Source organism: Carassius auratus, unplaced genomic scaffold, assembly GCF_003368295.1.
Source record: "Carassius auratus strain Wakin unplaced genomic scaffold, ASM336829v1 scaf_tig00023824, whole genome shotgun sequence".
NCBI classification, from domain to species: Eukaryota; Metazoa; Chordata; class Actinopteri; order Cypriniformes; family Cyprinidae; genus Carassius; species Carassius auratus.
Window position 1 is genome coordinate 1 of NW_020525297.1, and position 64,035 is coordinate 64,035.

The 64,035-nt window shown below is 37.9% G+C and overlaps 1 protein-coding gene across 2 annotated transcripts; it reads left to right on the forward strand.

The window, feature by feature from the left end:
- Window positions 1-35,900: 35,900 nt before the first annotated feature.
- LOC113078009 (multivesicular body subunit 12B-like) lies at window positions 35,901-57,237 on the forward strand. Of its 2 annotated transcripts, XM_026250285.1 has the most exons (6): window positions 35,901-35,984; window positions 39,172-39,287; window positions 44,566-44,673; window positions 52,859-52,955; window positions 54,068-54,197; window positions 57,064-57,237. In XM_026250285.1, exons 2-6 carry the CDS (start codon window positions 39,177-39,179, stop codon window positions 57,161-57,163), a joined length of 546 nt encoding a protein of 181 aa, XP_026106070.1. In that variant the 5' UTR covers window positions 35,901-35,984; window positions 39,172-39,176; the 3' UTR covers window positions 57,164-57,237. The 2 variants fall into 2 exon arrangements, with proteins under 2 accessions (XP_026106070.1, XP_026106069.1); XM_026250284.1 differs by lacking the exon at window positions 35,901-35,984 and having other exon boundaries at window positions 38,832-39,287; window positions 57,064-57,235.
- The last annotated feature ends 6,798 nt before the right edge of the window (window positions 57,238-64,035 follow it).

The following is a 64,035-nucleotide window of genomic DNA, read 5'->3' on the forward strand; positions in this document are numbered from 1 at the left end:
ATATATTCGACCCGTGCTGGCAAAATTGATAATCAAGCAATTAAATAAAAGATTGAATCACTCTTGGCTCTTGATTTAACTGCTTTTGTAGATTTAATTCTCTGTTTATTTGAAATTAACAAAGGTTTTTTTTATTTATTTTTTTACATTTTAATATTTGTTTTTCTTGAATACTTTTGTTTAGATGTAAAATGGAAAAAAGGTAATATAAAATACAATTGTCTTTCTTATATTTGTCTTTTTTATTGTTTCTTTGTTATAGCAATAAAGAGAAAATAAAGAATAGCTACACTGTGATAATTAATCAAATAATAATTATTAAGAAAATAAGTTGAGGAAAAGATGCAATGTTATAGGGCGTTTGGCTTTGGAACCTTAAGAAAACTTTAATGCAGTTTTTCCTCAAAATGTACTTTGCGGAACACATTAACTTCAAACATGTGTTGCTCAGTCATATTTGTGGGGTTGTGCTTTTAAGGGTTGTGCTTTTAAGTTGGAATGTAAAACAACGTGATGGTGATGATGTTTTCTTAAACATCAGTTTCGCAGAACTTGGTGGACACATAGTTTCGGCTCAGGCATTTTAAGTGGTCCCGAAATGAGGCACAGAAATCTTGCGTTCTGATTTGTTTTACCAGTGATAATTATTTAATAAACTGGTTAATTTAGACAATTTAGAATTCCCGGGAAGAACGTGTCCTCGGAAAGTGGTGCATCTCATCACAGTATGTATGTACAGTATGTCATTTTTCACCACTAGAGGGGTGCGTATTCAAACAAACAAAAGAACAGGTGTGTCTGATGAAAGGAGTTCTCATCTCCTTCCCCGAAGCTGATGCAATCCGATGGGACTCAGGCAGAAATCATGTTCATGGATGAGCTAATGATTTATTAACATAGTAGAATGAAGCAGGGTTAGGCTGAAAGCCATCGAAGTGAAACGAGGCCACGGAACGAGCATGACACATGACTCGAAAGCAGCAGAGCTTTTATTATACCACAGTCGACTGCTTCCACTCGTTCCAGTCGTGCATACAGGTATGGGGGGATTTCTAGATACATCATACTAGATACAGTTGGAAGTTCTGTTATAATGCTACTCTGTGCATTCATCACCAGTCTATTAAAATGCACAACATATTAAAGTGTCTTTTGTGTTTCCATATTTTCTACAAAATAAAACCATAAATCGAGGGGTTATGACGTCATTGGCAGGCGACACAATGACACTGGACACGGTGTCACTAGTTAAAATTGCTTATTTCTCTGGATTTAAACATTCTTAGAAACATCTGTGAAGTCAGCAAATTATATAACACTAGTGGGTTTTTGGATATTTTAATAAAAAATCTTACATATTGTGCCTTTAAGTCACAGTTATCATGACATCGTTTTCCTGTGACTCTATAGTAATTATATATAAATATATAAGTCCTCCTATGTAGTTTAAAAATTGTAACATCGTACGTTCAAATGATTGTGGTCGGAATAAAATGTTCTTAGCAAATTAAATTTTTTCTCTCTTTTTTTTTTTTCAAATTTCTGAACAAGGTCAGGAAGATTTCCCGCAATAATAGAACTGTTGACTGTGTAGAAAAAAATTATATAAATATAATTGTGCTTTACATTTATGATTATATTTTTTATGATGTTATGACAATTTACTTTCATGACAATCTTTTAACTGACATACCAAAATTTGTCATAAATTTGTCAATATAATTTTGTACCATTTAAAAAGCTTGGGGTCAGTCCAGTTTTTTTTTTTCTTCCTTTAAATAAATGTATACTTTTATTCAGGATGCATTAAATTAATACTTATGAGTTCAAATAATGCTGTTCTTTATGGCTTGAATGTAAAAAAAAAAAACAACAACAAAAAAAACATGTAGGCCTATCATGGTTTCCGCAAAAATACGTTTTCAAATATGAAAACTGTTTTCAGTATTTAACATATTAAAATATATAATATATTTGACGTATTTTAGTATGCTTTTTATATGCTTAAGATGCTTAACAACCATAGGATAAAGACTTCTTTCAAAGGCAAACTTTGAATAATATATTTTCAGCTCTTCTGCAGGAAGGAGGTCCAATCTTGTTTTCAAAGGAATGTTTCATTTGCAACAGCAGAGACGTTCAGGCTAATTGTCCATGTGTCTTGGTGAGACAGGCTCCCCAGGAGTGACAAACACACCTCTCCTGCTTTCCCTTAATTGCCATCATAGATATGAGACATGAAGGAAGAAAAATGGCTGAAAACACTGAGGAGATCAATAGGACACGATGCACCATGCTTCCATATGTTTGTTTAGGAAACATACGAATCCTATCATGCACAATTCAAAATGAAATGAACCAGCCCCCATCCCACCACCATCACCAAAAAAAAAAAAAAAAAAATGAAAGCCACAAGAAAGCTCAAGAAAAACGAGCATTCGTAGGTCGTTAAACACCTCACACCCCCACTCTCACACCCTCTGTGTAACCAAAAAGCTATTGATAGCAATGGAACAAACGCTTTTCAATGTGACAATTGATCGCTTTTTGAGGCAGCTGCTGGTTGATTTCATAATTGGTATAATTTTTCACAAGTAGATGAATGTCATGCGGCAGAAAGCCTCAGAATCGTGGTCCTAATGCAATGCCCTTTAGTTCAACCTAAAGATCAATAATGTATTAAAACCAAGTGCGTATTAAAATAATAGAGGACTATTGCCAGGCTTCAGACAAGAAAAATATGGAAGAGAAACGAGTTAACAAAAAACCTGAGATGCAAGTCAAGCTCTGCACGCTGAGGAAAATAAATAAATAGTGAACTTTTTGTGTAAAATCGAAAAAACAGTGAAAGTACAGAAATTACTGGTACAGCAAACCAGATAATGAAACAGGGTAAAGTGATTTTTGGAAGTAAATACATTTTTTATTCAGAGTAATGAAAGCTAAGTGTTAGCAATTTCTTGCTAGCACTTTGCATGCCTGTTAGCATTGCTTGAGAGGAATTATGATGAGGCAGCTTTATTGTATTTCACAATATTATATTGTAATAGCCCTGATAAGCGGTAACTAGAGAATAAAACCCAAGAATCACAAAGAAAATAGTCTTTAGCTAAGCGTTTTGATGACAGTGTTGTGATGGTTTTGTTGCGAGGCTACTTGCTGCCTACCTTTGACAGGCAACTGCATGTGACAGAGAATCTGAGGCAGCGAAAAGCAAACCTGTGACTAAGTATCAGAGCGACATCCTGTTGTTTCAACTCAAGGCAATAAGCGCACTTGACGCAGACATGACAAGCTAACATCAGCCAACTTCAGGACCAATCATCACACCGGACTCTTGGGAAGTGGACTGGATTTGATGCCGCTGCAGCTGTTTGTGTGTATCCTGGAAAACAATGTGAATGACGCTGGAAACTAAAAGAACCCCCCCCCACTCGAACCTCATAACCGACACTTTTCAATATCCCCTATCTCTTCCTCTCCTGGTTTTTCGGTATCCCAACGCTTTGATGTGCTCCTGTGTCTTTTCAAGAGTCAGCTCTGCATTTTGATCATGGTTTGATAACCTGACACATCTGATTCATTTTATTAAAGCGAAACAATTCTTTGAAAGGTCTTCAAAATCTCTTGACATCCAGCCGTCGGCGAGGGAGAATGATACGTACAATGCTACGTTCTAAGTTAAGCACATAAAAAAAGAAAAGAAACATCCTGCCAAGTGCCTCACAAGTGAAATTAATTTGTAAAGTTTCTTCACAGAGCCCCAAGACAGATGATTCCTTTTGAAAGTCATTATATTCCTGTGCTGTCTGGAGATTTTGTCAAAGAGAAGAGAAAATGGCATGATTTTCAAGCTTTTTTTATCTTTTCCTTTTCTTTCGTCTTTCTTGTAGACATGTGCCTTTTTTGTGTGTGTTTCACATGAAACGTAGCAAAAGTAAACAAATGATATTGTTTTAGCTAACAGCAAAGGCAAAATTCGTTAAATTTGATTATGAATAATGGGAGTTCATTTAAACTGCCGTTTATTATTTTTAAGTCATGCTGTGATATTTCCTCGTGTTCTGTAAATACATTAACTAAAAAGGCACTCGAGTGCTTTAAAGCAGCATTTAGCAAATCATGCTGCATAATATGATAGACTTCTTTCTATTTTTGCACACAGACACAATAAAAATTATGAGAAAAAATTATTTACGATTATAATTCATTAACGATTACATCATACTGCATAATATGACGGACAACTTTCTATTTTTGCTTGTGGTGCTTTATATTTTATTTACTAAATTTAATTTACAAAAATATTTATTTTACCATTACCTCTGTATTTCACACACACACACACACACACACAGTTCTCATTATAATAACATATTTTTATAATTTAAAACAGTATAATGTTTTAATTATTTTATGTGCATAAGGATAAAATGTACTATAGTATTAAAATGTACTATAAATAAATTCAAATTTGCATTATAATGTCATATCTTTAATACCTGTAAACGTTAGCCCATGTTTTTTACCATTATGTGGTGGTATTTTTACATTCTTTTTCTGTAAAAAATAAAATAAAATCATTGCTGATCGTCAGAGATTTGGATATATATTGCATTCAGCCTTTGTTCTGAAGCAGCATTTCCATTGTTCACTATTTTAAATGTAATTCCCAAATTGCACATGATATCATACATATTTGATCACGTTCATAACAACCAACGTTAATGCCAGACTGTTTCAGTCATGACCTCAGATGCTCCTCCACATAACTGCTAATATATGAAATTTTATCTTGCAGATTGATAGCCCCAGAACTGATGCAAACACGAGGAATTACTAAGTGTATTTTGGCTTCTGCACTTTCATGGCTGCCAGATCATGAATATATATAGCATTATCAAGATCGGCTGGCATTTGAAGCAAATGCGTTTAACTCTACCTCTCCTGGCATAGGTACTGCTGTTCCAAAACACCAGAGAAAGGGGTTTTGGACACAGAGCGGTGTGTATCTTTAGGGGAGACGTGTGCAAAAAAAACAGGGAAATGTCAACCCAGAGGTCATGGAGAAAAATCTCTGTATCTCTCTTTCTCTCTCTCTCTCGCTTTCCCTCTATCTCTGTGGCACGTGACTTGATGGGAGCCAGTGTGATAGCATAGGCTTGACCAGTTGGGCGCTGTCTTCATACTCATTACCGAATGCAAATGAAAGGGGTATACATGTTTAATATTTAGTGGCAGCAGAAATGTCAGGGCCGGCATGAGATGGAATTAAACAGCACTGTCAGCGCAAGTGAACTCGGGGCTTTCTCAGCTATTTCACTTCATATTGAGTTACTGTCACAATTTATTTCACAGGCAAAGCTCATGTGCGTGCAAAAAATGCCCTGTGATGCCTTAAGGAAGCGAGGAAATGTGGTATGTAAAGTGTGTGTGTGTGTGTGTGTGTTGGAATCTCCTTTTCAAAGAAAGCTTCAATATAAGTAATCCCTCTGCTCAATGAAGCTTAACAAATGTGTCATCTTTTTCACACCAACAAAAGCCGGGCAATTGCACAAACACAAGTGTTGTAATATAAGTCCAGTGGGTTTTCGCACAGCGACCAATCCCACCACACTGGTAAGCGGTAATTTCCCAGGGTGTCCAATAAGAAGCAGGCTATCCAAAGTACCTTTAAATGTGATTATATTCAAAGAAACAGCACCATCTCGCCCCTCCATGAAAATCTCGGCGTGATTTTTCAATGTCTACCCAACAGCAGTACTTCTTAACCCTTGGTCCTGAGAAAAGGGGGGAAACAGTTTTGTAGAAGAAGGCTTTGTGTGCGGAGAGCCTCCACAAGTGCTTATTTTAATCAGCTAGACTGGAACCTATAGGGACTTAATTAAAGCACTGCTCTGGAGAGCATTAGTTAGGCAGGCAGTATCTTCACACCAGAACACAGCTTTCCCTGATGTTTTTATCTGTGCCAGTAGGGTCGCTGAGATTATAATATTATAACATTATCTATTCAAATTGTGTGCCTGCTTTTTTGACACCTCAGCCCTGTTATTTACACACAAGGTCTTTGCTGTATAAATATTCAGCCGGGTTTATTCACTGAATTGTGGACTTTTTCAGACAAATTTATTCAGTGCTTCAGCTGTGACGAGTGCTTGGACTGGCATTATATGTTTTGGTTGAAAATACAATGTTTGTTGGATTTGTCTATGCAGGATTAATGAGCAACAGGGATTCTGTCCAAAACTAAACTGAGAATGTTTTTTTTATTTTTTTTTTAGGAAATACGTTTGAATGACGTGAGGACGTAGAATTAGCAGTTCAAATTTTAATGTAAGAAAGTTACATGAAAGCCAATGAAGTGCATTCTTTAACTATTGCAATGACCTTTGACCTGTATGTTCTTTTACCTAAGTCCTAAAAAAAATGAATTTTACCAATTAGAATTTGTATCAACTTGTATGTATCTATTAATACTGCATTTTTTGAAATTCCCATTTGTTTGCCTTTTGCATACCACTGTATACATTCAAACGCAGGGCTGGATCCTTTTGAACAATCCCTTTACAAATAAACTATAATGGCCAATGTGGGTCTGTGAATTGATATTCACTACTAATACTAACACACAATATTGATGATGACACAAGATAAAGACTATTTCACATTGGGTCTTGCGTATGTAAATGAAAGTTTTCTCACTCCTAATTCAAAGTGCAATATTGCAAATGACTATTGAGGAGTGTGAAAGGTTACCGCGTGGAGGAAACAAGCAGCTCCCTTCAGCCCGAGACGAAGAGGGAGGGAGAGTGGAGAAAGAGAGAGGCATTTTATTATTCCAAGGTGAAAGCTTTAAAACAGCATTCTAAATGTTACCCTGCTGTTCAAGATCATGAAAACCTTTAATTTCATGCAAATGAACAGCACGAAGCATGGAGCTTAATGTAAACGAATGCTCCTTTTGTACTAGTGTAGGTGCTGGGGGACGGGAGATCAGAGAGCAAGAAACTGAGAGAGAGAGAGAGAGAGAGAGGAATAGAGAGACACGGAGAGAGTGAGATGCAGGCCAGGAATAAAATTCCCAAGGATTCTTTAATTGCTGTCTGAAATTATGTAAATCCCCGCAGAAGGCTGTGTGCAATTATCCTGCTCCTGTGGCTGCCAGCTTCACTAATGTCTAACAAAATATCTGAGCTTGACATTTAGACGCGCTAATGCAAATGAGAATTCATTTTTCCTCCAAGACAAAGGGCAATCCAAAGATCACATCATTTTGATAAAATAAAGGTCCAAAACTGGGTTTTCTATCACAGACCTTGTACAGAAGGTGAAGCGAAGCAGACTTTTCTAGATAGATTATACATTTGGAACTACTGTAAAGCGTTATTCAGGTATTATATCAAACATTAAAGGTTAATGAGATTAAAATCAAAAACAGGTAGGGTTATGTCCCTTTTAAACTGCCGGTGAAGGTTGTGCATCTTGCCAACAGAAGACACCTGAGAGAGTTTGTCTTTAAAAAGTGATTCACACTGTAAAGCACCTTTTGCTCGTGCCCTGTGAATTCTGGTTGCTATGTGTTTTCGGAGGGCTTCCTCACCATTAATCTCTTTGGGTTACAGAGATGGATGCTCCTGTAGGTGTAGGGGCCCGGCTGTGCTCCCTAGTGAGCAGCTCAGTGCATGTGTCCCCACTGTGGGGGCCACACCTCCCATCTTTACCAGGCCAAGCAGGAGCACCATCCGTCTCTATCTGCACTTTCCCGCCGGGCCCTGGGGACCTGCACGCAGACTAGGGAGGGAAACAGAAGGAATCAGCACCCTCTAAGAAAGAGCTTAGGTCTCGGTATGCCAAGTATGTTAAACAGTATGCATAACGGAAGAGATGGGAATTCCTAGCCCATTTTCTTTTGTTTTACATTATGAAACAGGGTCGCATATAGAAAACCAAACATTTAGGGAAGACTGAAATATGTCTAGACACTAAATGTGATCCTTTGGACATTCAACTGTGTAAGGACACTAACTAGACTATAGCCATGAGCGAATATGAATATCTGAAGGCAAAGGTACTGTATGGCTGGCTATTTAGACTTATGCAGACATATCATTTTATAAAATAATAATAATAATAATAATAATAATAATAATAATAAAAGACAAAAAATAAGTTAAAATTAAAATGTTAAAATAAAAATCAAAATTATGTCAAAATATTCTACCGGTATAGGGTCTATTTAATATATATATATATATATATATATATATGTCTGGACACTAACTGTGATCCTTTGGACATAAAAAAAAAAAAAAAAAAAAAAACATATATATATGTTTTTGTTTTTTTTTTTACAGCAAAATGTTAAAATATTTTTACATTTATGGATTTTATTTATTTAGGATACCACACATAGTCCGGTGAAAAACAGCCCTCTGGACCTTACAGTTCCTCACTGAGCTGTAGTGCAGCACAGAACATGAACGAAAAGAGAGTTTAGTTGTAGGGGTAATGCAGGGCCGTAATGGTGTAATCAATCATCATTTTTAGGAGGAGGTAGAGGCAGGGTTATACTCAATAATGTCAGAGCACCTTTCCTCTCCTCTCTCTCTGTGTTCAGCGGGAGAGTAAGCAGCAAATAGGCCACACTGTCCCACTCTCTGACTGCTTAAGTACTCACACCTTGACACTCACAGAACTGAGGGTATCCCATGAGACACCTGTGTGAGGATGACTTCTGTGCACACAACCGCTGAATGGATTTGACACAGTTTAAGAGAATGGTGATCACACTGGAATATTAATACAGTGTATTTATTCAAGTTGGCGTGAAATAAAAATTCAGCCAGTATATTTTTCTAAATGCATGTTATAGATATTATCAATAGATCATATTGTGGACATTTCATCCATGCATTTTTTGTTGATGTTTTGACAAGCGTTTTTTTTTATGTATTTTTGGATGTAAAATGTTGTGACATCATAATCTTGAAAATATAACTGAAACCTCTGGTAAGATTACAGACTTCTCACAGGTATCCACTTCTTGGATATGTATATCATGCTTATTTTCCGTTGTGACTTTAGGTTTTAATAAAACATTATATATATATATATATATATATATATATATATATATATATATATATATATATATATATATATATATATATATATATATATTAAATAATCCTATAATTAAATAAATTAGCAACAATATAAATAGATAGACAAACAAACATACACTATTAGACCTATTATAAAATGCATAACACATCACGGAGACTTATTCATTTCACCTGTTAAGGGTTATATAAAGTTTTATTTTTTGCCAACAATTTGGCTAAATATTTCCATTGCTGTAATAAATCATAGCATAACAAATACAAACCCCCATAAAGCATCAAATATCATGACTTCTAAAAGCTCAATTCATTGTGGTAGTGTTTACAGCAGAGTACCACCCACTCACAAGAGTCTCCACTCATCCTGTCATTTAGCCTCCTCTGAGCACCATTCACTCAAAGGTCAACAAACGCCCCGTGACAGCACGCAGGCCCGTCCCTTCGTCCCCCAGCAGCTCTGCCATTGGTCCTGCTCTCTGTTAGATCACACACCCGTGTGTCATCTGCCCTGCCTCTAGAGAGACTTCACTTAACAAGGCCGTAAAAGCGCGGCTCACAGCATTAGATGATTGTGCTTGCGCAGGGTATTGTGTCCGGGCTAGTTTCTGTCAAAGCGTGACGTCCTCGCTTTTGACGTTTTGGCTCCGTATGCCAAAATGTGCGTAGCAGAATGATATGGATGGGTGTCACAGGAAGTGAGGGACAGCGAGAGAGAGAGCGCATGAGCGAGACTGTGTTTATGTTTAGCTGAGTTTCTCAAATCAAGTGTCTTAAATCAAGTGTCTGAAGAATGGATTGCGGGTGTTGACCGTGAGAGCTTATCTGAGTTGTCTGTTAGACAGAGCAACTGTAACGCTGTTTGACAAAGCCAACAGACAGTTGAGAGACAGTGATGGAAGTGCCATGTAAGCGTACAGTAAAAAATAAAATAAATAAAAACACACACACAGCAGGGACTTCTTCTGTACTTATTGTTTCATGTTTGTTTGCTTGCTTGCTTTCTTGTTGTTGTGATTACACTGTATGATGTGCGCAATACCTGTATTGCAAATGAAACTGCAGCGATTAATAAAGCAAAAAATAACTAGCATGTAAACATTTTAACTGTAATAATTTTTATGTAGGTCTCTATTGTGATTATCTATTATGTATGATCTATTATGTTTATTTAGTTAATAGTGTGTGTGTGTGTGTGTGTGTTATTCATTAGTTTATGTTAAAACACTTGAAAATTGTGGAAACACTGCAAGTTTATATGCAATTAAAATTGATAACTCTTAAAATTAGGCCTATAACTATCCATCCATCTATCTATCTATCTATCTATCTATCTATCTATCTATCTATCTATCTGTCTGTCTGTCTGTCTGTCTGTCTGTCTGTCTGTCTTTCTATACATAATATTTGGGATTTTTTTTATTTTTTTTATTTTTTTGCTGCTGCTGGTGTTGTTGTTGTTTTTAATTTTGCCTTTGTTGTTTCGCTTTCACTGTTGTATTAAATAATATGTTGTAGTTGCTAGCTCTGGTTGTAAAAAGGTCTGGTCTTGATATAAAAAGCCCAGTCCCAGGATTACACTTCCTCTCCAGCTCCCCTTGGTTAGAAATCAGCCAGACTGCAGCTGCCTGTGGCGTCGTTCCCTCATTCCCTGCGCTGACCTCCAGTATTTCCCCACACACACGGCTTCCTCTCCGGCCATCATGCCCTGTTCTCTTCTAACTTGAGGCGACACATCATAATAACTGTAAGAGGCCTCTCCTGTCCTGTGTCAGGCCTGCACAGATTAGTTCCTCTCCACCAAACCCAGGTCATTTTCCCTGCCCCTGCTGAATACATTTGGAGATCACACACTCTTTCTTGGCTTAAGCTGTGGAGATTATCTAAGCAGAGGTTTTTCCCATTTCACTCAGGAACAGATATGTTGTGGAACAGTGATATTGTGGTTTTGGCACTAAAAATGTGAAAATAATTCACAAATTAGTAATTTCGAAATTAAATTAAATTTGTAACTAAGTTAAGTTGATAAATTGTAAATATGTTATATTTAAATAAATGTTTTATTCATTATATTTTTACATGTATTTTTTTATAGGCCTATATTGTTTTATCATTGTATAGGGCTAAACATAAACACACAGTTAAAATAGCATTCTTAAAAATATAATAATAATAATAATAATAATAGTAATAATAATAATAATAATAATAATAATAATAATAATAATAATAATAATAATAATAATATAATTCAGAAAAAAATGCTATTTAAAATAGAAGCTTTTTCCATTTCACTCTAAGGGTTTGGCACTAGAAGTTTTCTAATTAAAAATTTGGAATCTAATAAAAAAATAAAAATAAAATAAAAATAATAATAGTAATAATAATAATAATATATATATATATATATATATATATATATATATATATATATATATATATGTGTGTGTGTGTGTGTGTGTGTGTGTGTGTGTGCATGCGTGCGTGTGCGTGTGTGCATGTTTACAAATATTTTAACAATGTTTTTTTATTATTATTATTATTATTATTGCTGTTAAATGAAATTTTTATACTGTATATATCAAATTTATAGATTGAAAAATAATTTAAATTTTAAAATAAAAAAAAATATATATTAATTTGTATTTCTTAATTTATATTACATTATTTAAATAAAGCTAAATGTAAACACATGACTAAAATATATTACAAAAGAAGCTTTGAGAATAACTCACTTTTCCTGGAAAAAAACGACAACACAAATGTGCAAAGATATGTTATCTGTTGTACATGACATACTATATCTGTTCATGTTACATTACACTGAGTGTCAGTCAACTTACCTCTGGGGAGAAACGCACCATCTCTCAAGTCTGTGTCATCTTCCCCCTCCGTGCCTCTGCTATAGTTACCCCTCAGATTAATAATGAATATAGTTAATCAGCACAGAGAGAGACAGTATAATTAAGTCACAGCTGGCAGAAGTAAGGTGAGGTGGCATTCCATTGGGTCACCACTGTTGTACCATGTGACCGGCCCCACTTCCTCCACGAAACCAATTTTTCAGTTTCCGATTAGCCAGGCATTTGCCAAGTGATAACATATAAACAATTTCTTAAATATTTATTTCAACGCTACGCGTGTCACACAATAACACTAGAAATATGGATGGCTTCGGAGGCTGTATTAATAAACCAAGTCAAAAATCTTTCATTCTTTATTCATCAACAAAGGGAGTTAATAAGGAACATTGAGTAATGTGAACGGACAGCGTGTATCATTTCTCGCTGGCTGCTAGATCATATTTCATAAAGAGTGTGTTTGAATTTTTATGTACAGTGTATGCAATATTCATGATAAACTGAATATGTAAATGTGTAACCTTTATTTATGAGCCTGCGGTGTTACTCTGCTTTAAAGTATCGCTTTGGATGATAAGATAAATCGACACAAATGCTTACTAGGTGACTTCTAATATTATTAACGATTAGCAAAGCTTAATTAGTACATTAATGAAGTAATAATTGTACCATGTGTTTGCAGTGCTTTAAACAGATCTGTGGAGGTTAACATATGCCCATCCAAAAACATGTTTACCTCTTTTGACTGATTTTGCTCATCCCATGCGGTCAAAATAAAATCTATGTTCATGTTCCACCATAGAGTGAAGGAATTTCTGCATTAAAATAATTGATATTTTCTGGCAAACGCTGACAGATTTCTTTGCTCCTACACTCGTTTTTTCCCCCTTCTCCTTCAAACAGTTTGACTTCATGAAAATCTGCATGTTTATTTTGATGACTCGACGGGGATGCAGCACACATAAGCGAGTGTGTCTGAATCTTTTAGTCACCTATTTAATCCTAATGCTTGAGTCTCTTTCATTTCCTCAGCACGGCCCCGGAGAAATTACGAGACCCGGTGCCCGTGCAGCCATTTTTTGTTATTGTTTAGAGAAGCGGTTAGCATGCAGAGGTGAGTTCCAAACACAATTTTACATCCACTTATGGAAATCCATTGTTCCTTGAACATTTTCACGTACAAACCAATATATGCTCTCGTAAAAGGTCTGAGACCTCAATTACATCAAAGGCAGTTTGTCCCACAGCATGTCTTCAGCCGGAGAGCCTCGCAGAGCTGTGTCAATGCTACCCCCTTGTGACCGCTTTAGTGCAGGAGCGATGTACCAGCCTCCGTCAGAAGGAAAAGGAGATGGAAAAAGATGAGAATAAGTCCTTTTTTTCTCCATTTTCTATTCTGTTAAATAGGAGGTTTAAAACTGTGCTAAATTCTTATACGTCTCAACAAATGTTGCCCCTTAAAAATAACTTTGTCTAAAAAAAAAAGATCTTATCAAAGACACACTTAATAAGAGGTAATTGTGTTTAAATTGTGAATAAAAAAAAAAAAAAACCTGTTCGCTGCTCTTGTAAAACACACACACACACAAAAACATATATATATATATATATATATATATATATATATATATATATATATATATATATATATATATATATATATATATATATATATATATATATAAACAAGTACAGAATGGCAGCTTCTCGCACAGATCTCTTTCATTAGGGTGCCGGGACGTCATGCAATGTGCTATGTTGACACACAGACAGGTATCTATGTCAGAAGCACGGGAGTGTGTTCTTTTCGGGCGGCACTTCCACCCGCTGTCCTACTCCACGCGTGTGGAAGGCACACAGTCTTTCATTGTGAGCAGTTGAAAAGACATAATTAGACACACAGATATAATTCAGCGCCGCCGTGGAAGAGCTCGCTTGTCAAGCCAGGCAGCTGGAGAAGCGCGCCAGCCTTCAGAAGTGCAGCTTGCCGAAGGCCCCCGCTTTTATTCCCTGCAGTTTTGTCTACCTTCAAAGCGCCCATCTCAGACTGAAAACTTAGCAGACTTTTCCCGTCTTGTGCCAATTGCGTTGCAGCACTGGTGAATGCGTGACGCGTGAGAGACAACAGTAATTGTGGCGCATGAAAAGCGCAATTGATATCGTGTGTATGAAATGACATATAGCGTATATTAATACATTTAACTACATAGGAAGCAAGCCGGAGATCTTCATTTGTTATCCCCATCCTCATATATCAGGCCAAACTTAACATTTAGAGCTCACGAACAAAGCGGCCATAATTTACAGTCCCATCCCCGCCCTGTGACATGCTGATAGGGGACGTCCAGTCAAGGCCAAGCCGCCGTTCCTCTCTGACACGCCGGATGGGCCGGTGGCTCAGGATGTGTCAATCACAAAGGCGGGCCACTGCCCAGCGTCTCCCATTGACTTTCTTTCAGCCCCGTCAGCAGGCTCAGACCATTTCATTAAGAGCGTGACCTGCAAGGGCCTCCTGTAATGGACAGCTTGATTTGTGTCGGGCTGGCAGGTCTCAATACGCTGCTGACTTTTATCTACTCAAGTATGTATATTATATGTGCCTGTCACTCCTATGACCTGCCCTAGTTTCCTGTTCTCTCCCTCAGATGCATTTGTTCTGTGGTCATCGGTTGAACTTTATTTTACAGAACATACTGTAATATAAGGTAACTACATGGGGTAGGGTTAGGTTTAGGGGTAGGTTCAGGGTAAGTACCTAGTTATAGTAATTACTTCAATAAGTACATAGTATGTACATAAGGAACAGCACTGTAAAATAAAGTGCTGGTCATCTCTTCCTCTGTGATTCCATGGCACTGAATTGACACATTTAAGATTTGAGTTTGAGAAAGATGCGGGTAAAAATAAGCATGATATGTTGAAATAGTTGAAAAGGGAGTATTTGACCCTTTTAAACTCTCCTGTTACTGTTTAGGGGTATCATTTATGCAATGCTTCTAATTAAAATTACGATTACAGCTAATTAAAGTGTTTGAGTAATTATGAAAGTTATGCCATTTATTCAGCTTTGTGATTGCAAACCTGATTCATTTTCTGTCTCCTGTGAAACACAAAAGATGTTTAGCAGAATGACCAGGCTGCTCTGCCATTTGTTGAAAATAAAATGAATAAAATAAATGTTTGCATATGCTCAACCATGGTGCTGTCTAGCAATGTGATTTCAATTGACACGACATGTCTTAATATTTGACAAATGCAACATTCTTTTCAATAATCGTGACTTTATATGACTTAATATCTTTCACTTGCAACAGTATTTCTTATTCTTATTTTCTTATTTCTAATTTCTTATTTTAAAGTACTCTATGTCTCATAATTATGATACAACTGCAAGAATCGTTTATATTTGATGTCACTGACGAATTTTTGAATGTACACAAACAGAAATTTGATTCTATCACATGAATGGTAATCTATGGCATTAGATGGTTTGAAGTATAAAACACCTGAGTGATCCGGACTAATTTTATGGATGCTTTTAGCTTGACAACCCCAGTCTCCATTCACTTTCATTGTATAAAAAAATACATAAATAAATTAATAGAAACCTTCTGTTAAATATCTTTTTCGTGTTCTGTGTGACTTTGAAACATCATAAGGGTAAGTAAATGATGACCGAATTTTTACTTTTAGAAAAACTGTTGCTTTAAATTGATTACTTACTGCAACTTGCAGTATACTGAGTTCAAAGTATGCATTTTTAGATTTTGAATACACAAATGGAATATTCTCTCTTTAAATCCCTCCCACTCTCCAGGTCTTACTCTCTGCTTTTAAGAGTATGCACATGTGAATGACCTGCTACTTTTATTTATGGCTGATAATCACCCACCTCTACCCCCTAAGGACACCGCCTGCCTGCAAACATGACCAAAATACATATTTAGATTTATTTGTCAGCAACAGTCCAATAAAACATATCCTCTGCATGCTGCTCTCTGGGCTGGGGTCCACGAGGAAGTGGTCGAGTGAAAAATGGGGTGCTTTCAAGCGTTAGGCAGAAAGAACGTGAACAATGCTCAAAGCCTGGAGACGAATAGTGTGCTGCCTAAGTGTTTCTAAGGAAGAGAGGAGAGAAGAAGGAAAGAGAAATGGAGAGATGTGGATTTTCACAATCCAAAAGCCTCAGAGGGCTTCTCTCTGAAGTCCCAGACATGGCGTGACCATTGTTTCCTATTTCACACCGTTCCTACATTACTCTTTTTCCTCACTCTGAGTCTCTCGTTCCTCTACGACTTGACCTATGTGAGCTAAATGAAATCCATCTGACATCTGTTTGAGTTGAGTAAATGAGGTTAAGAGATTTACATTCTGGTGATCAATAAAAATAAAGTTGGGTAATGAAACAAGTTTTGCCTGTGTATGATCTCAGCTTTTATTATGTGATAATGAAGGAAAAGAGGCTGAGACGAACAGAGATTTGTGCCCTCGCGTGAAATGAAAGCCGGATTGTGTGCGGAATCCCATCGTGCGCCACCCATGCATTCCTCTGGGTGTTTGCGGCAGAACGGTGGTGTATCTAATATGACCGCAAACCCAATGGAGAGCCAATAAACCAAGGTCGGACAGCCTGTGCTGGCAGGGGAACTCGCAGTATGACTGCAGCCAGTTTGGTGGCCCTACTCATCCTCCACACTAATCTCGTCCCTTTTGTTCTCTGTTCTTTTGCTCTCTGGCTAACGAGAGCCAGCACAGTGTGGAATATTGTCACCCACAAATGTAAAAAAGAATGGCTTGGATCTGATGCTAATGGTGCTGAAGCAGCAAGCTCGCAAATCCAGCTGAAGGGTAAATGGGGACACGTCTTTGTTGTTGTTGTTCTTGCAGCTGTTCATGTTGTTTTCTGTTGTTGTTTGCATTGCGAGGCCTGGGGGTGCCAGCCAGCGAGGCAAAAGCCAGACCCGCAGGATTGTTAACACAGAATGTCAGCCTCCATCTCTGAAGGAATCATTATGGAAACCACAGTTTGTTTGTATGTTCAGCCTTCCAGCGTTCAGAATTCCTATTGTTGGAGTTAATTAGGTGGTCTATCGAGCTCTATGGGTCGCATGTGGTCCTGAAAACCTCCATATTCAGGGTTCATTCAAGTGTTAGCTACTTTTAGATCAACAGGTTAGTTGTTAGTCTTTGACCTGACATTTGTGTTCTTTGAGTTATGATTTCCTATTAAGTTTGACTTCAAAATCTGGAAAGTGTTAGATCATACAATCAGAAAAGATGCAATTCTGAATTGTATTTTACTTTTTACTCATTCTTTTTGTATAGCTATCAATTTTAAGTATATTATATAGAGAAAGTTAGTATTTAGCGTGTCTTGTGATTTCAGTTCACTTCCTCCTCTTTGAGGTAACCCTCTCCTTATAAAATAATAGCAACATGATTGTGTTTTACAGTACATAAAAGTATGTATTTATAATTTATAATTAAATAATAAAAATAATATAATAATAATAATAATAATAATAATAATAATAATAATATATAGTAATATAGTGTGTGTTTTTGTGTGTGTGTCTGTGTGTGTGTGTATTTATATAATGTTATAATTAATATATAATATATAATATAATATAAATTTCGAAATTAAAAATATATAATTAATAATAATTCTAAAACTTATAATAAAATGATTTTTAATAATAAAAAAGTTGTTAATAATAATAAGAATTTGCAATTAATAATATATATTATAAATTAATAAATCAAATTAAAAAGAATTGCTGAAGTTGTGTTAGGTCACATACTCTATCGCATACCTTGTCAGTGCCGTGTGCTTACTTAGCCCTAGTAAAGTGTGTTCAGCTGAATTAAACTTCTGTTTTGTCAAACAGGTATAAAAAAGTTTAGTATACCACGGCAACCGTTTTGTGAAGCCCGAAGATTTTAAAGATCATGGACTAAACTGTGTGGGGCCATGGCAAGGGACATAAGTATCGATTTTAAATTATCCTCTTTTCTACACCTTGCTTCAACTCCAACTCATGTCGACCAACTCTTACTATGTGTTTCCATATCCCTACTACTATTCCCAGTCACAAACAACACATCACACACTATAGGTAGTGCAATCCTAACAACCTGCACACTTTGCCTATGTCTGCTTATGCACTATTTTATTTTTCTATTGGTCTCTGGGATCATCAGTCTACAGTAAACAAAGGAGATTTTATTACATCTATTGCTAGTCATTCAAGACTAAATGATTGATGTACTGGTCTGTTTATCTCTAATGAATGAACATTTATTCCTTTACCTTTTCTGGGTATTAATAGCTCCTTTGAATCACATTCAGTCCCTATTACCCACCCTTTTAAAATCCATTTTGTACAAACCCGATTCCAAAAAAGTAAAAAAAAAAGGAATGGAATAATTTAGAAATCTCATAGACTTATATTTTATTCACAATAGAATATAGATAACATGTCAAATATCATAATTCAGATATGAAATCGAATAAGAAGCCGGAAAAGTTAAATGTACATATAAGGAACAGCTGGAGGACCAATTTGCAACTTATTAGGTCAATTGGTAACATGGTTGGGTATAAAAAGAGCCTCTCAGAGTGGCAGTATCTCTCAGAAGTCAAGATGGGCAGAGGATAACCAATTCCCCTAATGCTGCGGTGAAAAATAGTGGAGCAATATCAGAAAGGAGTTTCTCAGAGAAAAATTGCAAAGAGTTTGAAGTTATCATCATCTACAGTGCATAATATCATCCAAAGATTTAGAGAATCTGGAACAATCTCTGTGCATAAGGGTCAAGGCCAGAAAACCATATTGGATGCCCTTGTTCTTCGGGCCCTTAGACAGCACCGCATCACATACAGGAATGCTATTATAATGGAAATCACAACATTGGCTCAGGAATACTTCCAGAAAACATCGTAATTGAGCACAATCCACCGTGCCATTCGCTGTTGCCAGCTAAATCTCTATAGGTCAAAAAAGAACCCATATCTAAACATTATCCAGAAGCGCAGGTGTTTTTCTCTGGGTCAAGGATCATTTAAAATGGACTATGGCAAAGTGGAAAACTGTTCTGTGGTCAGACGAATTAAAATTTGAAGTTCTTTTTGGAAAACTGGGACGCCATGTCATCCAGACTAAAGAGGACAAGGACAACCCAAGTAGTTATCAGTGCTCAGTTCATAAGCCTGCATGTCTGATGGTATGGGGTTGCATGAATGTGTGTAGCATGGGTAGCTATCACATCTGGAAAGGCACCATCAATGCTGAAAGGTATATTTACAAGTTCTAGAACAACATGTGCTCCCATCCAGATGTTGTCTCTTTCAGTGAAGACCTTGCATTTTCCAACATGATAATGCCAGACCACATACTCGAACAATTACAACATCATGGCTGTGTAGAAGAAGGAAATGGCCAGCCTGCAGTCCAGATCTTTCACCCATAGAAAACATTTGGCGCATCATAAAGAGGAAGATGTGACAAAGAAGACCTAAGACAGTTGAGCAACTAGAAGCCTGTATTAGACAAGAATGGGACAACATTCCTATTCCTAAAATTGAGCAACTTGAGTCTCCTCAGTCCCAGACGTTTGCAGACTGTTATAAAAAGAAGAGGGGATGCCACACGGTGGTAAACATGGCCTTGTCCCAACTATTTTGAGATGTGTTAATGCCATGAAATTTTAAATCAACTTATTTTTACCTTAAAATTATAAATTTTCTCATTTTAAACTTTTGATATGTCATCTATGTTGTACTCTGAATAAAATATTTACATTTTAAACTTCCACATCATTGCATTGTTTTTATTCACAATTTGTACAGTGTCCCAACTTTTTTGGAATCAGGTTTGTATTTATCAACCCCCAGGACCACAAGGTAACCTCTTGGATTAATTAGATGTGCTGCTCTCAACCTTTCCTGAGGATGGTACTCCCTTAAGCTTGAAGACTTCAACAGCTACATAGATAAACCCCAGGCTGCAGACATCCACACTCTGCTTGCTTATTTTGATCTCAAGAGAGTGTTAACTACAGCTTCTCACAAAAGAGGCAACCAAGTGTACCTTATTTACACATGACACTGCTCCACTGATCATATGCTGGTTACTCCACTGAACACCTTGGATCACTTCCTTCTCACTCTTAACCTCAACATGGTTCCTGACACAACACATACCCCTCCACATGTCATCTTTCAACGTAACCTACGCTCACTCTCACACTCCCAGCTATCTGCTATAGTTTCATCTTCACTCCCTCCTCCTGATTTGTTAGCATCTCTTAATGCTAACAATGCTACTGATAATCTGCTCCACTGTTACATCCTGTTTAGACACTTTCTGTCCCTTGTCTTCCAGGCCAGCCCGAATCACCCCTTCTGCCCCTTGACTATCTGATTAAAACAATCAGTACATAATATGTCAAGCACATCGTACCAGAAAACATACACTCGTTCACATCTTTCTCTTCATTCTCTGAGAAAGACGCCTCCAAACGCATCCTTTTTAATCATCCTACTACTTGTCCGCTTGATCCTATTCCATCTCATCTCCTTCAAGCCTTTTCTCCTGCAGTTGTACCTGCATTCACTCACATCATTAACACATCCCTTCACACTGGTGTTTTTCCCTCAGCATTTAGACAGGCTTGTATAACCCCACTACTTAAGAAACCCAGCCTTAACCAATCTCTTTTACAGAACTACAGACCAGTTTCCCTTCTTCCTTTCATTGCAAAAACACTTGAATGAGTTGTGTTTAACCAAAACAACTCTGCCTTTCTCACATAGAACAACCTCCTCCACAGCAACCAGTCTGGTTCCAAAAGCGCACATTCAACTGAGACTGCCTTGCTCTCAGTTGTTGAAGCCCTAAGACTGAAAAGAGCTTATTTCAAATCTTCAATACTTTTCTTGCTGGATCTGTCAGCTGCTTTTGATATGGTTAATCACCAGATCCTCCTATCAACCCTATTGGCAAAGGACATCTCAGGAAAAGCACTCCAGTGGTTTGAGTCTTACCTTTCAGATAGGTCCTTTAAGGTATCTTGGAGAGGTGAGGTGTCCAAGTCGCAACATCTAACTACTAGGGTGCCTCAGGGCTCAGTTCTTGGACCACTTCTTTTCTCTGTCTACATGGCTTCACTAGGTTCTGTCATTCAGAAACATGGATTTTCATATCACTGCTATGCTTATGACACTCAGCTCTACCGCTCAATCCATCCTGATAATCCAATGATAGTGGTTTGGATCTCAGCTTGTCTAACAGACATTTCTTGCTGGACGAAGGATCATAACCTTCACACTTTTCTAAAACTGCCCGGTCCTGCACATTTGCTTTAGTTAACATTTAACATCAGACCATTTATTTTGAAACATGCTTCACAATTCAATGTTCAAGCTTTTATTCTGTCCAGGCTGGACTATTGCAATGCTCTCTTGCCAGGTCTTCCAGTCAGTTCTATCAAACCTTTACAATTAATTTAGAACGTGGCCGCAAGATACTTTTTTTTAATGAGCTGAAAAGAATGCACGTCACACCTCTGTTTATCAGTTTGCACTAGCTACCATTAGCTGCTCGCATTAAATTCAAGGCATTAATGTTTGCCTATAAAACCACCACTGGCTCTGCACACCTTTACCTAAATTCAATACTTCAGACTTATGTGCCCTCTAGAAGCTTGTGTTCTGCAAGTGAACATGGCTTTATTGTGTCATCCCAAAGAGGCCCAAATCACTTTCACGGACGTTTACATTAATTTTTCCCTCCTGGTGGAATGACCTGCCCAACCCAATCCTGCAAAAACACATCTCTTCCATCTCTGTTTGACCCTCTAACTCTAGCACTCTCTATTCTAATTCTATTCTTCAAAAAAATTCCCTTCCATCTCTGTTTGACCCTCTAACTTTAGCACTCTCTATTCTAATTATATTCTTTAAAAAAAAATCCCTTTTAGACTTGCACTGTATTATTTTGTTTACTTTAAAAAAATAGCTTTTCAATTTTTTTTGTATTCTATCTATTTTCCTTTTTATTTATTATACAATTAACAGAAGCAAAAATGCCTCTAACACTAGCTTGCTATATTCTTTTTCTATTCCTTTATTTTTCTTTTTTTTATAGAATAAAAAAAAAAACTTGCTACGTGTACTGCAATAAGCTAACTGAGACTTGTAATTGTACTTGCATATCATTGCATATTTTATTTTAATTCCATTGTCCTCATTTTGTAAGTCACTTTGGATAAAAGCATTTGCTAAATGGCTAGATGTAAATGTAAATGTAATAATAACAATGAATACTTCTATCCATTACTGGCTGGAGTTTAGTTCAAAATTTCAGTAGGCTTTCAAAAATATGAAAAAAAATAATAATAATTTCTCTTTTTCATACCCAAAATGATCACGACTTACTTCACATTGAGAGAGAACTAAAAACTGCCTGTAGTCAAGCCATCTTCCCTGTGAACAAAGACATTCTGCCAAGCTGCTGTCACCTGAAACCATATAAGCACCACCGAGTTCTTTTTTTATTTCAAGCTGAAGACTTTTAAAATGTGTTCAGCATCATTATCTCCAACCTGAAGAATCTTGTGTAGCTAAAGCTAAACCCACATATGCCTCCTGTGGCTCGTCGACTGAAAATATTGGTCACTCCCTCCCGCTATGTGTAATTAGTGCTGATCAAGAGGGATTATAAGTGACGTCTAACGACAATGTTCAACTCGATGGTCCTGATAGATGGTCAATTCTAATGATCGGGTCAGGACGTTTATTGGATTTAAAGCAGTCGTGATGGGCCCTTCTTAGCCTTGCCTGGATAATTATCACGTTCATGCATGATTTAAGGCGACAGTGAGCAACGTCAAGGGCCTTCCCTTTAATTTAATAATTTTGTTATCCATGCATTTATGCAAGACTTAACAAAGGGATGTCGAGGAGAGAATCAAATCAAGCAGATGAAGATTAGTGTAATGGTGTGACAGAGCTAGCCAATACACAGGGAAAGTGTTTAGTGATGTCACATGATCGTAGCAGATACCACCCACCATGATATTAAATACGATTAGGGCATGTTTACCCAAAATATTCAAGCTAAAGTAATTTTTCCGTTATCAGATATTTGAAATCATAATAGTACTACATTCATTCATTCATTCAAAAAATATTTATTTATTGTGTTGTAAAAAATTATAGATTGCTTGATTCATTCATTTATTACATGAAGAAAACAAGTCTAGATATACATATTAAGTTTACAATATAGAAAATACATAAAATATTTTATAAGATTATGAACTCATCAGTTGAACTAAAATGTGTGTGTGTGTAAAACCAAACTGAATTAGATGAAATTGAATGAAAAAAAAAATCATAATTCAAGTAAAAATGCATCATCTGAAGTAAAAAAAAAAAAAAAAAAAACGTATGAAGAAAAAAAGTACTATTAACTTCTAATTTCTTTGTTGTCTAATATATATATATATATATATATATATATATATATATATATATATATATACGTGTGTGTGTGTGTGTGTGTGTGTGTTTATACAATTTAAACATTAAAGCTGTAGTAGGTAACTTTTGTAAAAATATATTTTTTACATATTTGTTAAACCTGTCATTATGTCCTGACAGTAGAATATGAGATAATCTGTGAAAAAAATCAAGCTCCTCTGGCTCCTCCCAGTGGTCCTGTTGCCATTTGCAGAAAGTTGTCCGCTCCCGGTAAGAAACAACCAATCAGAGCTGCGGTCCATAACTTTGTTTGTGTTCAAAATGTAGAAAAATGTATATAATAAGCGAGTACACCATGAATCCATTTTCCAAACCGTGTTTTTGGCTTGTCCTGAATCACTAGGGTGCACCTATAAGTATTTATATTCAGACTATTTTAGATTGTTTCGGGGATACCGCGGCGGAGTAACTCAGTACCTTTGTGATTCTTCATAGACATAAACAGAGAGAAGTAGTTCCCGGCTACGATGTTCTTCCGCAAGACGCAAGCAGTTCTGTTTATTAACCGCTAGAGCGTCAAAAGTTACCTACCGTAACTTTAAGTTTAAAAACAGATTTGATATTTGTCTGAATAAAAATATGAAATCATAATTCAGGTATGAAATCATCAATTGAACTTAATCAAATGAAAGTGGCTATAAAAAAAAAAAATTATGATAATTGACCGTGCTATATCTAATATGGATTTAATTATTTCATGTCATCTTTCAGTTTTCTAAAAGCAGCTCATCATTTGTGAAATATGTTCTCAAAAGTAGTGTAGATCTCTTATTAGAACCCTGGAGCATCACTGAGCAGCTACCAAAAGTCAGATCTCACAAAACCTCAAAAAAAAAGAAAAGAAAAGAAAATTCTCAAAAACTTCAGGCCACAAGAGAAACCATCATTGTATAGTTTTGTTTACTTCTCTAGTTTTTCGAAAAAAGGTCAGAGTAATATGGCTCACAACCCTGCAGAATCCAGCAGAAACCAAAAAAAAAAAAATCAAACAACACCATCCATATTTTAAACAGCTGGCACTGAAGAGGGTGAATTTTACACCTCCGTGCCAATTACTTTCCTCTCTTAGCTCCTCTCGACCCTCTAAAACAAATAAAAACTCCCTCTTTCATAACAAAGAGGCTGACAGGGAGTAAAGTGCAGTTGTTTTCCTGCAAACGTCCAGCTTCTGTATACAGTATATATACACATATTATATAGCCTACATAAATTTATATAAATACAAAGTATTCTTTTGTTGTATTTGTGTCCCATATTTCTCCTATATCTCACATCCAGTCTGGTTCTCTAATCCTAATGTATTATTAATCACCTTTCACTATAGTGTGGTAAAACTTTCAAAAACTTCCCCCTGGATTTCAGCGGAGACAGAGTCTAACGGTCTGTTTGTTTATCAGTTTATTCATCTTTCATAAAGTCAGCACTTTTTTCTCTCAGTGAAAGTTGTCAGGGCAGAAGGTACATCACCGGAGTCCTGACACTAGCGGAAAACTGGTCCATTACTGGTCTAGTCCAGCCTACTGCTACTGAGACATTTTTGGACCTGTGTATCTGTAGAAATATCTGTCTATGTGTCATACAGGCTCTCAGGTTTGACAATGAGTGAGCGAGCGGATGCATGGTGTCCTATTGACACCCGATCTGTTAACTTTGATTTTGACAGAGTAGTGCAGCAACGTCGGCTATCATAATAGAGATTTCTCCACCGATGTGAGTGACGGGGCACTTGACAGAGGAAGACATTCATCACGAATCAGGAATTCGGAGGCGGAATTGAATATCGAATATCGGAATCTCGCTTAACATGTTCAGTCTGATGTCTCGGGCTTAAATGTGAAACCAGGATGAACACAAAATTGAATGACATAATGCACGGTATCTTTGTCTCTCTCCCGCTCCCTCGCTCTCTTTCTGCCCCCACCTCAGTAAAATGATAATCTGAGTCTGTCTGTCTGATAGACTGGAGTATGATTCAGTAAGACAGTGACTGACTGCACATTCAATCTGTTTCAGCATGGGAGCAGTGGCCCATTATCTCAACCATGTGAGACGCCCGCAGCGTGAGAGAGCAGCCCGATCAGCTGGCTCCAGTGGCAGGTTTGCTGGGAAAGTTATCAATAAGCGATTGTCTCTAGTCATTTAGGCTGTCACGTTATGACAGGGCTGAAAATTAAGCTGGCAGATATTAATAATAATGGAAATAACACAATGCCGAGGGGAAGATGTTGGGCGAGTTTGGGAAGGGGGTTACGGAGAGTCTGGCTGAATTCGTGCGGATGTGCATGAATGTTTGTGTGTGAGGTTATATGGCATTGTTAGTGTTAAATGCAATGGTAATTGACAGACTATTTGTGATCATTGCTGTTGTGTGTGATAGAGATTATGTGCTATGTGAGGTCAAACTCACTTTGGATTTTATAATACCATAACTTATGATTTAAAAAATTATTGATTTAAAACTGGTTTTAAAATCTTTGTTGTTTTTCATGTCCGTGGGTCCAAGCGACCCCAATAACGGGATATTTAGCCCTAAAAATGTTACATTTTTGCTCATTTAATTTGGGGAACATAAAAAAAAAAGAAAAAAAAAAAGAAAACATGTATTTTACCCCGGAATGTAATTTTTACTGGAGGACTCCCAACAATTTCTTTTAAGTTTATTGGTGAACAGTCACTTTGGCATTTCTTTTGCAGTCTTGTTTTTATTCAGCTTTTGTTTGTCTCTGTTTTGTTGATAGATTTATGGCTACCAAATGTTACTGCTTTTTAATTGGGTAATAGATTGCAATTCGGGCAAAGCTATGAAATACAATGATGTAAAGTTTTCAGTGACAAAATATCCTGGACTAGTTGCCATTTTGAGTTAATAGGGTTGTTTTCAACCAAGACTTCTGAGGTGGAAATTCTAAACATATGGTAATTAAGCACAGCACAAACACATTTTTCTGGTTTCCTCCATCTATCCATGTATTGTGTATTATATATCATGTTATATATTGGAAGACTGCTTGCACATGCTTTGTAATACTGGATTGAAGAAAGGAATTTTTGTGTATATATTTCTATTTGTACTGTACTTTTTATCACATGAATTCAGCCTTGGTGAGCAACAGACACTTTCAAAACCATAAAAAAATCTTGCCAGCCACAAACTTATGAACAGTAGTGTACTGACTGGGGGAAGAAAAAAAGAATCAGCAAGTAACACTTTTTGAAATAGAAAGACTGAAATAGTATTTTCTTGTCAAACATAAAACAACAATCTCTGTGTGTGCTGAAATACCAAGTTCTATATGCTAAACACTGCTTAACTTTATAATCCACGTGCGAACCACATTAGTTACTGACCTTCTGAGAGAAACAGGTGCACTCTAGAAAATGCTAGGAGTTGAAATAAAAGTTGGGTGCTGTGAACTGCTGACTGTAGAGCTGCTCTGTGATGAAGTATTACAGGTGATAGCAGTAAGACCAGTAGTTGAAGGTAACTAGGGTTGGAGCAGATGGTTGGGGTTCATGTCTGGTTTATGAGGAAGTCAGCGTTTTCCACGACTCTCCACTCCAGCAGGGTCTGTGTCACAGTAGCGAGCGAGACCCCCTCTCATAAGTCACAGTACCAGGGGAATCGTCCCCCTGTGATATTAATGGCTGCCCTTGTGGCACAGGGAGAAAGAGTACGGGAGACACTGGAGGGATTTAAGGGCAGCACTGCAGTTTTCAAACTCTATGTTATACATAATTTAAGAGTATAAATAAAGATGTGTAGAGTTTTTCTTGGCTGATTTACACTTCCAGCATCTTGATTGGATATCTATCCGATTGGATATAAAGAGTGGGAGAGTGGGCCATTGTTTACTTCTGTGACTATGCTAAAGCAGATGCTAATGCTAATGTAAGAAGTACACTTATTAGTGTGTGTTAACTAAAACTAAAAAAAAAAAAAATAGAATTAACTCTGAAATAACATAAAGATATCAGTCCTACTTAAGTGGGTCAAAAAAGCATTATGAAGTTCATCTATTTACATATAATATAAATTCAAACCATAATATAACCTATAATAACATTTTCCTTAAATTTAAAGCATTATAACTCTGCAATTAATAATATTTTTAAATGTACGGTATGCTAAAGTGTACTTCTTTTTCACAAGGGTTGCTATCCAACTCCAACAACTAAAGTTTATTTTGGTATCTTGCCGTCTGGATGATTGGCATCTGAACATGCCACATTTCCGAATCAGTAATATTAGTTTACAATACACCAGCCACATAAAGTTAATAAACATCCACTTTTACATGCTCCGGTGTCTTGATAGATGAGAATTATTGATTTCAATGTTTGCTAAAAATAACTGTCTATTTTAATAAGTGCAGGCCCTAAATGTATGAGGCTCATGAGAGCAGAAAAACACAAATATTTAAAAGTACGCTCCATTTAAATGCTGATTTACAATTGGGATCCATTGCAGCTATGTTTCTATAGACTCACAATGGTTGACAAGCCATCTGACAGCTGATGCCACTCAGATAAGCCCTTACACAGGCTTGAACAGGAAGTGACACGAGTGGGAACACAGTGACAGCCGCTTACTGGAGAGTAATAAACTGGCAAAATAATTCCGCATTGGACACACTTACCCAAGCAGAAAGAGTCTGAAAGGCAAGACAACATCTTGTGTCATCCATCTTCCTTAAACAGTGAAGCTGCGACAAAGTGGGAAGGAGAAATTATGATAAATGAAAAGATATATTTAGTCAATACCTGGAATTCTCCTTCGTCAACCCCTCTGGTTTTTGTTCTAACAAGGGTCTGTCTGGAATGAAAGCAAATGAGAGGAGGTAAAGTGCCTCTGGTCACGCACACACGCACACACACACAGTACATATACAAGGCTAGATGTATAGAATTAGTTTCTGAATCATCATGGCTGAAAAAAAGAGCTGAATCAAATTAATAGTGAATTATAATATGTTTCATAATTACGAGCCATACTGCTTTAATGATGAAAATTAACTTAAGGTCAACATCACTTTCTCTAACACATAGACTTTCTTTCTTTCTTTCTTTCTTTCTTTCTTTCTTTCTTTCTTTCTTTCTTTCACAAATGCCAAAGGCAGTCTGCTCCTCAAGCATCATTTATTTTACTGCCTCATCTGAATATGATGAATGCTACAGTCGTTTGTGTTTTCACAATAAGCGAATAATTGTGAATCAGTCGATTCAGGTCCAATGAATCATTCTCCGTGCTGCATCCTCTTGCCAGACATTATAGTTCATGAGGACTTTTAAAAATGACGAGTGTCGAATTTGGATATTTGTCATTATTTTCAACAATTAGCAAACTGTGAGATAAGAAAGCAATTAGAAAAGACAATTGTTTACTGTATAATTGACCATTTGTCACTGTAGCACCTCTTTTTGTGCTACAGCTCTAAATTAAGTTTGCATTTTATTTGTATTTATGGAACTGTGGACATGCAACACTAACACAGATACAATAATACATATGTGACTGTAACAATTATTTAATATCATATTATACTTCTATAATAATTATTTATTGGTGCATTACGTGCAAATTGCTTGCTGCTGCCACATGCTCTTCGTATGCCCCAAACCGTGCTGACATTAGGGAAGAAAAATCCCTAGTTGTTTTTGAATCCAATAAATAAATAAATAATAGAATGAATTTTGTTTTGCTTTTTGTGTGTTTTATTGATGCGTTCATCCTTTTATTTTCATCAATGTCATTTGATTTTGATATTGTGCCATGTGTTTTTTTGTTTGTTTTGTTTTGTTTTGTTTTTTACAATAGTACAATAGCGAATGTGTGCACTTTTTGTGAATCCATCTGAAATCTTGTGAGAACTTTTGCTGCATAAGTAAAAATATGCAAATTATATGAATGATTAGTATACGAGGCCTAGTATTGATTAAAGGAATGAAAATTCACCCTATCTACAGTAGTTTCTAAATGCATATTATATATTTTACATTACAGATATTCACATTAGATCTTTGATTTTATGTTTTGTTAAATTTTTTCACACTTCTTAAGGTCCAATTCTCGTGATTGAAAAAAAAGCAAACATTAACTATGACTTTTGCCTCATTAAACTACTAATTTGCTGATTATTAATAGCAGGTCAGGTAGTTGTTGAAATAGGTTTTTGGTAGGATTAGGGATATAGAATATGGTCTTGCAGAATATGTGTTTTATAAGTACTAATAAACAGCCATTGTGTTATTAACAGGCATGATAATAAACAACTATTTGATAGTGACAATTGGTTCCTATACTAAAGGTTTTTTTTTTTTTTTGGTTTTTTTTTCAAAATGTCATAACTAGACTTTCCTGTCAAAACAACAGACTTCTCTCTGGTGACATATGCAGTGCTTCTTCAGTTTGCTTGAACCCCTGTAAACTCATGTTCATCTGCCTTCACTGGTGCAGTAATATACATCTCAAAATGCAATTAACAAATGATGCATAGAACAAAGTCCTCACTGTACATTATTTTCTTTTTCACGTTTCACCATTGGAATGACAGAGATGCATTGGTTTTGAGGGCGATGGCATTTATGCGGCATAGTGGTTGGAGGCGTTGCATGACCATTGCCGCATTTCCAATACAGTAGACAACGTCGTGGTCCGTGTAGCCATCCGTCGAGATGACGCTGCCCAGGTAGGTAAATCAATCGACCTCTTCGATACGCTGTTGCCGATAGTTACGGGTACTCGTCCGTGGGTCTATCTGATGTGCATGATTTTGGTTTTTGAGCTGCTGAGTCAGAGCACAATCTTTGCTGACTCCTGCTCCAAGGCCGTCATCATGTTCGCCAAGCCGGGTTGGATGGGAGCCAGCAGCGTGATGTCGTCGGAAATACGACAGCTACTCCATTTGTCCCCATCGGAGACCTTTCTCTGTTGGTAGACAGAGTCTAGTCCAGTGCCAATAAGAACAAGAATGGGGACAGGATGCAGCCTATCCTGACCCTGGTCTCCATAGGGTTGTAGTAGGTACTGCTGTTTTTGGTCCAGGTCACGGAAAAGGTCAGTGAACTGGCGCAGGATGCTATGAACAATGTCCAAAGCCCTGGTAAAGTCGATTAAGTTTATCGACTACCACTGTTGATACTCCAGGCTCTGCTCAATAATTGTTTCATATGATGAATACTTGTGTGCCGCAGGATTGTCCTGGTGCATATGTCGTACGAGGTACCGGACAGAGCACTTTTCCAGGCATGGAAAGCAGAGTGGTTCCTTGCCAGTTGTTGCAATCTGAGAGGTTGCCCTTCTTTGGGAGGCGGACGACAACTCCTCTTCACCTTGTGCTGGGGACTGTGGGTCACACCCACAGGCGTTCAGTAAGCACGTTAGTTCCCTGGCCATGTCATGGCCTTCATACTTGACCATCTCGGTGGTGATTTCGTCCAACCCCGTGACTTTGCTGATTTGAGCGCCTGTTTCGGCAACGTCATCTCTGCCATGGTTATCGGCCCTACCTGTAAGTCATCTGCTGGTGTCAGCAAGTCGTCTGGGAAGGTGGTCGGCAGAAGTGGATGGTTCCTTGAAATGTGCGACCCATTGCCTCTGTTGTTCATCCCTCGTTAGTAGGGGTTGGCCAATCTAGTCTTTGATGGGGGCTCCCTGGCCCATCTTGGATCCTGTCAGCTAACACACGATTCTGCACAATGTCTTTTTATCATGGCGGCTTGCGCTTCATTGCCTTACTTTTCGATCCACTCGCTCTTTGGCAGCTTCTGGTAGCTTCTCCTGACTCGGCGATCAAGGTCGTGATATGCCGCTTCAGTCGTGACTCTGACGTCTTCGAAGGACCCACTTGCCGTCGCGCTGCTCGTCGATGAGCGTCCATGTTCGTCATTGGATCCATCGCTCCCTGTACTTCATCACTGGTTTAACAATGACATTCACCCTCCTTCAGAGCATTTAGATATGAACTATCTATTTGTGATCATGACATAAACCAACACAGATGAGGTGCAAGACAAGGCAGCAATGCATGATGTAATAATTAAAATTAATGACGTATGATAACTCCAAAAATTTTTCAAAACAAATAAATACAATCTTTTCCCAAACAAGTGCTACAACCAAAGAAGTAACATGATACTTGATCATATCCGGATGACCACTCTCCACTGCTCTGCAAAACTGCAGCAACAGGTCCAGCAGCGTAATCTTAATGGACGATAAGCACTTGCTATTCCTTATGCCAGCGGCAGAAAGGAGAGCCAAGAGGACTATGGGATGATGGAGGGAGAGAGAGAGCAAAGAGAGCAAAGGCTAAAAAAGGATGACATCGTCCAAAAAAAACCACCAATATTGAACAGCGTCATCGGCAGGGGCGACTATTTATCTCATGCCCGCCAAGTTGGCACGCACATCTGGCGCCGGGTACTTAGTGCAATTATTTATGATTTCCTCCAAGATTTAAAAGCTCTTTGCCGGGCCTTGTAATGCAGTAACTGATTGCGGCGCTAATGTAATTAAGGGGAGATTATGATGTCCACGTGGCTCACCAGATGGTGGCATTCGCAGCGATGGGGGGGAGGCACAACTGGCACACCGCTGCACAAGGGCAGCGAGGCGCAGCCAGTCGAAGCGAGCCAGACCTCCTGCCAGACGCTGGAGCACAAGCTTGCGTATGTGTGTGCGAATATGTGAGTTCTGCATGTGCGATGTCAGTGTGCGTGTGACCGAGACAAGGTTGGCAGCTGAATCTATCAGCAAAAGAGTATCATTGGCCTCCGCTGGAGTCAGGGTCACAAATCTGACCTTGTTAACTCGGGTTAAGATCAAACAATGAGGATGTCGGGAAATATTATGCCAGGTTGAGTCCACATTAATTTTGATTCGAGTGGAGTCCTGATAAATGTAATTGAATCATTTCGCAACAGCATTCAAACCGTTTAGTCTCCTTAAGCATTATTACATTAGTGTAAAAATGAACACCATAGCTTGCTTGATTAAAGGCAACAGAGTTGCGATGGTGTATTCGATAATAGTGATGAGGGTACATTTTTAACTTATGCATTGGTAGTGCCAAGAAAACAGATGGCTTAAAAAAGATGTAATCACATTTGGCAAAGCATCACAGCTGATGAGAGGAAAAGAGAGCAGGAGTGCTTCTCTCCAGCCAGGCAACTGTAGCCTAACCCAAACTGACCTTTAATTACTTGCAGAAAATACATGGATATTACATCCAGGCACTCGGCTGTGTCCTCTGGGTGCAGTAAGGCTGCGCTTCTTAAAACACATTATTATAAGCTATTCAAGAGACACGGGGCCTTTTCATATGCTTGCTAGTAAAAGGGGGGACAGGGGAGCGAGGGGGGATCATATTTGAAGCGAGCGTGGCGGATTTTTCACTCTTCCGCAAGTAATGGCTTGAGCATGGAGACGGAGGTCACCAGGGCTTCTGTAGATTTCCCAGGTCGAGATAAGGATATTATTACACTGCCTGGTAACAAAGAAATCTCCATCTCTGTAGGTCCCCAGACAAGTGTTGGTAAATTAGAAAACACAGGCAATGACCTTTCTTACACACATGTATGGAAGAGAGGCATTTGCAGCCTTTTTCCAAATGCTTTTCCTAAGGCTTGACAGCATCAAACATTCCCTGAACATCTAAGAAAACAGCTGCTGGAAAACATGCAGTAATGTAGACAATATAAGATTAAGATAGATTAAGATAACAAAAGTATGTCTGCTCTCTCTATTTCTATATATATATATATATATACAAAAGGTGACCCAACAACATACCAAAATTGTTCTTCATACAAACATGAACAAAAATGTCTTTAAAATACAGGAATTTAATAATACTATCATAAATGCTATAAACATGGCATGGGCTGAATAATAATACATACTCTTGTGCTAAAAAGATCTGACAGTTTCATACTCCTGTTAGTAGCTAGACACATTATGCCAAAATATTTTTTAAAAGAACATTAGTTTTCCACATGGCATACATAGAAATGTGCATGATGGGCATTCCCATTTTGCGGACATTTGAGAACTTACTAAAGCCACAGCACATGCTCTATAGATGTAAACATGACATTGTTTGCTTGAACCCCATGACATATAAACAGTATTATGTGAATTTTGCAACTCCTTATTATGCAGTAACTTTCACAAGGTCTTTTGTAGGAAGTTTAGGGCCATGAAAGTGAACTGTATGGGTGGCATTTACTGGACCTGAAGAGGCGGTTTATTGGAATGTAAGAATTGCAGCTCTGCAAACAAAGCACCCTCATATCTAATGATCCCCCCTCCCATGTACCATCTGCATCGCTCAGCGGACCATCTCCACCCCCAACTCACACACACACACACACACACACGCATTCACACATGCGAGCATCATTCATCTTACCCACAAATCTGCAGTATGCGTCGGGGCGCACATTAAAACCAGCCCATAATGGCTGACGGCTTTCACAGTTAGTGTGAGAATGCTGATCGCTGACTGTTTCGCGCTGAGTGCTTCACCACCTTTTCCATAATTAGACCATTACTTTAACAGGTGTGCCACGTCCCCGCTTTCCTCCTTCCTTCTGAAAACATCTCTCCACACTCCACTTTTTATTTCATCAACTTCAGCCTGTCTGTGAAATCTAGCTGAGGTGTTAGAGGAAAGCTTGTAGTCTTTTTTTTTTCCACCTTGTCAGGAGAGTCAGGTGTGACATTGAGAAGTTCAGCTGACACTATAACACAGCAGGATGAAGGAGAACAGCTCGGGGAGTTAGTGGAGATGTTTGTACTGCAGAAAGTGCGTGAGATATCGCTTGACAGCCTGTGTTAGCTGCTGTACAGTTACCTAAGAAATAGCTTTTGCTATGTACACTGCCATACTGTTTCAGGATGACTTACATGCTTCTTTAGCATCTCAACGGGCTTGGAAATATTGGCAGAGGCTCATTATATCACACTACGCATAGCGAAACTTAGCAGGTGGCACTGCTGCAGCGTGACCTGACGTGCCTCAGCGCTGTATACACGCTCTGATATGAAACACATGTAGAGCTATCGCTATCTGCCATGCGTCTTTCTCCAGCTTTTGGGCGGTTTGGTTGTGAGCCCAACTGACACAGCAAGTCTCAGTTGAGATGGCATCCATTAGTCTCTCATTGACACGTCTGTAGTGTACACAAGTGGCGGGCGCCTGCTCTGGGCCACGGGCATTGATTCATTGTCAGTTTTCCATGAATGATGATGAGCATAAGAGGTCTCATTACCTTATTATGTTCATTAAATCTTCTTTAGTTCCTGTGTGTTTGATCTCATTGTGCATTATTAGCTCCAGCAGAACACTGGGTTGATAACAGATGCTTTTTGCTGTTGTTTCTGTGTTCTTTCACTTCTCTGAAACTTATTTCAAGGCAATGACAGAGTCAAATCCATCAGGATTATGCCACTGTGCGGCTGCTATTAGACGATGCAGACTGATGTATTCTTATGCCACGCAATTGGCTGTGGCGTAATCTGTTCCACCTCACTGTGCTTCACGAGGGTATACGAGCCTCCCTACTCATGTACACAGATTATTCATCTTCTACTGTGCACGGATGGTATTGTGGAATATTTATTTTTCTGGAATTTCAGTGTTTCTTGTCTAAATTTAAGGAATGAAAACAGAGAAAAATGATTTGTATGTCTAAATGGAACAGGGTTTTCTGAGGAACAATGTTATTTTAATGATTTGTGTTTAAATATTTATTTGTATGTGTGTGTTTGTGTGTACACTGAGGCCATATTGCATCATAATATATGAGAATGATGCTCCAAATTGATGACAGAGCTATTAAAGTGGCAGAAAACACGTGAAGTATACTGGACATACTGTATAGAGAAGTATACTATACTATTATGCATTGCATGTTCATAATTGCAACAGGACTAAACATTATAATATGTCAATTGCTCAAGGAAAATAATTTGATACTAAATGCATTTTGTTTAGAGGGCTACTTGTGTATTCACAATGCCCAAAACGGTATTATTGTATTATTATTTTAACAATATTATATTTGATAAACTTTATTCAATATTTTGCGTGCAAGTAGGAAATGTACTGTGCTTGCTTTTATCTCGTAATACTGGGTACAATAAAAATATTCACATCGCATCAAAACAACATCAGATAGCATCTGCACAAATACTGGACAAATAATATGCAGCAATTAGCCTGTAAGAATTATTATTATTTATTTATTTATTGACGTTTCAGGACGAATTTATTTGCATCTCATTTAAGGTAAGAAATATACAACAGGTGTCACTCTTGATCCTTGCCTCAACATTCCTAGTCAATAATTTGTCACATCGATAATACTTGCGGAAGTGCAAAGGTGTAAGGTTGAGTATGTTATCTCGTCAGTCGTGATATTTGCGTTGAAATCTGTGCTGTTTGGTTTCCTCAGGTAAGCAAAAACCACTTACTCGCATAGTTTAAATCCTTTAAATTTATCGGCCGTGATGACGTTACGACGTATAAATTGCGTGCGGATCAAGGAAGACGCAAATAAGTGACACGTACGTCTGTTTATAGTAGTATGGCAGTGAAATACTGATTCCAGTTATCGTTTAACCAAATGTACTTCTTTTTAAAATGTTCATAACTTTGTAAAAGTCTGACTCGTATTGATTTAAATCGTCTGAAAGCGCATAAACAGAACACATATTTTTAAAGACGGGTATAGAACAAAAAAACGATAGGTTTAGAAGAATCAACAGAATAAAAAAGGAAAAAAAAAGAAAAAAAACCTTGCTCAACAGGAACTTAAGTCAGTTTCAACATGGGTTCTCACCTATGTGACCACTAAGATGTTCCACATGTATTTTCTAGTGATCCCTTCTATGATATAGAGTTATCTTGATTTGATTTAATTTATTAATGATTTAGATATAATTCTCAGTAGGCCTATGGGAAAACTGTACTTAAAGAGCTCTGGTCATAGGCTACTATTTACACTAGCTGTGTGAAATGTTCACATGAAATCAAAACTGTCACTTTTGCACATAGCTGACAACTCTGTGTAAAATACATGAACATTTTTAGCCCCTTACCTTGCAAATGCTTTAATAACAGTACTGTCTGGTAAATAGTATTTATTAGTTATTATTATTTATCCTGTGTTAATTTATGTAAGTGGGCCCCATATGTTATGTTCATAAGTAGGTAGATTTGATCATGACCATTCTTTCTCCTTGAGTATTTTCATATGCAATGGTTTGATGGTGTCCTCAGACATGTGGCATGTTGCTTTAACTAATTCTCCTTCATCTGTTGCAATGCAAGCTTGAGCCGCTCCATCCTCTTTCATCTTTAACATAAGACACTATAAGATGAGTGTGTATCATTAGTGCCACAGAAAGTCGCCCCCAGTCTGGACAGCCTGGCCTCCATTTTTCAATTAAAGTTGCTTTACAATCAAATAGCCCAGCACAGTTAGGAAAAGGCTGCATTGATTAGTGTACAAATTAACACAAGAAAGAAATCATTCTCCCTCCATAAGCTAATTTGCCATCCTCGGTTCTCCTTAATAAACCCCCTCCGACTGACTTTTTATACACAGACCCTCCACTGCCTCAGTAAATCCTGTAGATTTAATAACCATAATTGCAATAAATTCGGTAAACATTTAGATTGAATGCAATAACTGTGTCATTTACTCCAGTAGGTTGCTTTAAACGTAATTTAATAAAAGGGCAAAGGACCCTCCACATAGGCTAGTCACTAATCCTTGGTGATCCATGTGTACACATTAGGCTGAAGCATCTCGGGACGAAAATAGACAACGATTGATCTAGATTTCCTAGAAAATATCTGATCGCCATGGCTTGTTGTTTAGAGAGACTTTACTTGGTGGAGCCTAATTATGTTTGTATTGCTACTCCATTTCCAGTCATTTGTGTTGGGTCCACTGGGTCTTAACATAGGCCTATTATCATTCAAACCCTTAAAGGTGTACCACAACATTTATCTGCTTAGTTCTTTGTCTTAGATGTGAGCTGGGCAGTTGCATCCTGTTTTTGTGTTCAGAATTGTAACCCAAAACAATATGTTCCATAAACTACTAGTTTAACCAGATGTTAAGTGCACTGAGAATTTTTTTTTTTTTACCCTAAACTAAAAATTCTGTAAATATTTACTCACCTTCATGTTGTTTTAAACCTGAATGACTTTCGTTCTTCTGTGGAATGGAATAGAATATGTTTTAAAATTAAATGAGATCCAGGCAAAATTGGACCCCGTTGACTTTCATTGTGAGAAGTCGTTTTCCATTTTATCTTCTTTTGTGTTGCAAAGAACACCTGAGAGTGAATAAATGATGATAGAATATTAATTCACTATCCCTTTAAATAGCATTTAAATTATATCTCTCTTTTTTCATGGCAGCCATTCATCCTTTCTATGTAAATTAGCAAATTATAGTGCAATGTAGACAAGCACATTTTTTGCCATTTAAACAGCTGTTTCAGGTGTCTTTGTTTTAATTTAGTGAATTAATTTGCATATTTACCTGATTTGCTTAATTCCTTTAGTGAATAATGCTCTTAAACAACACAGACAGCGAGAGCAAATAAATAACACTGCCATTCTTTTGCACAATTCATTCCTAGTAAATTCCCGCCATAATGCATTAAGCTTTTTAGATAAATACCATAATGTTTTTGCTAATCTTACAGAAATCATTTTAAACAGCATTCTGTAATGCACATCTCTATAAATGTACAAGAAACACTAAATAGAGAAGATGCCATAACTATTTCAAGCACCACCTCATTTCCAGAGATTTGCTGCTGGCATTTACGCAGTGAAAAGTTTACTCCCACTATTTAATGCGAGAATGAAGATCGCTCATCTTTATATACAACCGCCACTAAAACCATTTCATCTGAAACAGTTCAGAACATAATGTCAGCCCACTCCATATATCTGAAGCTCATTACAGGGGGAAAAAGGTTTGCAGTAATTAATTACCCTGCTAATTGGGCCCTCAGCAGTATTATTGTCTGTGTCTGTGCAGCTTATTTAGTGTACAAACGAGACCTGCCGCATGATTGTTTCTCTGGCTTTAGGAGGCTCATACACCCGGCTATTAGCACAATGACTGTCATCCAGACACTGAGAGTTCAGTCTGCTACTGAAAAACCTTTATGAGAGAGTTTATTTTGATATATTTATATATTTCTATCTCTCACTCTGTCTTTGATTCCACCTGTGCATATGTGTGTGGGTCTGTGTGTGTTTGTCTGCCAAACCAATTTTTTAATAATGTACTTGAGGAGCTGCGCTCTGATTGCCAGCTAGTTACGTCAAGCAAAAAAGCAAAAGCTTGGAAACACAATAAGAGTCTTAATATATTTATAGATTGTTTTAATATGAAAATAAAATTAGATGCTCAAATCTTTATGGATGCTCTGGTGATAATACATTTACACCTTGTCAACAGCTCGAAGCGTTCTGCATTTTCTTTCTGTGTGTTTGAGTCTTTATTTATTCCCAGTACTGTGTGTTAGTGGGATGTGTGAGCTGTTTTACTATAAAAATAAACTATTGCAATTGTATGTGTAAATGTAACTTTTATTACTTGTTTCACACAGCAAGCATGGCAGATCTTCAGAACATTTCTGGGGGTAAAGCAGAGTTGCAGCCTGAAGCCATAACTGATATTGGTGTGCTGGCATCCAAGAAAGAACCTCCAGCAGGCTACTATATTGTGAGTTAGCAATTGCCAAATATGTGTGTCATTTGGATCCGTAAATTTGTAAATAAGAATGTAAGTGACAGGCAGTCATTAATTACATTTAAAGAAAAAAAAAATCTATAAAATGTCATCTAAAAATCCAATAACAACAGAATACAATAAGGTGAACAAGTTATTTTAGCAGTGCTGTAATGTTACATGAATTTTCTTTTTTTTAAGAGTAATATAAATCTTCACTATAAATTTAATCGTAATCAATATTTTTCAACTGTATACTGTAGTAAAACTACATTTATTGTCAATGTAAAAAAAAAGGTACGAAGCAAACGTAGTTTTCAATAAAGATTACAACAATTTTTTTTTACAGTAAATCATAACAAAAATATCAGGAAACATACAGTTTTACTGTTTTTATCTACAAATCACGAGGTAATTCACATATTTTACATTTATAATAATTTTGCAATGACATTTCATGTATTTGCCTGTTAATTGTAATATATATATATATATATATATATATATATATATATATATATATATATATATATATATAATTTTTTTTTTTTTTTTTTTTTTTTTTTTTTTTTACTGTAACATTTTACCATATCATTATATTTAAAATTTCCTACAGTGACGATTTGTACATTGTTAGGAGGGTTAGTACACAAACTCATGTCATGTATTTTACTTTGAAACTTAATATCTATTCGTGTTAAATAAATCTGCATTTGGTTTCAGCTTGCTGGAGACTTGTTATACATTGCTAAATTGCAGTTTTACTCAAAATTGAACATTTAAAAAGTAAATTGTTTTATTTTCCCTCCTCCCCGAAAGCCAGCAACTTAATTTACTGATAAAGTTTTTTTTTTTTTTTTCTGCTCTTCCTCTGGCCGGCTAAATGCCGCGAATCCTTCGGCCTACCCTGAGGATAGATTTTAACAACTCTTTCAGATGAGGCCTCCAACAGAGCTTGGCACTAGTGCCCTGTGTTTGTTTAAGACTCAGATGGCACTGACACAAGGGTGGCTGCGCTTCTGCAACTCTCAGCAATCCCAGGGCGCTGAGAGGGGAAACTAGGACAACAAGTATCAATGGCCTCTAGGATAATGTTTTGTGTGTGTGTGTGTTGTCTGTTTTGTGTGTGGGTGTGCCTCAAAAAACACTGAGAAAAGAACCAGGGCGGAAAGAGAGAGGGGAAGTTTTGTGAATAAAACAAAGCACAAAGCTAACACTGTATAAAACAACTCTGCGTTAAGCTTACGGGCAGCTAGAGTTCTTCCTCTCCGCTTTCCTCTTCTCCATCCGTTTTCTTTCTTCTCTCTCTCTCACTTCCCGCCCCACCCGCCAGTCCCCAACTGTTGCCGTCTCCGGCGGGTTGTCTGTGGGTTGGCACGTTGCTGGGGTTCTGCCCACTGGCGATGAGGATCCGGTGTACGCCACATGGTACCAACGTGTTTTCAGAGGCCCTGTTCCACTTGGCCTTTCCCTCCATCACACACAGCAGGATGCAACTGTTTCACTTTGTTTGCACAAACAAACACATTTATTTATTAGCAACCTTTACAAAAACCAAATATAAATTAATTTGAAAGATTTGTCTGTTTTTAAGAGCTAGTTTTAGTAACTGTTCTCAAGTTTGACTGTTTTAAACTGATTATTGGTAGCTTCTAACAGTCAAATCTGTCCACTGTCACTTTGTTTGCACAAACAAACATATTAACAACCTTTAAATAACTTAATATAAAAATGTATCTTTCAACTAGCTTTTAGTAGCTAGTTTAAGCAATTACTTTTTAATTATTAACAGCTCCTGTCAATCCATGCATCGCTTTGATTGTACAAATTTACAGGTTTATTAAATCGATGTGCAAGCAAATTTAAAGGGTGAAATGCTCGTTTTCAATCAATATCCTGTTAATCTTGAGTACCTATAGAGTAGTACTGCATCCTTCATAACTCCAAAAAGTCTTTAGTGAAGTGAGTGAAGTGACATTCAGCCAAGTATGGTGACCCATACTCAGAATTTGTGCTCTGCATTTAACCCATCCGAAATGCACACACACAGAGCAGTGAACACACACACACACACACTGTGAGCACACACCCGGAGCAGTGGGCAGCCATTTATGCTGTGGCGCCCGGGGAGCAGTTGGGGGTTCGATGCTTTGCTCAAGGGCACCTAAGTCATGGTATTGAAGGTGGAGAAAGAGCAGTTCATGCACTACCCCCACCCACAATTCCGTCCGGCCCGAGACTAGAACTCACAACCCTTCGATGGGAGTCCAACCCTCTAACCATTAGGCCACAACTTCGACTTTAGTTTTATTATATTCATAAGAGAAAGATAGTCTATACCGATTTTTCCCGGAAAAACACAACCGGCTGGAGGCGTGACGTGTGGGCGGAGCTAAAGAATCACGAGCGCCAGTAGGCTTTTGTGTTGAGAGCGTTTGGAAGTTGTGACATTACCGTGAGGAAAAAAAAAACATCATCCAAAACAAACCATGGCTAACAGTCAGATTCAGCCGTTTATTTATGATCCAGAATCAGATCCCGAGGCTTAAACTGAACGAGAGCAGCAGCAGCAACGACTCGCTCCGTGCGGGGCTCGAACCCGGGTCTCCGGCATGGAAGGCGGACGCACTAACAAGGAGGCAGAGATATTTTAAGCAGTTTTACTCACCGCCTGCGGTTCCAACACACGATCGTGACCCTTTTTCGTTGGGATTGCATCATCCTTAAGAAATAAACGATACGCAAATCCATCGTCAAACTGGGCCTTGTTTGTAAAACAAGCATCTTCGAAATGCAGGGAACAAACACTTGCACAACTCCGTTGATGCTCTGTAAAAACAAACTCCATCCACTGGTCCTTTAATGCTGTTTTTTGTTTTGGTAATCTGTGCAGGGTTGTCTTGCCCTGGCAACCAAAAACACACTTCTTTTGTGACATTTCGCAACGCTCTCGCTCTGATCAGTGAATGTCTTTGCTCTCAGTCAGTGCTCTGCTCTACGGGAGCGTGCGCTCTTCCGGCAGACGTGCCCTCAGGACCCATATAAGGAAATTCCGCTCCATCTAACGTCACACAGAGCCATACTCGAAAAAACCTTTCCGAAACTTGTGACAAACCGGAAGGAGTATTTTGGGAACAAAAATACTCCTTCAAACTACAACTTAATTTTTGAAACTTTGTCCATGTTTAGCATGGGAATCCAACTCTTTAACAGTGTAAAAAACTCAGTATGCATGAAATAGCATTTCACCCCCCCCCCCCCCTTTAAACTAAATCACATACTGTAATGTTAGTTTTATAGCTGATATTTTTAGAAATTGTCTTTAAAAAATAAAGTGAATTTTGAGTATCGGCAGCTTTCAATACTTACCTCTTTTTTTTCACAGCCAAATATAATCAAACACTCAAAGCTATTTGTTTTTTGCAGTAGCTGGTTTGAGCAAATCCTGAAATTTTGAATTGGATGCAACTGTTTTACTTTGTTTGTTAAAACAAAACTGTTTATTAAAAAAAAAAAAAAAAAATTAAGTAGCTAATACTTTAAAGCTTTGTTTTTTTTAAACTCTGATTATCAGTTTTTTTGCAGCACTTGCTAACCAACAGGATGAAACGATTTTGTTTTGTATTTGCGCAAACAAATACAACAACCTTTACACCAGATTTTAACAAAAGCTAAAAATTATTTGTTTGTTTTTAAAAGCTAGTTTCTGCAAGTGTTTTGAAGGTTTTTTGATGATCATTCATCAGTCATCGTTTCACCTTTGTTTTGCAATCAAAATGTATTTGTTGTCATTAATAACCTTTACTTAAAAATGTAAGTTTGTTTTAGCTGCACTTCTGAACTTTATCAACAATCTCAAAACAGAAAGGCACAGGAGACTTATACTTAAGTGTCACTTTATTAATTGTGAAGAGTTTTCTTCATACTTCTCACTTTACTAGTCCCATTGCTTAGCAACTGTTTTCAAATTCAGGCTGCGTTGCCTGCCCTAGTTGTGTGGTGGCATACAGACTCCTTCGGTGCCTGGTTCCTCCCTGTTTGACTTTGGGCTTCACAGCTCCGGCTCTTTGTTTACGCTGACAAGAGGAGCGGGGCACTGACCTGGAAAAAGTGGCCAGGACGGGTTGTCTTGTAAAGGGAGGAGGGAGCCGGTGAAGGAGGGGAGGATATTGTGGTTGATGTATAGACTCCTCCTGAGAGCTTTCGTCCTAGCCAACGGCTGCAGCTCCACCAGACTCTTGCTGTCTCTGTCCACCACTTTTTTTTTTCCCTCTATGTCCGTTTTCCTGTCAGGTTGTCTGTCTTTTCTGAAAGTTTAATGTATGCCTGTCAAGACCTCACAAAAGATCACTTCCGAGTTGTGCGTCATTCAAAACAGAATTTAAAATGGCAATTTAAAGGAACAGTTCAACCAAAAATGAAAATGTTCTCACCCTCAAGCCATTCAAGATGTAGATGAGTTTGTTTCTTCACTGGAACTTTAGCATTACTACATCTGTAAGAAACAAAACCAAAACAAAGCAAGTTGTGTAGTGCTTATTTTCTCCAAATCTGTTCCAGTGAAGAAACAAACTCATCTACATCCTGAATGGCATGAAGGATTTTGATTACCTATTCCTTCAATTTCAGTTTGGTTTCTCAATTAAAGTTGAATTGAGATAAACAGGATGCAAAATTGTACTTTCTTCAATTATAATTAAAATACAGCTTGTATAACTGTATGCATATAATACATTTAATTTTTCTGAATTAATAATTAAACATTATCATAGTAATATGCATGAAATTATATTATATTATATTATGCAGCTAAAATTGTTTTGCTAATGAAATTTCTGTTGTGTGACTGTTTAATTTTAATTCAGTCCATTCAACTTTTTGTTATTTCATTTCTAATTTAATATCCTGTGAAAAATTTTTAAATAGCGATTGCATCACTACAATTGTTTTAACTATTTCAGGAAGTCAGCTTGATCTCTACAAAGCACAATGAAGTCTCATTTAGCTTGTTCAAGGCCTTCTTTGTGAGGTATTGTCTCATCCTTGTTGTCCCATGAGGGGCCGGTGGTATTTTTACCCTTTTTGGAGGCTGAAGATTCTTCTCCACTTGCGTAGGGCTCTAATGAGATGGAGTGAGAGCTCAAGCAAGCCTTAATTAAGCCAAGTATGCACAGAGCAAGGCAAAAAAGGAAACACACACACCGTCCATATATTAACTGAATCTCACCTCAATGCACATTCTCCTCTCTGTGTATTTTTTTTTTTCATGTAGGTTGCACAAACAACAGATGGCTTCGACGCCAACCTGTGGAAGGACAGCATATTTAAATCCAAGGTCACACGCTATCTTTGCTTCACCCGGGCTGCCACCTCCAAAAATGTAAGTGAAAACGTGTACGTTTTAACATGCTCATTACAAGTTTTTCTCCAGTTTCTTCACGCGCCGTTAGGGTGCGTTTGCCCCGTTTGCTTCAGTCCATCCCTCATTAGGGTTCTGCTCAGATCTTTGATCACAAACTCCTTCAAAATATGTTCCATCCTTTAAAGTGAAGTATCTAAACCGAATGCAAATACCACTCTGAATTTAGAATGGTTTGAGATTTTTTTTTTTTTTTTTACTTGATGTATGAAGTCCCAGCATGCTTGCATTTGAAAATTTGTTTATGATTTCCAGTTCCCCCGAAGGAATTTGGTTTATGATTATTCATAAACGCAACTCTGCGCGTTAGTATTTATGATTTCATTTGGCTCAATTAACCTGGTCCCTGCAGACAGTTTGGATACCTCCCAGCCATTCATCAAAGATGAAGAACACATCCAAAAAATGTCAAAATTTGGTTATGGGGATTCTTGCTTATGAAATATGACACATCAAACAGCCATCCAATATGCCTGCTAAAGGAGCACCTATTTTAAAAGATTCCTCTGTGAATTGAAACTATTTGAACATTTACCTCTCGTTTGGCTGAGCTAAATTGAGAATGAGTGCCTTTTTATGTGCAGGTATCTGTCTTGAAAGTGAAACAGGTGGCCCAGTCATGCTATTCAGGTTATTGGTCTTCATTTAACGTGAATAATGCTGAGTAAGCGAAGGCAATAAATAATGTATTTTTGGGAAACATTCTATACTTGTTCTAAGTCTAGGATTAAAGATCCTAAAAATCTGTATTTATTTAAATGGATGTTGTGTTCATAATTGAGTCTAGCCTGCTGATGGGTTGCTTGTATGGAGTTTGTGAGGATGGTGAAAATAGGATGTGGCTGATGATTGTTTGAGTGGGTCATTGTTATTCAGTGTTACATCTCACCATTGCATCTGCCATTTTTCTTTTGTATGTGCTGTTGCAACAAAGCACATTTTACTGATTCATTAAAAAATATGTTAAATACACTTTTAAAAAAAAAATCTAAATTGATTTTCTTCATAAATGTTTTCTTTCACCTTTATGAATGGTTATAGCTGACTTTTCTATTTTAAAAATCATCATATTGTAGAATCAATATGCTTGAAAACCCCTATTTTGTAGACTAAAAAATGTCATGATAAATGTGGTGTTTCATGCCACATTCAAGGGCACTCGATACCCTATAAGACACGTGTGGTTAAACATTCACGATCACATGGTTAATCATTACGGTCACATTAACCTTTGGTCTAAAAAAAAAAAAATTCTCTGCAGGAAAATGTTGTTTCTCTCCTAAGTTTACTGAGACAGATGATTGGACAAACCAGTAATTTTGGGCAATATTAAGATTCAGTTTGTCATTATCGGTTAGTTATTAATTTGAAAATGACTGTGTGGCCCTTCTTAAAATCAAAATTTACCTTATTTAATTTCTTAATTAATGTTTGTAGTTCCCTTATCAAAAGCTACTCTCGATGCTGCGCTCAATAGCGCTAATGAGAACAATCTTTGTTCAACCGGTTGTGAAGCATTGTGTGTCAAATACACCAATAATATTGCATCACAGTCCCGCCCATAGCTGGTGCCGGAAGTAAGAATCCAATACAATTTTCTCCATTGCCAGTTGGGGTATAAGCCATAAAAACGTAACCATATATGGTAGACTTAAAAACCAGCTACGGCTGTACTAAGCGATTGTATATGCTCATATAAATGCTAAAAGTTCATGGGGCACTAACTTTGTTTTGAGATAAATGCCTTTTATTCGCAATGTCTTGGATAAGTACTTCATCACCCACAATCCTGAACAATCTCACAATCCCACAGTGATGCATCTGATTGGTGGAACGCGTGTAACTGTCTGGTTAAGCCCCGCGAATTAGGGATGCACTGAAATGAAAATTCTTGGCCGAAACCGAAAACCGAAAAAGAGAAAACCAAGGCCGAAACCGGACCCGAAACACCGATAGAAATTATGCCAATTATTAGTACCATTGCATTTATTGCTATGACCGTGTAACAATGCACAGTATAAAATAAAATTCAAACTAAAAATTTATCCCACTCATGTGTATATTTAATAATAATGTACAGGCCTACTGGCCTGCAGAAAGGTTTTAAAATGAACAGTTCTCTCATAAAAACAAAGTGCATTTAGGTGAAGTGCATTTGAAATTTTTCTATGTAGGACTAGAAAGTGCATTACTTCTCCAGTTGGCAAGACTGTTAACACTTCTGGGGATGGGGACTTCAGACAGATAACCATCTAGCTGTTGAGCAGTTGAGCTCGTCATCTGCCTGACATTTGAGAAATATTTGAGAGAGTGTATTTAAATAGGGCCAGGGCATAAATAAACATTTTTATCAAATTAAAGCAGAAATCTAGCAGAAAATCTAGCATAAATATGGCTACAATCTGATATTATGTATGTATAAATGTTTGTGTGTGTGTGTGTGTATGTGTGTGTGTATATATATATATATATATATATATATATATATATATATATATATATATATATATATATATATATATATATATGTAGTAGCCTAAGAACAAAATAGCCAACGTATTATTATTATTTGAGGCACTTTCTTGCAGAATTCCACTGAACATATCAGACAACGATGGTGCATGCCACTCATCTGGTGCAGAGAGGTTTTTTTCTGCGCTCTGATCTGTCTCCTGCGCTTGGCGCTTCTCCGTATCCGCGCGGGTTCTCCGCATCCAGCGCGGCCTGGATCATTTCTCGTGCGCGCTGCCTTATTTCCGCATCCAAGTAATGGACTTTATAACGAGGATCAAGCACATTCGCGATGAAGTGCAGAGGATCCGAAAAGATCTCGGTGAGAAGTGTGCTAACAGACTCTATAGGACTGTACTTTTCTTTGTTTTTACTTCGTGGTCCGTCTTAATCTCTTTGTTAGGAGACGTTTTAGTGCTGCGAATAAAGGGATAGGAAGAGAGAGAATGTTCTCACTGGTGTTAAGTGAATGTAGCGTGGAGCTCGTGGTCTGCGCTATGCAGGTGCACGTGCTCGTGCAGGTCTCGGTTTCTTCTTCTTCTTCTTTTTAATGTTTAACGGCGGTTGGCATCCAGCATAATTGGTGCATTACCGCTACAGGTCTCGGTTTCTGTTTGCGTCATCACACATCTCGGCCGTGTTGTTTCGGTGATAAAAGTATATCGGCAGAAAACCGAAAAGGCCATTTTCGGCCAAAAATTTTCGGTGGCCGAAATTTCGGTGCATCCCGACCGCGAATGTCCATGAAGACCGAAGATCATTAATAAAAAAAAAAAAAAAAAAAAAAAAAAAAACTTTGTTGCGTTTTTGCACGGTAGACTTATCAGTGCAATCATGATCTCCTTGGCTGCCATGATGGATTTTTTCAAGGAGGGAAACAAAAGTGTTAAAAGGGGTGAAACCCACTTCAGATCGGGTCATGTAGTTGAGTGTAGCATGTCCGAGGGTCAGCTTGTGGGTTTTGTAAGGGCCAGCATGAGAGACCTACAAAGTTTTGGTGAGTTTTGCAGAGAGGTTGGTAACATTAGTTAGCATTATTATTCCCTTTAGCTAGGCTAACTGTAGCCTTCATAAGGTTTGAGTCATATCAAGCATTTTATGATGGCACTGTCAAAACAATAACTCTTCGTGCATTTACTGAACATTGTAATAATTCATGGCAACGACATGTGTTGATGACTGAGCGGTGATTGCAGTCAGGTACAAAGCACTGCACCATGTTGCTGACGTTATCATTAACCGATTTCACACACGCACACAATATACACAATGAATATAAAATTCAAGACACAATACCTATATAAAACACTATTTATTTACACGATTAATACTAAAAGAACTGCTATTAACTGCACATTCACTATATAAAATAAAATTCACTGGAGGAAAAAGTTTGCGTGGCCGTCGTCAGATTTGGAAGTTGCTCAAAAGGCTCTTTCGCGGTTCGACTTCAGTGAGGCGTGGTGGTTTATGGGATGAGTAGTTCCTTCACTCGGAAATGAAAATATGTACACAGTCTTGTACATTTGACTTTTTTGTATTTTCTCTTATTGTTTTCCCTCGAAATGATATGTTGTATGCTTATGAGTTCAGCCGTAGCTGGTTATCCTCAGACATGCTCTAAAACTCTTTATATACGGATTTTCCAAAATGTCAATTGGAAAAATTAATGGGAAATTTATTTCCAGCACCTAAGCTCTCTTGGGCTGTGGGCGGGACTGTGATGCTCTATAGCCCCCTTCCTCAAATCTTACCCTGGAGGTCCAATGCACTGCAGAGTTTAACTCCAACCCTGATCAAAGTCACCTGCCTGTGATTTTCTAATGATCCCAAAGACATTGATTGGCATTGATTAGCATACTCAGGTGTGTTTGATTAGGGTTAGATCTAAACTCTGCTGGAAAGTGGATCTCGAGGTCCAGATTTGAGGATCCCTGCTCTATAGGATTAGATAGCCTCGGCAGGTGACGTCATTGATAATGTGCACCTGCAGGTTATAAATAGATGTGAAACGGACACATTTTCAGGTTTCTTTGGCTTCAGAGACCGCATTTTGTGTGTGTGTGTGTGTGTGTGTGTGTGTGTGTGTGTGTGTGTGTGTGTGTGTGTGTGTGTGTGTGTGTGTGTGTGTGTGTGTGTGTGTGTGTGTGACGCTGCTGAAAGCATTAGTTTAAAAGGGAAGCAAGTTGAGAGTGAAAATGAAAGTTCTAACTATTCTTGCTGATTCTAGAAGAGATGTGTACCTCGCTCTCCATGGCCGATCTCTGAAGAGAAATTGCATGTTTATTGTTTGGAAGAAAAGCATGCTGCTTTCACGTTCTAGAGTGGCAGTTGTAAGCACTGCGGTTGAGTTCCTATCTGCGCTTAGGCTCTTTTCTCTCACAAGCTCTTTTCTCTCAAAGTTATTTTGCATCCCGCTCATTAAGATCACGCTCCAATCTGGAAGATCGTACAGTTCTCGCGCCCACCTCCGAAGCGTGCCCAGGCACTTCTTCGAATTGGGTAGAGGCTGCTGTAGCTCTAGCTTCTGTTGAAATGGACATTGAGATTGCTCTCTGTTAGCGTTCCTTTTTGCGATTATAAGCACATGACAAGGATGCTAATGACAGACGCTTCCCTCATTGGCTGGGGAGCGGCCTTAGATGGTCACCCAGCCCAAGGGATCTGGAGAGGTCATCATCTCGATTTGGCATGTCAATTGCCTCGAATTGAAGACTGTATTTCTGGCCCTGAAATACTTCCTCCAGCAGTTATGAGGCTACGTATCAGAAGTGGACCTCTTTGCTTCACAGAAGATGGCACAATGTCCCCTCTTTTTCTCTCTGACTCATCCGGCTCCCCTGGGTCTGGACGCGATGGCCCATGCATGGCCCAGACTGCATCTTTACGCCTTTCCTCCGATTGCTCTGCTCCCGGGAGTCCTGGCCAAGGTCCGGCAACTGGGGTCTTGCTTCTTATTGAAAGCGCCCCGTTGGCCGACCAGAGTCTGGTTCTCAGATCTAATATCCCTCCTCGATGGCTTACCATGGGCATTTCCAGTCAGGAGAGATCTTCTCTCTCAGACACAGGGGACAGTATTTTTTCCGGCCTGAGCTCTGGAACCTTCACGTCAGGTGCTGCCTCAGGGCAAACAGTTTCACATTGGGTGAAGGATGCTACTGCTCAAGTGTGCGGCAGGTTGGTCCTCTGACTATTTGTCAGGTTCTATAGTTTGGATGTCCATCCTACTCATTTTCAAAGCCTTCTGTCCTCCGCCATTAACAACACCGGTGCAGGAAAGACTTCACCTACTGTGTCCAGTACATGCTCTTCAGATTTACTCCCACCGCACTAGCCAGTGGCATAAGTCAGAGCAGCTTTTCATATGCCATGGGGGCTGCCATCAGGGGTGCTGCTGCCACCAGGCAAACAGTTTCACATTGGGTGAGGGTTGCTTTTGCCCTAGCCTATGAGGAAAGTGGTCAAACTTCACCTCTAGGAGTAAGTGCCCATTCAACCAGTGGGGTTGCATCTTAATTGGCTTGAGCAAAAGGTGTGCCCTTGCAGCAAGTGTGTGATGCGGCAGGTTGGTCCTCTCCACACACATTTGTCAGATTCTGTAGTTTGAATGTTGATGCGGTGGTGTTGGTATTTTCATTCCCATTAGCGCTGTTGATCGTAGCATCGAAAGTATCTTTTGATAAGGGAACGTCTTCGGGTTATTTGACTGTAACCCTGTTCCCTGAAAAAGCGGGAACGAGATGTTGCGCCTCAATGCCGCATTGTCGACGTGTCCGGACATCTCTTCAGACATAGGGGTAACCTGAATATGTGTACGTTTCACGTCTATTTATAACCTGCAGGTGCACATTGTCAATGATGTCACCTGCCGAGGTTATTTAAGCCAATTATTGCCATGTTTGACACACATGCTTCACAACAGGTCGAACAAAGATTGTTCTCATTAGCGCTATTGAGTGCAGCATCTCTTTCCCGCTTTTTCAGGGAACAGGGTTACAGTCAAGTAACCCGAGATGTGTTCCACTGAAAAAAAAAAATGGTATTCAAAGTTTTCAATCAAAAATTGCTAGGAAATTTCACAAAGATACAGCAAGTAACACATTGAATTCAACACAAAATTTGTAAAGTACTGCAGTATTCTTAATTTTATTTAGTTCGTCTAAAAATCATTTTTTATTGTGTGTAAAAGATTCATCAGTGCACGTTGCTAAGACTTCTTCCTCTTAAATAACTTTCCTTTCCTGCTCCTGTCACTTAGGCCATGTGGGCTATTGGTTGGTGTTAACCAATTGTCAGGTTGTAATTTCTGAACTGTAAATTTTAGTGTAAGTGCAATCAAAGTGGAGATTTCTGATGTCGGATGTCTGATGGCCAATAAAAGATGTGTATTGTAATTGAAATCTAAATGTGCACTAGGTAAAGTGCAATAATATAAACAAATAAAAGTGTATTTTGGAATTTTTTAGTTTCACAGCACATAATGAAAAGCCAAATAGCCGAAAATCTCAAAATTGACCCGTGACCAGAAAAAAAAAAGTTTTTATTTGTCACAGTGCACACTTTTTATCATAGCTGTAAAACTACATCTTCTAAGCCCTATAATGGCTATGAGATTCAAAGATGACGTTGTAATCTGCTGTGGCTGGTTTACCCTGGCCATTTCCAGCACGCTTCTGCCTGTTGATCAAGTTCAATGAGAGCTGCAGTTTTAGTATGTAGCACATCATTCCCCTCTGCCACCTCTCCAGCGTGGAGTCTTAAAATGTGTGTCTGCACTGTTTTGAAGTCCCTGACGCTAATAAAACATGGCAGCGCCATCAACAAAGGCTATTTTGTCTGTCAGTCAAAGTGGCCCCCACTGTAATTGTCTATGACAAAAACAGATTCTACAGAATTAGCCAGTGAATTATGTGGTGGGAAGTAAACAGTTTGTGATTTATCATACTCAGGGTTGGAGGTAGATGGCCCTTTGTCAGGTCCTGATGAGAAAAATCTCTCCTGCGTCTTTTATTAAAAAAAAAGTGTACAAAAAAAAAAAAACAGGCTTCATGCATAGTAATAGCATTCATCCATATTTGTACCCTCAAGTCAGAACTATGAATAAAAATGGTCTGAAGTGGTAATAACTGCCGGGTAACAGTAGTGACTGCATCCAGAATGTCGGACTCATCACGTCACGCCACGCTAGCTGCACTCTTTCAGGGCTTTTGCTGGATTATTGCTATTTATCACGGCGAAAAATGGAACCATAATGAGTGCAGGCTTGGAAGGCTAAGGGAAAAAGTCATGCTTGAAAATGTCAACTAAACAGCTCCTGATTGTTTTCAAGTACTCCCTGTTCTGAAGCACAAGCAATTTGGCCTGCCACTGACTGGCCCGAGCGCTGGGCTGCCATGTCTGAAGATGATGGCTAGCGCACAGGTGCTTGCATTCTTAAAAGAGGGCAGCGATTCAACAAATTTGTGTGTGTGCGTCTGCGAAATACTACAAGCGGCCTTTTCATTGTAGGTACGGATCATGCATAATTGAAAGCCACCCACTTCTTGAAGTGCCTTTATTAAACTGGCTCATTGGTTTCAACTCATATAATCATTATTATATCCCTAATATTTATTTCTTTATTTATTTCTGGCAGAAGCAATTATGCAACGTGGTCGTGGACGTGAAGTTGATCGACTTGAAGGACTGTTTGCCAGAGGGCTTCACTCCTATACAAGACACCACGGATACCCGTAAGCACAGTTCCTGTCTTTTTTTGCTTTCATCCTCTCTTTTTCTCTCTCTCTTCTCTCTGTAGTCATCCTGAGGGAGCGCTTCTCCAGAGGTTGTGAATGTGAATGTTTCATGGGCTCAGGTTTAGCTTAATTTATGATAGTGCGAGAGAGTAAAATAAACATTTTGCCCCGGAGGTAGGAGGAGAGGAGAACGATGAGTCATTGTTTATCTCTGCCAGAACCCAGCTTTTCTTTATGATGTGCTTATTTATTTATGTATTTATTTGTGCAGAGCGGGAGTGGATGGTGGTTATCTAATATTAATGAAATGCATTCCCTTGATGCTTTAGTGCTTTTTGAGTGCTATGTATTTCTCCCCTTCTCGTCTTCTCTCTTCTCCTCTCACCGCGCCTTTGAGAACGCCGCAATATTATTTTGGCATTGGGAGTGAGGGCAGCATGTTTATTATTTTCATTATTATTGCATTTACACGGCCCTCGCCCCTTGCAGCCTGGAAACGAATGGGATGGGCTCAGGAGTAATATGGCCGAGTCTGGTACCCGGGTTCTGGAGGAACGACTAAAAAGAAAACGGAGTCTCATTGGGCGCTGGTTTTAATGTGCCGCTTTCTTCTAGCAAAGCCATGTTTAATAGATGCCTCAGCCACTGTATTGCCATTTCACTCTCAGTCAAGTCCCTTATATCCTTCTTACACACATATTTGATGCTGAAGATTCCCCTCTAGCACCCTATGACATTTATATGCAATTATGATGGGCTTTCATATACTTATATGTGCCTTGAGCCTCAAAACATCACATAGGTTGCATTTATGTGGTGTTCAAATATTAATGCACAAATATATTTAGCTTGTCTCTCTGTATAAATTGTTAGGAAATAGGTAGTTTTTGTGCATATATTGTTGTGTCATTGTTTATAAGGCTTCCCAAGGACAAATAGGTCAGGCAATGTTTGTGGGGGAATTGATGCATAATGTAGGTTTTAGTTATGAGTATATGGGACTGTGGCAAATAAAAGCACTCTGGTTTAAATGCAGTTACACTGCTGATAAATGAAAGACATAATTAGGGCTGTTTATGTTATGACTGTTATATCTCTTTCTCTCTCAGAGGAGCAGGCTTTGAGGAAGGAGAGACTGTGTGTGAAGTTGGTCCCCAGGCACTGCGCTGATATGGCTATATGCAATATGGTTGTACAGGGGAAATCAAAGCACAGCCTCACTAATTATACATTTATAGGGTAAGATATCATATCTTTGGTATGACAACCATGGCATGTTTTTTTGAGAGTTATGTGTTTATATATGATGCAGATGGTTTGGTCACTATTCCCTGCGAGGTTAAAGAAGTACCAAAGTAAATATCCTGGAGCCATGCTTATTATGCTGTCTGAATCGTCATTTTTTTAACCAAAGTAGATTTTTCTTCTGGTCTGTGTGTGTGTGTTTTTTTTTTTTTTGACCGGCTCCTATTTCCTCTAGTGCACCTCACTGCCTGCGGCCTGCTACAGGCATTATGGGCGCTTGCTTTACTGGTGCTGCTCTTCTGACAGTGTTTAAAGCCACCCCTGATATGTCTTACAAACATTATATAGTTTTTTTATTGACAATATGGTGTTTTATACCTTATAGATTGAGCAAGTATTGTTTGTTTAGGGCACTGCTGTTCAAAAGTTTGAGGTCAGCAAATGTAAGTTTTTTTTTTTTTTATGAATTTAAATTATCTTATGTTGATCAAAGCTTGATTGCAAATACAGTAAAATTTTTACATTTTAAAATAACTTTTCTATTTGAATAGTCACTGAAGACAAGTAAACAGTCATACAAAAAGATTAAATAAAGATAAGCAACTGATTACCAGCAATAGGACAAAAAAATACAGTAGAGCAAAGAAATTCTATATGCATTGTACTGTATAAAGTAAGCAAATGCCTAAAAATTTAATATATAATGTGTAAATTAAATATATAATTATATATTATTAAATATATAAGTTACAAAAGTGATTTAGTCAAGACAAGAGCAGTAGGAGATTTTCTCCCTTTTTGTTGTTTGATTAACATGAGTGACAGACAGTGGGAATATTAGACTGCTGTCACTTTAAGAGCTGCCAATATACTGTTACACATTTTCTTTTCAGCTGTTTGATTTCAGTAAATACCTAAATTACTGTGTTTACAGGGATTCTTGAAAAGACAGGGAGTTACTGTCACATACAGTTTGTGTATTTAACCATTCGAGGCCTATAAAGCAGCAAAAATAACACAGTTCAGTACTCCCACACTATGAGCACCATCTTCATGTGCACGTGCCTCACTGTCTCTCAGACTCAGGCACATATAGTGAAATGAGTTCTCTCTCACTTCTGGTTCCATTTTAACGGCTTAAATTAATTTGTTTTTAAACTGCAATGCTTAAAAAATCTGTACAAGACTCTCTATCAGTTGACAATTTTCTACCGGTTAATCATGTCTACCAGTATATCAGCCTCCCATCAGTGCTTTAAGTGGGCCGGTACGCACCGGTACTCAGTACCATCACTTCCAAATATAGCTCTTGAGCGTATCGCCACCTCTCCGTGCGCCCAGAACGTGCTTTTACCGTACCGGTACGCTCATTTGGACATCTGTTTTAATATAGGTTTTAATCTTTTACCTTCACTTCCGATTTTCAGAGCGCCCTTCACAATGCAAGCTTCCTAATTCATCCCACCGAGAGCAGAAACTACATTACCCATTCACCCTTAAGTTATAAAAGTGAATAGCGCATGTGTCGCTTTTCCCACTGTTAAGTGTCAACAACTCAACGTGGTCTGAGAATGTGTAAAACTCGTTATGAGTGTACACTCGGTTCGGTTATAAATCAAATACAGTAAATTACTGTATTACATATTACACTTAATATGTTCCCTTGGCTTCAGACTCTGAATACTGAAGAGAACATGATCAGAATCAGATGATTCGCTGACTGACACATCACCAAATCTAAATAATATCACTGCAGGTCAGACTCAAGCTAATGAAGTAATGCAGCTATTTCAGGTAGGGTGACCAGACGTCCCGAAATCTAATCAGTTGTCCCGACTCCCGAATATGGCCCTAATTGTCCCTAAAATTGTACTAAAACAAAATCTTGAGTATTTATTGTCTGGTAAACATTAAAAACTGTCTGCGGAGGTTGAGTCGTCCTGCAGCCAGCCCCTGCTGCTCATTGGCTGCAGCATCTATTTTCTTATTTCTAAAAAAAATACTGTAGGTGGCTAGGCACAAATTTAGATATTCATTTATCTAATTAATCTATAGCCTATGCACAAAGACAATATGATCTTTTTGTCCACTTTTTGTTTTAAAGCTTGATGAAGAGAGCGCAAGTTGCTGCAGCTGCAAGGAGGACAGTGATGCACGCGTACAGGAATGATTGACAGATCGCGGCAATGTGTACAAAAAATACTCCGCTACACAGTTATTTCGTTAGCTTATGAACGTTAGCGTTACAGAAAGGTCTGATTTACGCACTGTTACAACATTCATTGTTTTGTTTTTTTACAATGACATTGGAGTTCATGATTTTAATGTTGCTGTTTCTTGTGGCAGACTAAAGAGTAATGACAGACGGTTGATCTTTGAATAAAAATGTGTTTAGCTAAGGTTTGAAATTCATTTATTAATATATTATAGGCTACGAAGTCTAATATCATAAGCCCCCCATCCCGTCACCCAAGACCGCAGACCCCCCCCACCCCGTTAATAAATTAGGCAATAATAGAGTACCGGCACCTCTTTTGGGCCACTTAAAGCACTGCCTCCCATTAAAAACTGCTTTGTAGTCTTATGGAATCTGAGAGACATTTGTTCATGATTATTTGATGAATAAAAAGGTCAAAAGAGCAATTTATTTATTTATTTAAATTCTTTTGCAACATTATAAATATAGTTTGTGCCACTTTTTGATCAATTTGACGTGTCCTTTCTGAATATAAAGTATTAATTTATTTAATAATAAAAATAATAATAAAGACTAAGGGTTAGGGTTAGGCTAGGGTTACGGTAAGTGTACATATCATTTTAAATGTTCATGATAATGAAACAAGCTGTTTTTTGTCCACAGTGAGCTGAATGGTTTGGGGATTTGGTATCAGCTGGGAAAAGTCATTAAGTCGCAGGATACAGTGCTTAAAACCTCCTCTACCGCTGGTGTTGCCAGGTAAGACCCTTCACTATGAATAAATGTACTATATTTCATGTTTTAATAGGATACTCCTTAACACAGAATGAGAAATTGCACATTGAGTGTTGTTGGATGATGGATAGTCCAACATTCTGTAAAATTAAGTTTCTAAGAAGTTGGAAATGTCTCCTTTTCAAGTTCAAGAAACAGAATGTAGCATAAGATAACTAAGTGTTTTTCCACTGATAACACGGAGTTCGGCAGGGACAAAACAGAAAGTGCTCAAGCAGGAGAGACCGCCACGAGGAGAGCGCAATCTGTTGTCTGCTCTGACACACAACACAAACGTCTGCCCAGCGGCCTCTCACACAAACACACGGCCTGGAGGGAAGAACACAGAGAGGGAGTGTGTGACTTTGTACCTCATCCAACTCAAACATGTCAATTATTAATGTGCAGGAAGTAGTGGGGTTTTTCCTCTGTAAATAGTAAATAAACAATCACTGCTCCCATCCTATAGTTGATAGAGCGGAGAGGTTGGTGGGGGTATGTGATTGTGCCAAACGAAAATGCCAGATTTGAGTGTGCCAGAAGACTTTGAAGGTCCTGGCAATGCAGTTAATACAAGTAATCATAAAGCTTAGTTGGCGTTTTATTTCTGCAAATTTTACCCACTTTGTATTTCAATGCCTGTACGAGAAGTTGCCATTCCACATGCTAAATTTTGGAGTGGAACAATAGAAAAACATCTTTCTACACATTTCAGTGGACAAAACATATTTGTCAAATGTATCGTCAGATGAATAATCAAACACACCAGTACCCAACTATTGAACAGACTTATCTTTTTACATTTTTTTTTTTTGCTCACTTCAGATTAAATATGGCGTCGATTCTGAGTTGGGCTTATTCTCAAATAAATTCTCCATGATCATTGTTTGCTTTCATCCCAAAATGAGCATAAGATGTTCCAGTGGGCTCCACTTGGAACACTGTCTTAAGTTTTGCTCTTTGAACTTTTGCGCAAGACCGACCTCTGAAACATACCGTGGTTTCGCGGCTTGAATAAAGCCCTTTGTGCCATGTGTTTTTTGGAAGGGGCAGCTATAGAGGAGAAATGTTTGATGTTTCTGAGTCATCCTACATCTAGTCCCACACATTCACACACTTCGTCTCACCCTGTTAATTCCTCACTCTTTTGAAGACACTTTTCAAGTTGGAGAAGAATAAATTGTACCTCCAAGCGAGGATCCGCGCCTCCCCACTCCGATACCTGCTGTGATCACAGACTGTGCACTTTTGTGTTATTATTACATTTCATGCTTCTACGTCTGCGTGAATGTCCAACTGCAATCTGTGAAAAAAGTTGTTGGTTTAAGAGGCACAAGAGGTAACCAAGTGTTTTATTGAAGACGTCATTGGACTTCCTTGTTTCAAGACCTTAAGCATTATGTTAAATAGAATGTATCTGCTACAAAATAACACATTTTTGATTTTAGTCTGTGTCAGTTAGCTTTGAGGTCATTTATAGGGTATTGTTCTTCTAAAAGACAAAATACTTCTAAAAGACACTCATTTTGTCCATTTAAATGTTCAGAATACCCCCCACCATTTGTTTTAGTCATTTAAATAAAATAAAATGTAAATATTAGATGGAGAAAAAAAATGTTGCATTGGGATCTAACAAGAAAATGCTGAATTATTACTCAAATTTAAATACAAATATAAAAATAAAACCTAATTCATAATAATAAATACTATATTATACTAGTGTATAAATTCTAAAATAAGATAAATGATAAAAAAAAAAAAAAAAAACATGTTCATCAAATGATTTGATGGGATAGTTAAGATTTGATTTAATTTGTTCAGAATAAAATGTAATATGCTTGACTTTCCCTTTCCCTGTGTTTCCCTTACCAACTATATTAAAAACCCTCTGGGCCTCTTTTTTTTCTTCATTTTTGACTGAAAGATTTTACATTTCGAATGCTTAATGAAAAATCTAAATCAAAATCAATAATGATAATAATAATACATTTTCAATAATACACAAATACATTTTGCATACTATAATTACAATAGTATGATCAAATTCTAAATAAAAGTTACAAATATGCAAGATAAAAATATTGCAAACCAATTTGCTCTTTTGTTGATTTTAATTACTTCCATTGTCCTAATTTGTCACTTATGACTGTGAAGGTCCCATGTGTAATCTCAAACAAAGAGGCTCAGATGATTAAAGGCAAGATAATATATTGTTAAAAGCAAAGGAATAATGTAAAATAAAGGTTTTAGAAGAGGAAACCTGCATTGTGTGTCACATTATAAGGTTTGATGCTGTTCTCACCTCATTTCACACAAACTCTTCACTCCCATCAATGTTTTACTGTTTGTATGACTCTTTTAAGATGCCCTCAAATTTAAATGCTTTTTACAGTTATAGGAAGATGTTTTAAACATAGTCAATAAGGAATAAATGTTTAATGACCCCTTTAACTTTGAATGCTGGTGGTTCTGCAAATAAACCCTTTTGCCTCGGGCTACAAGGACACTAATCACTGTGTGTGCAGACTACTGAGTGTAAAGTAGTTTCCCTTGCTGCCTGTTTGAAATTTCAAAGAATTTCTGTGAAGTATTTATGTAAAAAATAAAATTAAAATAAATGTATAATCTGCAATGTACAGTATTTAATTCTTAACAATAACTGTATGCTTTGTTGTGATTGTTATGATTGCACCGTTCTATTTCTGCCATTTAAATACTTGGTGTCAATTATGTGACGCCCTTTTCTTTCAAACTGGGCCTGGTCAATCCAGTTCCCAAACCATAGATTTTAGGGTTGTTGTTCTTCAGGGTGAGCAGCTTCTCCCATCTGCGTTGCCATTTGTTGTCCTGATAAAACTGTCATCTTTCGCTCTGATATCTGACCTCTAGATTGACAGAGAACATAAAGTTGCCTTGTGCTAATATTTCGGTTTCTCTTTTTCTTCATAGAATCAAGGTTTCAGGCATTTCTCTCTGAATGATAGGGCCATATACAGGAAAAGTTTTTATATCCAATAGCTGAACAATATAAATGTAAAGGTCAAGCATATTTCCCATTGTGAGCAGGAAGCCTTTTTTTATGCCTTCCCATGATTCACTCCACTGATTCACTATTGGAGGTCAGTAAATATAAAATCATATTGGCTGAACTTTGGAATAAAGTTCTATAGATACATAGATACATAGATAGATAGATAGATGCCGTCGCTAGTGGGTGTGAAAGGTGGTGATGATTATAGGGGTCCACGGCTGAGGGGGGCTGCCCGGCGATCTCAACCGTCTGGCTGAGGCCAGCCAAAAAAGACACTCGGGACAGTTGACAGACCACTGCTGTGCGTCATCATGAAAGTTGATCATTTTCACGTGTTTTTAAGCCTTGCCAATTTAAACATTTAAAAGAGTTTAAAGCATCCAAACACAAGATGCGGTAACAGGCTACTTGCGCGCCATGTTCGGTGCGCACACAGAGAGCTGCGTCTCACAGACAGCAACACCGAACCAAGCTTTCCTTCGCGAAATACAATTATGTCAAAATACCCTTCTTGGAATGTATGTTCAAAAAAAAAAAAAAACTTAGAAACTGAGAAAAAAATCGGAAAATGTATCATTATAATAGAAGCAGTGTGTCTTAAAGTGACCTAATTTACTAGCTGCTGCCTGTGTTGTCGATGTTAATCCAAGAAAATTAAAGAAAGAAATCAGTCAGAGCTCTTGCCTGAATTACTTTGTAGTTTTAACAAGAATTAATCCACAGGCAAACCAAAAATAAATCAGACAACATATATAATTTCTGTATTATATCTAATACTGATATTATCAGGACACTAAGTCATATATGTAAGTGAGTATAGGAAAATAAAGGGAACTGTGATTTAAATTATACCAAAAAAATCTTCATACTGTGGACTACCAGTGAAAAAAAGAAAAAAAAGAAATTGGGACCGAAAATTATTCAGACACTCTGACCTGAACATGTTTTGCTTACATGTTTTTTTTTTTTTTTTTTTTTTTATTGCTAATGCAACCTTTTTACACCACAGACTGAACAAAATTAAACATTGCTTGGTAATTGGTCGTCAAAGAATTGATAGTTGTGTAAATATTGTCATACTAACAGTTGTCTGAAGTTTTGGTTAATTGTAATCCATTACATAGGCATACCTTTCTATCAAAATTATCTGACATTATCAAGATTAATTTGTTTTGACACAGTTTAACTCTGAGTTCTTGCCATATTTTATTACCATTTTCTAAACCATAGCAAAAAAAAAAAAAAAAAAAAAAAAAAACCTGTGATAACATAAGAAATGTTGAAGGTGTCTGAATAAATTTTGGTTTGACTGTATATTTTATTTTACATTGAAGATTATGCAGTGCTATTTTACATTTATTTATTTGGTTTCTGTACCTGGACATCTACAAACTTGGAAAAAAAATTAAACACTGTGTAAATAGCACAAATAAAATAAAAAAATAGAATGAACATACAAATTAAACAATTTCAAATAGGGCCCAGTGGTACAACCTGCACCAGGGCCCCGCAAACCCCAGCTACGGCCCTGATGCTGGCACAGGCTGTATATGGGAACGTCTTGCATTATGAGTACTCTATACAGCATTTGAGTAGCACTGATGGATGGGTGTCAGTGTTCCCGCTCTTTGTTGGTTTCTGTGACCTCTGTGTCACCTACTCAACATCAGCTCTCAAAACAACGGCTGATCTACCAGTTCTCAGGGAAGGCAGGTCCTGTACGAGATCTGTTGTGACACCATCTTCAGATGTGTTTTTCTGACACTCTTCTTGTGTACCCTTTCCCAGAAAGCTCTAAAAAGCGTGCAAATTTCCATACACATCAAGTAAACTCAAACTGAGCAGTGCCACAAACAATAGAATCATCAGCAAAGATCTGTGGTGCTTTAGAGATTCTACACTCCCATATTCCGCCGTGGAATTCTTCAAGATTCTTCCTTCTCCACACCTGACATGGAACTTTAAGTGGGGTAATGACAAGCGGGAAACCCGCCACTGCAGAGAGCAGCTGTCTACAAGCCGTGGGTTGTGTGGGCTGCCTGCTCGGAGCGAGCGCTGAGGTGTTGTCATCGAGGATCTCGGATGAGTGTCAAAACACCGGCTTCCAGATTCCTCTCAGTTTGTGCCGTATTATTTTTATATATCGTTTTTATCCCAGTCTTTGCCTCACCGAAAGCTTTGGCGAATTTGTCCACAGTGTGACAGATGTTCCCAACGTCTCCTCCCCAAGACGGACTTGTGCTTCCGCTTCTACACCGATGCCTTCTTGAGTTTCTCATCAGCCACCCATGGAGATTCCAGCATGTGGGATTGGGCTTTTGATATTGAGATTACCCTGACTAATTGGCTCCTTTATGAGGCTCCTGAAAATTCCGCATGCTGTAAATTTTCCTTGCCAGTCAATACTGCATAAGTTTGCAACCATTTTTGTTCATGCAACAGTTTTAAAATGGACACATTTTTTTTTCAGTTTTATCACTGATGGTAGTCCAACCACAATTCGGTCTTATATTAGTCTACCTACACTACTAGTATGTGTCTGTCTTCTCATTTGAAGACTCCGCTCTAATTTGCTCAGTCCTTCATCCCAAGTCGAGCCTCTTCCTCCGCCTACCAGGGATTGTGATATTCTTGAGTGCTTGTCTTTGTGTCCACTCGTCTTCCATTTGGCCTTATTAGGAATCAACCATCAACTGTCCTCTGAGTATATGCTTTGAGACACATGTGGAGCATGTTGAAGATCCTTGATATTTCCCAGGCTGTAATATTGCCTTGCCTGTAAATACTATACAAGCTAACAATCCTTTTGGTTCATAGAAAAGTTTGAAAGTACTTTGTTGTTGTTTGTTTTATCACTAGTGGTAATCCAACTGCATTTGGTTTTATTTAGTCTACATACAGTACACATGTTGGAAGTGCCTGTCTCCTTGTTTGAAGACTGTTCTAATTTGTCCAGTCCTTCAACCCAGGTCAATCCTCTTTCTCCAACTACCAGGCATTGTGATATTCCCGAGTGCCTGTCTTGTGTCCACTTGGCCTTATTAGGAATCAACCATCAACTGTCCTCCAGGTTTGTGCCTCGAGACCTTCATCTGTCTTCAGACTCCATTCTTTCTTGACCTCATCATCATCCGTAGATCTAAGTGGAGCATGTTGAAGATCTGAAATGTCATAAGATACACAAACCATTTGAGGCTTATGCTGTGGTATACGAGTTAAATTGTTTACGTTGTAATCCCAGTTCTGCTTTAATTCTTGGAGGTATTGCGGTATAATTTGATATTCAAAATTGGGATTTGTGTCAGTGTGGCTCTGATGGGTTTGAATGATGATTAATTGTAGTCAAAACTCCAGCGGCCGACCATAATGCAAGCTCGCCGCTGGCCGTTGATTATGTAGCCATGTTTGTATTTTAAGAATTAGATGTGTAATTGATATGCCATATGCTACCAAATCCAGTGTACCCTAAACTGCTAAAAGGCAGAGAATTGGGATTGAGTATGGTTACACTGTTTGACAGCTCTGAGATAGGGGAAACACTTGCCCTGAAACTTATATTATAGTTTTATTTCACTTTTTGAGAGGTGACTCAACGTCATAATGTTTTGGAGATTGGGTGCTTTTTTGAGTGTTATATTTTTAACATAAACACAACATTAGATCATCTTAAAATGGTTGATTTTCTGGAAGACCGAGCTCTTATCTCTATTGACCTTATCAAATTGGTGATGTTTTACGTCCAGATAGATGTGTGTGTCGTAAACAGGCTTTTCGCTGAATACATCACATTTCCATTTTCTGTATCGCTCTGTATCATTCGCTATTGTTTT

What these genes read in the sequence shown, in the direction of transcription:
- LOC113078009 (XM_026250284.1), top strand. Translation starts at nt 39,135, where the DNA reads ATGTGTAAATGTAACTTTTATTACTTGTTTCACACAGCAAGCATGGCA. An exon ending in CTCCAGCAGGCTACTATATT is followed by an intron (nt 39,288 to 44,565) that starts GTGAGTTAGCAA and finishes TTTTTCATGTAG; the next exon opens with GTTGCACAAACAACAGATGG. An exon ending in ACTAATTATACATTTATAGG is followed by an intron (nt 54,198 to 57,063) that starts GTAAGATATCAT and finishes TTTTGTCCACAG; the next exon opens with TGAGCTGAATGGTTTGGGGA.